The sequence below is a fragment of the Ambystoma mexicanum genome, chromosome 3q (assembly GCF_040938575.1).
Source record: "Ambystoma mexicanum isolate Mex_15411 chromosome 3q, UKY_AmexF1_1, whole genome shotgun sequence".
NCBI classification, from domain to species: domain Eukaryota; kingdom Metazoa; phylum Chordata; class Amphibia; order Caudata; family Ambystomatidae; genus Ambystoma; species Ambystoma mexicanum.
Genome location: NC_090926.1, coordinates 818556480 through 818628568, shown reverse-complemented (window position 1 = coordinate 818628568; position 72089 = coordinate 818556480).

The following is a 72089-nucleotide window of genomic DNA, read 5'->3' as shown; positions in this document are numbered from 1 at the left end:
CTGGGAAATTGTCTTCCTGACTAGTGGGATTTTTCCACTGTGGTAGACAATCTTTGGAAACTGACCAGGTTGTGCCACCCATAGGATCGCCAGCGTTTGAAATGTATGAAAAATATGGGATAGGAGCAATAATGTTTAACAACATTTGGCATAGGCAGACCAGACATGTAGAAGATTTGCAATGGCCGAAAGATGGTACTTTTGAGATGGCACGTATAGAACACCTGGAATCAGTACTGCTGTGCAAAAAAGCATGCACCGCGACGTTTGACGTCATAAGAGACTGGAGGAAGGAAGCTAATCTCCGTCGAAAAAGTAGGGAGAAACATGCACAGAGACACAAATCAAACACAGAGAAGGCGCTAGAATGAGAAGAGCTCAAAATGACTAAGGATATCAGAAGAGTGGATAGGAGTATCCAATTAAGCATACAAAAAATATATCCACAACAAGAGTTGCATGCATCAGATGAACTAATAAACAAAATTCTGAACGAACAGAGAAAAGAGCGTCCTCAAAGTAATATTGACACTATTGCATCAATACACATGGCTCCACCTCAGTTGCTACCCCGCATTCATGTTGTTCCATCTGCACCACCATCCCCCCCTGAGCATGTGATACCATTTCCCCCACCACCGACAGAACATGAATTAGCAGCTGCCGCAGGCGGCAGTTCTATGGAGGCGGAGACTGCACAAAGGGGGAGCACCAGAGTAACATGCAGTACAGTGAGCAGGGAGAGAAAGAATGGGCAGAAACGTACATTGAAGGCAATGACGAAGGTTCCACGCTAAGTGCAATGTATTACTATAAGAAGCTCGTCGAACAACAGGTACTGTTAGAATGCATGGGGGAGTATATGATAAATAGATGGAAGAAATTGAACGGTATGTAAGTGTTAGGTAAGATTTCATGATTGTATGTAATTTTCCCTCCATGTGGCAACCCCCAAACCTTTTGCTGTTGTTTTACACCCTGATCTAGACTTTGCCAGAGAAGCAAATCCTTCTGCCATACTCCTCTGGGCTTTCGCTCAATTCTTATGGGGAAACGGACATGCCCTTAAGACAGTCAGTACTGGGAGACTGCGTTTCCCTTAGTCCTTTCCTCATGTTGCAGCTTTTGTGCAACATGAAACAAGCATGCACCGTAACTTACATTAGCAGGCTCTTGGGTCTCTAGTCATTTCAAAGGCCCTAGAAACTCTCGCTGGACTTATTATGAACTGTGCAAGTGTGTCATGGATGGGACTGGTGGCAGCTATCTTTTCTCTTGTGTTTTGAACTCTTTTTTGCCATGTATCTGCGCTTACCGCGTTTGGCATGAATAGGTGGCCTGGCTCCCAAAATGGCCATGCCGTGAGGTTCTTTGTCCTGTCTGCTGACTGTCTTGCCCCTTCACCTTCCCCCAGGTCGAGCCGACCCGGGGCAGTCCTTATTTGGTCATGCACTTTCCCGCGAAACACAACGCTTTCGCGGGCTTCTGCATGTCTTGTGTGTGCCTTCAGGATGTGGGCTGGGATGTCTGGTCCCAATACACATCCTGGGTGCCAGAGAGTCTAGAGTGTCCTGGATGCCTGGGACCACCGTGGTCCATGATAGGTCCACGTATGGTGTGAGTGTTTGTGAGCAGATCTCCCATTGGGCCCTCTCCGTTTTGGCGCGAAGGGAACTTTGGATAATAGAAGGCTGAAAACACCACTACCATGTCGATCTCCTGAGTTCACACCGAACAAGGGATAAGGAGCCAAGTATCCTGCAACAAGAAGCTGAGTCGAGGAACTGCTGGTGACCCGCTGAAGGTTTGGCACCCTGAACTGCTGTCGTCCTGCGAGACCCCTATGCATCTGATCGTCCTAGAAGATCTGTGAAGGCGCTTTGACCCTTTGGAATAGTCGGATCAACTACTCCCGGCACCTTCATCAAACCCTGCAAGTAAGCCTTTTCGGAAGTGTCCCTGGGCCAACCAGTGGGCTGACCAGCTTACACAGGACACTTTGCTCTGTCACCAGCGCCGTTTCGGGGAAGCCCTCGAAACTTGGTCTACTGCTTGCTCTGCATCCACGCACCCTCACATTGAATTCGTACACTTGGCATTCCGAGATCTGAAGTGAGACAAGTGCGCCCGGACCAGAGTAAACGAGGTTCACGTGTCTGGAATAATTTGTAAGTGTCCTTGCTTTGTGTGCTCATTGAGGTCTTTCCGTCACCCTCACCCCTCTTGAGACTTAGTCTTAACCGCCGCCATCACTACCCTGATTGGTCTGGCTTGTCTAGAGGTTACCCTGTTCCAAGAAACTAGGCTGGCCTTCTGAACCTCTGCCCCTCCAGGTCCGAGTTCAGAAATCCATCTTAACAAATTGGTGTACAGCGGTGGGATACGACTGTAGGTATCCAGTATTGCGCACAAGCGAAGGCATTTCAAGTTATTCCTAACAGGACACGTAGTGAATTGTCGTAGTATAACTTTGTAAAGGCCATAGTCCTATCTAACAGTATGGAAACAAGTACCTTGTTAACTTTAAATGCTTCTAAATCCGAAACATTGAAAAAGATGTGTGCTGAAAGAGGTGTCTCCTCGCAAGGCACAAAAATGGAAATGATCCAAAGAATCATGGCGTGGCAAGAAGCTCATCTTAGCGCTATAGCTTCAGAGGACAGTGCAGAAGGAGGTGGGGCTGCTCTCACTGGTAGAACTGACAGTTCTGCCGCTACACTGGTCCACAGCGACCATGAGGACAGGGAGGATGAAATGTCCAATGTTTCCTCTGCCAGTGCTGATGGGGAGGCCATACTTGAATTCAAGAAGCAAGAGCTGCTGTTTAGGCAGAAGGAGCTTGATTTCAATATGGCCAAACTAAAAATCGAACAGGCAGACAGGGATCACCAGTTCGAACTGGCCAAGCTCAAAGTTGGCAATGGATCCAAGGGTCCTGGACATGGGTCTGGGGCCTCCTCTCATCCAAGGTTTCCAAAAGATCTGCTCAGTGTGTATGAGGAAAGAATGACATTATGGACTGGCTGAATACAATTGTGTATGCATGTGAAGTTCAACAAGTTGACAATGCTGATAAAATTGCCTGGTTACTTAGTAGACTACCCCATTCTGGCTGCAGTGCCATTATGGAAGTGTCGAAGTTGAGAGAGCAGATTTTGCAATGTTGAAGCAGACTCTCCTTTTAAGGTTTGGAAAGACTCCTGCCCAACACTTAAAAAGATTCAGAGAGTATAAGAAAAAAGAAGGTGGTACTTGGGTATCTTATGTAACTGAATCCTTAAAAAACTTTACTGGCTGGATCGAAGGTTATAAAGTTTCTACCTTTGAAGGTATGATAAGTCTTGTCACGCTGGAACATATTTTTGCATCTTCTTCCCCTGAGATGAAGCAGCATTTGGCAGATTCAAAGGAGATAGATCCTAAGAAGCTTGCCATTGTAGCAGATTTACGGGTGTCACATCGAATGTCCCATAAGGACAAGACTCATCCTGGTAAGCAGGAGGAAGGGAAAAAAGTCCAAAGATAAGGAGGGTGGGGAAACTGATAAATCTTCTTTCCAAAAGGGCCACAAAAAGAAAAATAAGGGTAAGGCACAAGAGAACTCACAGGGTAGTGGAGGACAGCCTCCAAAACAGAACTCTGGTTATAATAAGCCTCCCTATGTAAACAGACCCAATGGATCTTGTTTTGCTTATGGAGCAACTGACCATGTGAAGGGGGATCCCAGATGTAAGGTCAAAACCTTGGGGGTCCACTCTGGTAATCTGGCCTTCTCCCCCTGCGAGGAAGAAGAGATTACCGGAGCATCCTTCTCCTAAAACGACTCCTTCCCCAGTGGGATAGAAGCTGAGGTAGTTTTAGTTTCCCTGGGTTCCTGGGAGCCTAAAATCGCAGAGGCTTATGCTAGGATTCCAGATAACACCAAGCACTACTTTAAAGACAGTGTGGTGATCAATAGAGTAGATACTCCAGCTCTTAGGGATAGTGGGTGCAGTCGCACTGTAGTGGATTCTACCTTGGTAGACTCAGAGGAAGTTGCCAGCACTACTCTGATGCCGACTAAGTTGCCTGATGGCCCACCTCTCATGTTCCCAGTAATACCTGTAAATCTTACTATCAATGGTACAGCAGTCCGGATTCCAGTGAGCATTCAGAGGAGTGTCCCAGGAAAGGTCTTGTAGGGCAACAATCTCAGAGCTTTAGGGCTTGTGGGAGATACTGCTGACAGACCCTGTGGTTTACTTTAGTATTATTGTGATTCTTTGCTATGGTCGATGTTACAAAGGCCTTGTAATAAATGTGTCTATGGGCCTCATTACAACCCTGGCATTGACCCTGGTGCTATTAGCACCATGGTCCATGCCGGATTCCGCCATGGTGGATGGCGGATTTACCACCCCATTCCAAGGTTGGCAGGGCGGTAAATCCCCATTCACCATTGCCATTTTTGGCCCATAGGGTTCAATGGGAATGGGGATGGCGCTAATTACGGCACTGTAAATTACGGTGCCGTAATTAGCACCAAGGTCCCTTAGTGGGTTGGAACTTTAACGTCTGCAAAAAGCAGGCGTTAAAGTGTGAATCTGGCGTTAAGGGTTTAACGGCACCACAGCCTTTTACGGCGCCGTTAACCCCTTAACGCCATGGTTGTAATGAGACCCTATATGTTTAACATAACACCTGTCTGGAGTAATTTGTAAGTGTCCTTGCTTTGTGTGCTCATTGAAGTCTTTCTGTCACCCTCGACCCTCTTGAGACTTAGGGCCTCATTACACGGTAGGCGGTAAGGGTTTACTGGTACCGGTAAGGGCACCGGTACCGGTAAACCCTTACCGCCCTACTACGAGGTCCCTTTGCAGGACCCGACCTTAATGGCTGGTGTAGACCAGCCGTAAAAGTTGGGACCCGCAAAGGGACCTTGGTGCTAATTAGGGTACCACAATTTGCGGTACCGTAATTAGCTCCTTCCCCATTCCCATTGAGCCCCATGGGGCAAAAATGGGAATGAGGAAGGGCCATGGGGAAAGGGGGAATTACCGCCCCGCCAACCTTGGAATGGGGTGGTAATTCCCCTTTTCTCCATGGTGGCACCATGGTTTATCGCATAACTTGTAATGAGGCCCTCAGTCTTGACTGCCGCCATCGCTACCCTGATTGGGCTGGCTTGTCCAGAGGTTACCCTGTTCCAAGAAACTAGGCTGGTCTTCTGAACCTCTGCCCCTACAGGTCCGAGTTCAGAAATCCATCTTAACAGTAAGCACCGCAGAAATTGCGGGATCTAAATGCTTTCTCACGCATGAGGGAAAGTGCTGCAGAGATAAAGGAGCACGTAGACAGACTATTTGAGTTAAAAAGTGAGCTTGATGAGTTGCATGCAGAGGTGAAAAGAAGGAAACAACAGGTGGTACCATATGTCAAGCGGCGATTTTTCCCGCCGTCAAAACCAGATAATGAAGAAATGAAAATATGTACACGAGAGTCGATTAGATTGATTACGGATGCTACCATTGCTCCAATAGAGGTGCATGAAACGTTTGACAAATATATGATAGAGATGCAGAGGAGGGCATTGCAGGTGATTGTTGAGTATTTGCAAGATGAATGTTATGAAAAAAAGTATTGTTGCCCCCCTAATTAATGACAATATATAAAAGATTGTTTTTACCTGAAACTGGAAAGTGTGCCCTCTCCCTCGATTTAGCTATAGTGCTTAATAAACAAACCAATGAGGAAACGCCCACTTCGATATTGCCCATGGGAGAAGTCCCTCCCACCTTTGTGCCAAAAGTTGAGATTGACGCGGCTGGGGGGCAACCGGCAAGGGTAAAAGAAGCCCATTATACAGCACAATTCGTGCTTGTCCCTCTCACCAGACAGGAGGTGAATAATAGAAAACAAACAATCCCTGATTTGAAATTGTCTATTTTCCCAATGAGTGATATTGATCTAATATTTCCTGTAATTCTCCAAGCAGATATATGGAAACAAATTAGAAATGTAGATGATATTGATATTTTGGGTGGGGCATGGGAGCATTTGATTAAAGAAGATACAGACAGGAAAGCTGGCGAAAAGCCATCACCAGTTTTATTAGCATTACCAGCACGCATAGCACAGAAATTAAAAATACTTGTACCTGAAAGAAGAATTGTCCGGGACAAATTAACGGCATGTGTGCAAGGTAAGATGAATTAGCTACTGACTATTTTAACAGATTTGAGGAAGTATTTGCAGATTTTAGAGGTCAAGATTTGAGCACTGAACCCGGGAAGAGACTGTTGACAAATATGTGAGAGGGTTGTTACCGAAGATTCAAAATTTAATAATGACATCTGAAAGTGCATGGCAAGCAAAATCACAGAGTGAAGTATTACACATGGCACAATACTATGACAATAGAGTAAATACAGAAAAGGAGAAAGAAACTAGGGATAGGGTGAATCTAAAAACGAGAGTATTGATGCAGCAAGTAGCGAATAATAACAGGGGCCGAGGACATGCACAAACTAGAGGGAATTTTTCTAACATGCACGGAGGACCAATTGGATTGAATCAATGTGCATATTGTAGAGAAGAAGGTCATTGGTTAGCGCAGTGCCACATTTACAGAATAGAAATGGAAATGCCCCGAGAAGGCAGAATAGAGGGCACCCAGGACAAAATAGAAACTCAAGGATACCGCAGAATCAGAATCAGAATAACCAGGTGAATAACAATCAGAACCAAAATCAATATCAGCAGAGTGGTGCAGGGGAAGGAAACGTTTTTGATACCCAGTCAAATTCATACTACTCTGGTGACTTTACATCTGATGATGTATTGTTCAACTAGGACAGCCCAAGACAGGGGTTGGAACCAGTGTCGATTCCCGTAGACCAGAAAGGACCCTACGTAGAAATTAAAGTTGGGAATAGGGAACACACTTTTCTAGTGGACACAGGTGCACAGAAGTGCTCAATAGATCAGCACTTGGTTCCAGAGATACCACTGTCAGGGCAGAAGAATGTTTCAGTATGGTTCGCAGGTACACCAGTAATTAGTCCAGTGTCGCAGTCAGTACCTATAACATTAGGCCCGTTGACCGAGTCTTGCACCGTTTCTACGAACACAAAAATGTGGTGAAAATGTACTGGTTTAAATTTGTTGAAAAAATTGAGTGCGGTTAGTCATTGTTCCCCTGATGGAGTGTATTTGACAATAGCACCACAAAAAATGCCAGTGTCACAATTTTTATCCAAACCATTGCCAACTGAAATAAGTAGTGTACCAACTTGTATATGGGAAATGAATGACAATGATGTTGGTTGTTTAAAAATAGAGCCAGTGAAAATTGTTTTGAAGGAGGGAATTACATTGTCACGTATTCCACAGTAAAAAAATTCTGTGGAAGGTGAAAAAGCATTGAAATGCATTGTGTCTGGTTTGATTAAACGGAACATAATTGAAGAGATTACGGGTAGCACTTGCAATAGTCCGATTCTCCCAGTTTAGAAGAAAGGAGGTAATGAAATACCATATTGTTTCATAATTGTTTTGCGCGGATTGAATTAGGTAGTTGATCCCCAATTTCCATTGGTCCCAGATGTCACTACCATTTTAACTATGATTCCAGCATCAGCAACATACTTTAGTGTTATAGATCTAAAGAATGCATTTTTTAGCATCCCAGTACATCCAGATAGCAGATATCTATTTGCTTTTACGTTAGGAGGATGTTCTTTCACATTCACAAGAATTCCACAAGGTTACACTGAATGCCCGAGCATTTATAGCAGAACATTAAAAGAACAGCTAGACATACTAGAGTTACCAATGGGTTGTGTACTATTACAGTACATTGATGATCTATTGATTGCTGCTGACACAGAAGACATTTGTCGAGAGAGTACTGCTAAATTATCAACACATCTGGCAACACATGGACATAAAGCATAATTGAAAAATTCCAGTATTGTCGAAAGGAGGGGGCCTATTTGTGCTACCTATTTTCGAAAGAGGGAAGGAGACTGACACCAGAAAGAATAGAAAGCATCTCTGGTATGCCTATTCCAAAGACACAGAAGGAAGTCAGAGCTGATGCGCTGCCATTAGCTTTGTTGTGCATGCACACATCTGTGCAGGCAAGGACTGGGCTCTCCACTTACGAAATCGTGATGGGGAGACCCGTGAATGTTTGGAGTGCCGCACAGCCTAGACATTTGAGCGAAATTGAATACCCTTTGCTCAGCACTTATTGTAGCGTGTTAACTCAAAAACTGTGTTTGGTTCATCAGCAGGTGCAGGAGGCTCTTCCTGCCAGATACACAGACCAAGGGCATTGTCTGCAGCCAGGAGAGTGGATTCTGGTAAAGAACTGTGAAAGAAAATCCTCGCTTGCACCACGCTGGAAGGGCCCCTACCAGATCCTCCTGGCAACACAGACTGCAGTCCGAGTGGATGCTCGAAAGGCATGGATCCATGCCAAAAGAATTCCATTCTCGTTGAAAGAGCTGCCTGATCCAGTTGACAAGAAAGAAACAGCCGCTCTCGACTCAAAAGACATTATCGTCAGTTCTCTGCCACAAATACTGCCTAAGCCTGAGAAAGAGCCTGGAAAGATTGCCACAAAGGAGAAAAGGCTAAAGGTGGTCCAACCTTGCCCAGCTGAACCTGCATCATCGCGGGCTGACTTTAAACCTTCTCCATAGCTTATTGCATCACAGGCTGGCACCGAGCCTGCATCTGGAAGTGAATCTGCATTATTCATGGATCACACAGTAGCTGGAGCAATAAGGTACAACCTACGTTCTCAAAATCGAAAGTGATCTGATCTACATTTTGTCTTGTTTTGCCTCCATTCCCGACACGGATGAATTGGGAATCAGAGGCCTAGAGAAGTGGAGCATGGGAGCTGTGCCAAATCTGCATTGGTGTGAAATCTCTGGAACGCGGCTTTCCGGTGATATCTTTGAAAAAAATTGACTGGCCTATGTTGATCACCCCGTGCGAACAAGCGGGGCACATATGGTACCTACACAACCGATGCTTGCTCTAACGTTTTGGAGCACTGTGCAGAACCACAATCAAATTGCTATTTCTTTATAAAGCAGACTAGCGAAAACTGGCCTAGACGCTTTGCAGATTTATTTGGACGCTTTGCTGTTTAAACGGATGCTGCTATAAAGAAAATAGTCGTGACAAACATTTCCAAGAGAAGAATTGCAGACAATGCCTATACTTACTTCTGTCCCCTTCTGCACTAACGCTGATGATGTTAGAGATATAGAGACTATAAAGATGTCTAGAAGAATTTTCTGTAGGAAATTCTTGCTGATTATTATAACACTACTTTGCATTCTAAGTACACTAATCCCAGTATTATGGTTTCTGGAGTGCGTGCATCCATTAAGTTCTCTTTTGCCTGCTACCTATGCACCTGCCGCAGACAGTCCAGTCCATGTACTCTCTTATACTCTCCCCCCTTTAGAAGAAAGACACAGAAGAGGGTATGACAACAACACGTTGCTTTTGATAATGAATATGACTCTATCCTGAATAGAACACATTGCTGGGTCTGCTCCCATTTACCCCAGCATAGCGGGAAAGGAATGGGTTGGTATGTACAGCCATTACCCCTTAATACGGCATGTTATGCATCACTAAGTGCACTATTTTATGGGAAATGGAATAAGAGTGACACAGGTCAATTAGATGGAACATAGATGAGTTCGAAAGGGTAGTAATGGAACCTGTAGGTTGTTCCATATTTAACAGAGCAAGAGTAATAAAACCTGTGGTAAGACCAGTAGATAGACTTTATGTGCCTTATAAATCATCTGTAATCACTTTTCACATGAATCCAGTAGGGAACAAGGATGGTGTGACCCCTCCTATACTGTTAATTACAACCCACACACTGTCCCATTTTGCTTATGAAAGAAAGGTTCCTATTCAGTAGGGACATTCACTAGATGCATGAATATTGCAGTACTTGAGAACCAATATATGTAGGTGATCCTGTTTACTATATATGTGGAGAGAAAGCATATCCCTGGTTGCCTAGAAATTGGGGAGGGACCAGTTACTTAGGAATCCTTGTTCCTGGTGTATTCCTTTCCAAAACGTCGCATATATCGAAATTATCTAGATCTAGGCCCCGGCCGGATGACACAGGATTAATTGCGGAGGACATAGCAAAATCATTTATCCCGTTCTGGGGGCAAGCTATAAACGCCTGGAATGTACGAAGATTATCCAGAATATTAGAAAAAACGATAAATGGAATGACCGACATATTGTATAATATGACCTTAGAAGAAAAGGCAGTTAGATTAATGACACTTCAAAATAGAATGGTTCTTGATATAATTTTGGCTGAGCGTGGAGGTGTTTGCAAAATTGTGGGGTCAGCATGCTGTGTATTTGTAAGTGACTCCTCCCCTACGATTGTTGAGGCAATCAAGAAATTGCACATTCTGAGTTCTGAAATTCATACTCTGACAGGCAGTTGGGAGCTGAATATAAGTTCCTGGTTTTGGGAATTACTGCGCTCATGGGGATGGAAAGTAATTGCAATTCTAGTAACATTACTTGGAATTATCATGACATTTTGCTGTTGCATACACTGCCTGCCAATCGTTTGCTCCGAAATAACAAATGAATGTGTACACATGGTAACAGAAAAAAGAACTCCCAAATTGAATACGGATAAAAAAGATGAAATAGAAACATTGAAAGAGTTTGTGTCAATTAATATTGATGATGACGATTACAGTAGCATGCATAGCTCAGAACTAGATACGTGGTCAGATGATGATGCAATGTACGGATGATGCTCTTGGCTTACGGCCAAAAGGAGGGTTTGTAAGTCTAGAAACTACCCTACCAAAGAATTGAAGCATAGAAGGTATATTATGTTGGCCGAAAACCAATCACATCACAAGTCCTACATAGGCCAATAGGGAATCATCTGCATAACCAGAGGGTGTCCATTTTTTGCTGTAACATCCGCCATTTGCTTTCCCTTGCTTTCTGTTCAACGCTTTGCAAAATGTATTTTATTTCGAAAGCTCATGCACGGAGCAAGGCCACAGTTTTACATGTTGAGAGACCGGCCCAGACAGAAATGCCAAACAGTACAGAAATACATTGTTTTCCTCCCTCACAAGTCCTTGAAGGCGAGCAGAGAGGCATTTAATCAGCGGTCCAGGTGCCAGCCCAGGTGCCAGCCGGTCTCGCCGAAGCTGTAGAAACAGGCCGGTAAAGCATGAATTATACTTTCCTAGCAGCCCCCCTTCGAGGCTCTCCTCAGATCAGACTGACCCTTAGTTCACGAATAGAAATCAGTAGATAACACGCTTTGGAATGTGTCTCTCCTATGAACACGGTATCCCCGCTGAACAAGTGTCTTGTGTTCTTCATAACAAAGAACTATGTCTGCTTACTGCAAATTGCACTGTTGCTAAAACAAGTAATATAGATTGGGTAATAAGGGTGTCCCCTGCCCATGCCCGCCCGCTTCCTGCTTTTCTGCGAGCCCGACTCCCCAGCCCTGATTGGTCCAGTAAAAACAACAAATAAAAACAGCAAACACCGGCCGTAAGGAAGGCCTGCAGCAAGAATACCTGCGCCATTTTCTGTGCCCCCCTGCCCGAGGTAAGAGTCTCCTGACCCTCACCTGCCTAGTCTGCACCAAAAAAAGCCTAAATTGTTCTTAAAAGCACATGGAGCGCACTCGGCGCGTTTCCCCTGCCCATGCTCGCCCGCTTCCTGCTTTTCTGCGAGCCCGCCTCCCCTGCCCTGATTGGTCCGCCTCCAGCACATCAAGGACACTTCAGGGCAGCCCTCTGCCCGGCAGCCCCTATGGCTAAGGGCCCCAAGGCCAAGGGCGGCTCCTTCATTGGCGGCTCCAAGATGTGTGTCCGCAGGGGACGCCAAGGAAACCAGCAACTAACAAATGCCAACAAAAACTGTGAGTGTGGCATGGGTGGGGAGTAGAGCAATCACTCTACTCCAGAAAACCCCTGCCACTCTATCTTACCTCTCTATAACATAGAGTGCAATAATATTAGCATGTTACACTTAGATAGAACTGTGAATTTTAGCATGTCCACACTTAGATAGAATTGGGAATATGCGCATGTCCACACTTAGACAGAACTGTGAATATTAGCATGTCCACACTTAGATAGAATTGTAAATTTTAGCACGTCCACACTTAGATAGAATTGTGAATTTTAGCATGTCCACACTTAGACAGAACTGTCAATATTAGCATGTCCACACTTAAATAGAATTGTGAATTTTAGCATGTCCACACTTAGATGGAATTGGGAATATTGGCATGTCCACACTTGGACAGAACTGTGAATGTTGGCATGTCCACACTTAGATGGAATTGTGAATTTTGGCATGTGCACACTTGGATAGAACTGTGAATTTTGGCATGTCCACACTTAGATGTAACTGTGAATTTTAGCATGTCCACACTTGGATAGAACTGTGAATTGTAGCATGTCCACACTTAGAACTGTGAATTTTAGCATGTCCACACTTAGATAGAATTGGGAATGTTAGCACGTCCACACTTGGACAGAACTGTGAATGTTGGCATGTCCACACTTAGATAGAATTGTGAATTTTAGCATGTCCACACTTAGATGGAATTGGGAATATTAGCCTGCGTCGCATCCAGATGGAATTGTGAATATTGGCATGCCCACACTTAGATAGAATTGTAAATAAATATTAGCATGTCAACACTTAGATAGAATTGTGAACATTAGCCTGCGTCGCATCTAGATAGGATTTGACTGAAAGATAGCATGCCCGCTCCTAGATAAAACTTGAATGTTAGCATGTGCCACACTTAGAACTGTGAACACCAGCCTGCGCCGCATCTAGATAAGGCTGTGAATGTTGGCATGCCCACACCTGGATGGAGTTCTGGACATTGGCCTGTGCCGTGTCCGGATGGGATTGGGAGGGCCAGCAAGTGCCACACTTGGACAAAACTGTGAATCTTAGCATGCTAAAGGTCAAGTAACCCACTAATCAATACAACCTCAAACTCTGCATACTTATCTCACTCAAAAACTCACACAACCATCTCTTGCACCACAAACCGCACGCACTTCACACCACTGCAACAACACATAAACCGGAGCAATAGCACATGCAGACTGACTCCGATCCAATACCCGCATCAAAGCTCTGCACCCAGTGTATACTGAGTTGAAGCTGCCAACAGAACACCACTCCTCTCACTATCCTACTCCCTCTTCACCTTACTAACCCATGCAACCTTATCGTTTACAGATCCGCCTGAGCGTCTGGGGACCAATTCCATTGGTGACGGTGCGCGGTACAAATGCCTTTAACATTTAACATTTAACATAATGTGTCATATTTGTCATGATTGTCAATCACTGAACCCTAGCTCACGAAGATACATTATGGGCAGATTTGATGTGTCACAAAGAGATTGTATGATTGTCTTTTCTTATATATGGGCCTGTTGTAAAATGTTCACTCTCTTGCGTATCACGAGGTCTGGGTGACACACGCTGTGAGACGTTAGACCCAGTCGGCCGACTGAGAATATATTTGCTTTGCAATAAACCCTAGTACTTGGAAATCAAACCCTGTGTCTGTCGTATCACTAGTGTATGGTGATTGTGCCTTGTTTCCATATGCGGAGGGTCTTCAGTGCCTAGCAATACTGTATGGGCGATTACAACTGAAGGTTGCCCCAGGATGGAGAAGCGACCCTCCTTAGGAAAACAAGTTCCATAATACTGCCTATCCGAAAGCCGCATCTGACCTAGAGCCGGCCTTCAGACAGTAGTGCTTGCCGAAGGCAGAAGGAATGGCCCACATGGCCATCCTGCTGATGACCAGCCGTGGCCTTGGTTGTGATAGCGTGGGCATGCATATTTGCCAGAAGTGGCTTGTGCTGCCCTTCATAGGCCTCCTTAATGGCCGAGATCATCCGCCTTGCAATGGAGGCCTTAGAAGCCGGATATCTGAAGGTGACAAAGAGAGGCTCAGATTTGTGGAAGCTCTTGGTCCTGTCCAGGTAGAATTTTAGGGGGAAGAGGTTTCACATGAATGAAACCATAGAATATATCAATAGAATGAACTGCTCACTGTAAAGGAGCTAACTGTGGGGATAGATCAGGTCAAGGAGCATAAAAAGTTGTTCAATCAATCTTTAATAAACACATATTCAATTACCATACACATGATAAAAACAGCATAAAAACATATAATCAATGCTGAACATATCCGATTAAAGTGCATATTAGTTTAGTGTCCATCCTAAGATGTAAGAATTAGTACACTATGCATAAAGTAGTTCAAAAGTACATAGCATCAGAGGACAGCTAAAATCCCAAATTGGTGCCCAATCTATATTCAAAAAAGTTTTATTAACCAAAATTAAGGCAAACAAAGGGGAAAGGGAAAATTGGAAAAGTATACAAAAGATTTTTTAGAAAAAGGGCGAAAGAAATATAGAGGGCAACCCACCCACGCAGAACAAGAAAATCAATATTTTCTGCGGGGTGAAAGAGGTTGTCCCCTAATCAAACCAACCAATTGTTATTGAAAACAGACAAGTAGGATTGCATCAATACATACTAAAACTGAAGCAATACTTGTCTCCAATCTGACCAAATTAGTCAACAACCAGTACCTGGTACAGCTCCTAACCGTCTCATGGGCTGTACTGGTATCTAACGCAGGTAGTTTCGACGACTGAATAACAATGTCTAAGCTATCTGTCTCTCACCCTAGCAAGAGAGAGAAAGCTTGACAGTCGTCTTCCTCAGGACAGGACAGATTAGATAATTAGTTCTAAAATATAGACATGTAATATCTCCACATATAAATGTTCAAAAGGCACTTATGAACAAACAATACAAAAGCGTCTTGATATTATTCCATGTGTCCATTCTTCTTCAAATGGTTCTTCCTTAGTTCACAAGGATGATCAATGTATTCCATCTTGGTAATGTTCAAAAACTTCAAAGGGAGAAGGAACTCCTCTTGATTATATCTGAGGGTAGCAATCAAAGTAGAGAAAAATTCTCTTGATGGTGCAACCTTAGGATCTTATCGGGGTGCAAAAGATCCAAGCTGGGTGGGGAAAAATCCCATCACCTGATGATCTTGAGAGGACTGAATCCGCGTCAGCGTGTGCGTCGTGATCCTCGGCGGCCGTAGAACTGCCGCCGTTATGCAGCCAGGTTCCACAGACTGCTGCCGGGTCCGTGCGTAAAGCGACAGCCGTTGTGAAGCCAGATTCAACGAACTGCTGCCGGGTCCGTACGTGCCTCAGCGAACTCCACTAGTCAAGTCGGAAGTGCATAACGGCGGCAGTTCCGAGGAGTTCCTTCTCCCTTTAAAGTTTTTGAACATTACCAAGATGTAATACATTGATCATCCTTGTGAATTTAGGAAGAACCATTTGAATAAGAATGGACACATGGAATAATATCAAGACACTTTTGTATTGTTTGTTGGGTAAACAAAAAACAAAATGCAAAATCACAGGCTGCTTTTTAGGGGGGGCTGAGGGCCACCCTAAATTGGCAGCGCATGATGTACCGCAACGGGGGGTGACCCTCAACCCCCCCCACCCCAAATGGAGGGCCCCACCTCATGCAACCCTCCCTGGGGGCAGATAGGGGGGGCCCCACCTCATGCATCCCTCCCTGGGGTCAGATGCCCCTTCCTAGGAACAGATATCTGCCCCCAGGGAGGGTTACAAGGGGTGCCCCCTTTCTACTTCGGTTGGGGGGGGCTCCCTCCCATGGGGGGACACCCCCCCTTTCATTCAGTAAAAAAATCCATGGTGGCTAGTGGCCCCCACCCCTTCCCCCACCCCTGTTTCCCATCATTTCATTTTTTTATTTTATGTTACATTCCCTTGGGGCAGATGGTCAGCCATCTGCCCCAGGGTTCACATGCACGTGCCCCCATGCTTTGGGGTCGGGAGGGGGGAGAGGGCTGCTTACTTGAAGCAGCCCCCTTCCCCCCCCACCTCACAAAGAGATCCATGGTAGTCTAGTGGGTTGCTGGTCACGGATCGAGCGCTCTGCGCCGATCCGTGACCAGCAATGCCTCATATGTGGTGTCCTTGGAAAGGGGAGAAAGTCCCCTTTCCAGGGACACCACTTTTTGTTCAATCCCTGGTGGCCCAGTGGGCCCCAGGGCCCAAAACCCCCTCCCACCTCCCTCCTTCCCTCGATTTTTTTTTTTCCCCCACCCCTGGGGGCAGTGATCATCTGCCCCCAGGGGTCCCTGGCGCTGTGGCCCCATGCTTTGGGGCCACGGGGGAAGGGGGCCGCTTACCTAGTAAGCAGCCCCCCCTCCCCCACGCGTCACAAAAGGATCTTCGTTGATCCGTGACGTTGCTGCCCGCGGATCGAGGCGCCCTGCGCCCGATCCAGGGGCAGCAAAGCCACACAATGGGTACCGTTGGAAAGGGGAAGATCTCCCCTTTCCAACGATACCCGCCTCGATCTCCGGCTTGAAATACAGCCGGAGATCGAGGCGAAACAAGAAGGGGACTCACCTTCTCTCTCCAACGCAGCAGCCGAAAATGGCTGCTGCGTTGGAATTACTTTCAGTTTCACGCCGACGTGCGTTACGCACGTCGGCGTGAAACTGAAGGAAATCCAACCCCCGGGCAGTGAGGGGGGACCTCCCCCTCACATAGCCCGGGGGTTGGATTACAGTTTTGAGCGATCCCTGCTTTGCAGGGATCGCTCAAAACAAGGTGCCAAAAAGGACGAGCTATCTCGTCCTTGGCACTGCGTGTGCACTTCCAAGGACGAGATACCTTGTCCTTGGCACTTAAAGGGTTAACTTCGTCATTAGATCTCGACCCAAAATGTTTACTTGGGTTTGTCGTGAATATAATAGGGGTGCATTCATTTCACATTCTCCTATAGAGACTGGAAGTGCGTTTGTAAAGGGAATATGACTTGTAGCTCCTGTGAAACTATGAGTATTTATGGCATCGCCGGACAAGGAAAACTTGCCTTCACATATACACGAATGTAACGTATTGCACCCTTGTCAATGAAGAAGGAATATTCTTTATCCCCTATAATGACATCCACCCTTGGTACCTGGTGAGGGTCTGGTGTCACTGATAGGATAGAACACATTAGGGTTCCCAGTGAGCTGTCCTAGTCCATATATAATTTTGTCCCAACTTGTGCAAATGAACTTCCCCCATCACCAGTGTTACTCCTCATTCCAGGGTTCACAGTCTGTCCTGTGCTTACTGTCTGTGACAGTTGCATCGGTGACTGTTGGGACTGTCCGTGTGGAAAACTCATCCTAATTCTGAGGTGGCAAGCCTTGCTGCGCTCCTGGCGTTTGTTGTTGCACCGTGTGATTTTGTGCAACTCCCTGCTGAAAAAACACAGGTGGATTCACCATACCTGCTCCTATTCCTTAGCCGTTCTGCATCATGCCTTGATTTCTGCATGTGTGCACTAAATGCCCTGTCATCCCACACAACCAACATACTGGCGGTGGTCTGATTATTTGCCCATTTGACATATCTTGATTGCCATTTTGCATGTTTTGAAAACCTCATTAATTATTCTGGAAACCTCCCTGATTACTCTGCCATCCCCTTCCTCTAAGTCCTCTTCACCTGGGGTAAAACCCTGTATTGCCCTGATTGTTCTGCTGTGGATTATTCACCTGTTGTATGTTTGATCCGTTTGTGCTAGTTACCATTGCTCCTTGAAGAGCATATTTTGACAATTTATTCTGCACTAATTTTGCCTCCTCACCCTTTTGTGCAGCTTTGTTTTGAGATTCTTTTCTTGCAGCAGCCTGCAATAGTGTGCAATGGTCAGCTGTATTTTCGACCATGGCTTGGCCTTGATTCCTACCAATTTCTTGAGCTGTTTCTGTACCTGCTCTGGCAGCCCTTGGCATAATATATGGTAGAACACGGGTATAGATTTCCCCCAAAATTATTGAGTCTCGAGTACCCGTGGGTCTTGGAAATTCTGTATGTAAATCAACAGATCTTCTGACTCGTTCATTTTCCGAGTCATGATAGCTCCCATGTCGGAAGTATCTGGATATCGCGATCATAAGACTTTCCATACCGCGGTTCTTCAATTGTTAAACGGAGCTCCGTCATGCACGGTATTAACTGTGGTCAACCCAGGGTTACCTGCCAGTGTCCACACATCATCTGCTCTATCACCAAGTATGGCGAATAAGACACCGTTGATATCCCTGATAGCTAACGTGTTCGCTCCCATCATTTTCTCTAGCTTGTGTATCCATTTTTGGCTCCCGATGTCAACATTGGAAGCTTATTTTTTCGTTTTTTTCAGTCCATGTGTGGCCATGGAAAATACTGTGGTCTTACTCCACCTTTCTCGAGCAACGGAAATTGGGATGCATAGTCTTCTCTTTCCTCTCTCATTGTTCTTCTGTCTATTGCAGGAGTAATATTCCTGCATTGCCACCTACCAGGCAATGTCCTTAGCCAGCTCACATAGGGTGAGATACTTCTTTGTGTCGGTCTGACTGTGTGGCTGACTCTGATGCCCTTGGTGCAGACTCACTAGAATCTAGCCATCTTATCCTTTTCCCTCCTGGGAATCATTTTTCACATCTCCTCTCTTCCTCCTTTTCCTCATGTCCTTCTCTTTCGGTGTCAGACATTGTCTGCGCCCAACTTGTGCAATGTCTTGCATCATCCTTATTCCTACATATTTCCAACCTGTCTAGGGACAGTTCTCTATTTCCACTACTTCGGGACATGTCCTCAGCATCGTAAAGCTGAGTGCTCTCTAGGCGCTTGTCTTCCCCCTCCCCTTGGAGTACTTGTTCTAGCCCATTTCATCATATATTCTATCGATCGTTTCTCCGATGCTTCTGCTGTCAAAGTCATCCTCAATATTTACCCTAGACGTGCCTGGTACTGAATCGTACTCAGGAAAGAATTCTTCTATGTCCTCCCAGTCTACCACTGGATCAGGTTTTTCAACCTCTCTTTTCAGATATTCAAGATTGCATGCTCCCTGTCTTTGCTTACGTTCTACATCGTCATCGAATTCTCTGCGCTTCCTCACTTCTTCCTCTTCCTTTGCGTCTCTATGTTCATTTGCCCTTCAGATCTCCTCATCCCTTCGTCTCTTTATTCTTTTCTCTTGTATCCTTTGTTCTTCCTCTATTCTTCGCTGCTCTTGTCTGTTTTGATCATTGGCTGTTCTCTGTTCCGATCATGTTGCCTTTCTTGCTCTTCGCGATATAACTGTTCTCGTCTCTGCCTATTATTTTTCTTTATTCTTTCATCTCTCAATCCTTTTTCCTTTTCCTTCTCCTTTCTCTGTACATCGTCTAACTTCTCCTTTTGTTTTGTGTCATCAATGCCTTTGCCATCGAGTTTCAATAACATTTCCATCTTTTGCCTTCTCTCTCTGCCTCGAGAGATGTAGTTGCATGTGTCTGGTCTCTTCTCTTGTCATCGCATCTCTCCTTGTCCCTCAGGACTTTGGAGGTAATATCTCTATCTCTATCGTTATCTTGATTTTCGTCACTACTTCGCGTAGGTGACTCATATGCGGGGTTGCTATACCCCGTCGCTGCTTTAAGTTCCCTGAGCGGGTATAACCCTTCCTCCTTATCATTTTCAATTTTTGTTTCAGATGGGGCGGGTGGCACTGAGGGTGTCTCACCCCCTCTGTGCATATGTTAAGTATCCAGTCTAATGGGGGTTCCTCTTCCTTGTCTGTTTGATACATTTTCCACAACTCTAGAGTAGCTAGCCGTTTGTCTAACCTTTTGCCCCTGTATGTGGCGTGCAAGTATGTCGTCATGTGCTGCAAAACAGTTTTAGATAATGACCCACCCTGTGGCCAAGCCATAAACATTTTGTGGGCGGTTCCTTTAACCCATTCTGCATTGTACTTTTTCATCTTAGGTGCATGTTTCGGCAACTGTTTGCAGAGTTGTGCTTATGCAGTTATGTCTTCCATGATTACATATGTTCCCTTTCCCTTTATATAACACTTGTTAACGCTTTATGTTACTTAAAACAATTCCAACAATATGAGCGAGCACCAATCACTGCAAGCTCCAATCCCATTTTTTTCTCACAAGTTTTATATCTTCTATTTTATTCAATAAACATAAGCATATACTACCATATCTCAGTTATTTAATCGTGTAAATCTTATGTCAGTTCCTGTACAACACATAAGACAGACATTAACAGACTAGATGAACTCCAGCTGGCCACATATACCTCTGCCTCTAATATTTTTACGCTGACATCTAGTTTAAACCCACCCCTTTCACAAAAGCATCTTTAACCGCTGTGGTGACCTATTTGTTTCCCTTTATTTGGGACTCTGGATGCAAGTTTCTTCTAGCCGCTTATATTAAAAGTGTAGGAATTAGGCGAATCCTCTCACTTCTCGGGTGTCTTCCCCGGTATCCTCTCTCTGTCTACTTAATTATTCATAAGTCATTATTTCTTTCCCCATGTATATATATATTGTTCTCTACTTCGGACTATATTTTGTTTTCCAACCTTCATCTGTTACCTTTTGCCTTACTTGTTCTAAGGTATATGCTTTTTGCCAAAGCATTAGTCTTTTTAACTCAATGTTCGCATGTTTCCTCTCTGGATGCTCGGGATCACTGCCTTCTTCACCGCCTTCTCTGGCCGTTCTCTCACTCAGTTGACCGTAGGAGTGAGAAGGGGTTATGTGGGTAACACAGGTCCCTTCAGACCTCGTTCTGTAGATTTTATTTTTACTCTACCACTGTCTACTGGGAGCTTCACAATCTACTCAGCCGAATGGCAAAGGACTTGTTATATTTCCGAGGACCTAGAGTTACTTTATGTCGATGGTCAATGGGTGTCTTATTCTAATCGATAATCGATAACCATCCTCTATTAAGTGTGCTCCGAGACCCCCAACCGGCCCATAGAGTCGGGGTTTGCTCAGAAGCACTTTAGAACAAGATAGCAGCACCCGTACGATGGATGGGGGTGCAGATATATACTTCAACACCAATCAATAAGGACAACTCAATGGTTTGGCAAAGGGAGTCCGTTTAATGACAAGTACAAAAAACGGGGATTGTCATGAATATCAGCAGATGCGTGATCTTCTTCTCGCTTCACAACTCCAACGAACTTCATAAAAATCATAACATTTATACTGAAAACTTGTCATCATTGACGTGTAACACTCAAAAGGTGACATGCAATTCTATTGGTTAGGGCAAGGTAACTTTAATATAGGTACTATATCTGTATATGGTAATGGAGTGAGGGGATTGGGTAAACACTGTCAGGTGGGCATCTAAGCCCTTCCTTCAAAAATGGCTACTGCAGACATCACTAAAATTACAACGTCCTATTGGATGTACTAACTATAAGACTCTAAATTCTTTGGTCCATTGTGATTGGGTTGGCACCAACCCCATGCAAACATTTCTACTTTGCTTAGCAGCACGCAGAATGGTCGGCCAGGTGCGGGGTGCCCCTTACTTACCCGGCCTTCCTCCAATTATTGTTACAATCAATCATCACTTTAGTAGCCATGTGTCAATTATTTCACTGTGGTTGGCCTCAAGACTGCATCTTCTGTCTGGAAAAGTTCTGATATCTTTGCCTTGTACGGTGTGAGCTCTCACTTCTTCTTGCTCCGCTGGTCACGTGATTCAGACACCGTGAATTTGCCTCTTTTCAACATAATTTGTATATTTGATTTTCGTTTCACCCACCACCTGTCTTCGTCTTCTTATCTTAACCTTTCAGAAGAAAGATATTCTGTTCTTAGTTTCAATTAAATGTAGCTACTGTTCATCTCTTCCACTGATACGACCTTGGCTTTCCTGGCACGAGTTGCCTCTGCTGAGTTTCGTTTCAGCCGTCTATTCTCGATTTTGCTAAATATGAAGCTTTTTCTCGTGTGGCCTTTAGTAACCTGGGTTGATTCTGTTTCTTGTGCAAAGTGGAAATACACTTATTTAAAGTGCTTTGTTTATGGTAGATTATGTATAGTGGCGCTTTCCGCACTATCTTTCTACTAAGCATAGCAAGCTGCACAATTTTCTTAGCTTTCTTGTGGTTCCAAGCATATGTACAGGTGTAAACTGGTCGAATATCTGCATCTTGCTTACAGCTTAAGCTTCTTACATTTGACATCGTCCTTTCACTTTAAGTTCACGATATCCTTGTTCATGGCGTTTCGTCTCTTTGCGTCATTCTCTGGTCGTCATGTCTTCTATATGTGAGTCAGTCCAAGTTCTCGTGACGTCACCATTCATCTTCCATTAAGACTTTTTGGTTTCTTCGGGGACTGTACTTAGACGAGCTTCATTTCGTTTCATTTGTTGATAGGGTTTCCTCAATGGATACCTTAGGGTCCATGGTTTCCTTGGTACTGGTACCTCAATAGGCATCGTTCTTCTGATGGGTACTGGACAGAGCCCCACTGCGGCTCACTGCTGGTTTATTTGCTCATCATACGTCACATATTTCGGTGTGAACGTTCCTGGTACTTCAAAATGGATGGTTGCAGTGCACGGTGCATTTGGGACCTCCTCTACAAGCATATTATTACACAATGAGTGGAGAAATGCGCATTTGCACAAGAGACGCTATTAGATGAATTTCGGATGTTTCACTTTCTCCCATTGAAGTGCATGACACGTTTAGTCAGTATGCTCCGGCAATGCAAAGGAAAGTGTTACAGGTGATGGTAGAGCACCTAGAAGAAGAGTTTATGAAGAGAAAAGTTTGTTGTCCCGCAGATTTGATGGTCATTTACAAGAGAGCATTTTCACCCTAAACTGATTTAAATACTTTGTCACTCGATTTAGATTTGTTTCTTATTAAACATTCAGATTTGCCTATTTTTCAATTGCCAATGAGGGAGGTTCCTCCGACATTTGTTTTCCGAAAGTAGAAATTCCAGCTGATGACTCAGCAGGAACGCCTGCTACTACTATTGCAGCACATTATGTCTCACACTTGTTCATGTTCCATTTTCTAGACAGTAAGTGAATACCATTAGAAAAACAATTCCAGATATTACGAAGAATCCAACAGGATTTTATAAAGAAATTGAATCTGTTTTGCATTCATCAGTTTTCACACTGGGTGATAAAGATTTGCTGTTTCCCATGATCCTTCCTGCTGATTTATGAAAGCAGATTAGAACTGTAAACGATCAGGCAGGGATGGGTGATACATGGGATAACTTAGTATGAATAGATAGGGAAAGAAATTCTGGTGAGAAACTGCTACAATTGATACTGATGTTGCCAGACAGAATAGTAGCTAAATTAAAAACTTTGGTTCCTGAGAAGAGAATCATATGGGACAAGTTTACGGCTTGCATGCAATTGAAGTCACGGGCTGCAACTGAATATTTTAATAGATTTGAGCAAGTGTTTTCAGATTTTAGTGGTCAAGACTTGAGTACAGAGTCAGGGAAAAGGCTGTTTGTAGAGAAGTTTGTGCACAGATTGTTGCCTGAAATCCAATCACAGATAATGACTTCTGAAAGCACTTGGCAAGCGAAATTAAAATCTGAAGAATTACATATGGCTCAGTACTATGAAAATAGAGTTAATACAGAGACGGAGAGAGTGGAAAAGAAAAAGGAAGACTTGAAAACTAGAGTATTGTTGCAGCAGATTGTTAGAGGAGCCAGAGGTGGGACTACACAGTTTAGAGGTCAATTTACACCACAGATTAATGCACAACAGGGTCCTATACACATGAACCAATGTGCATATTGTAGACAGGAATGCCATTGGCGAGCACAATGCCCAATCTTTCAGCAGAGGTCGAATAGCACATATGGTGCCATGGGTAGACGATCCAGAGGCCGTCCGGGAATAGGGGGTCCTGGTAGAAGTCAGTTTGCACAGAATCAACAGACACCTTCACAAGACATTCAGCAACAAAGTGTTAATAGTGGGAACATTTTCGATAAATCTTCGCCTGTCCATTTTTCTAAGGAACTTGCATTTGATGATATACTGTTCCGCTAGGACAGCCCAAAGCACAGTCTGGAACCAGTACCTATTCCCGTCGATCAAAAAGGGCCCTACGTTGAAATAAAGGTGGGGAATAGGGAGCATCTATTTTTGATAGATACAGGAGCACAGAAGTATTATATTGATCATTCACAGGTTCCACATATTCCGCTGTCAGCGCAGAACATTTCTGTAGGGTTTTCTGGTACACCAGTGGTTAGTCTGGCCTCTCGGCCAGTACCGAATTCACTGGGATCATTCACTGATTCATGTCCATTTCTTTTGACGACAAATTGTGGCGAACTTTTTTTGGGATTAAATGTATTAAAATAATTGAATGCTGTCATTTACTGTTCTCCGGATGGAGTGTACTTAATGATTTCGCCTCAACAAACTTCTGTTCCACAATTTTTGTCTAGACTTTTACCGCCTGAATTGAATAGAGTTCCGACATGTCAATGGGCAGTTAATGACAATGGCGTTGGCATTTTACAAATTGAACCAGTTAAAATTGTGTGGAAACCAGGTTTTAAATTGCCCCGTATTCCTCAGTGTAAGATTTCGGTTGAAGGTGAACAGGCTTTCTAGAGTATTATTTCTGATTTTGTACACATTGGTGTGATTGAGGTAATTGCAGGGAGCATGTGCAATAGTCTGATTCTACCAGTTTATAAGAAAGCGGATAATGAGATTGCTTTTTGGTTCATTATTGATTTGAGAGCCATTAATAAGGTTATTGCTCCACAGATTCCGATTGTACCTGATGTTACTACATTATTGACCATGATTCAAGCCACAGCTACACATTTTAGTGTTGTGGATTTGAAAAAACACCTTTTTAAGTATCCCTGTACATGTTTAAAGCAGATATTTGTTCACGTTCTCCCTAGGGGGCGCTTGTTTACATTCACTCGTGTGCCACAAGGGTACACTGAAATTCCAAGCATCTATAGTAGAGCATTGGAAGAACAACTTGATAAGCTTGAGTTACCTTCTACTTGCACGCTGTTGCAGTATGTAGACGATTTGCTTCTAGCTGCAGATTCTAAAGTTGCTTGCAAGGAGGGCACTGTGTTGCTGCTTATTCATTTAGAAGAGCATGGGCATAAGGCTCCATTAAAAACATTTCAGTATTGTCAACAGGAGGTCGCCTATTTAGGCTACCTCCTGTCGAAGGAGGGAAGAAGAATGACACCTGAACGGATACAAAGCATCTCTAGCATGTCTGTCCAAAATACACAGAAAGAGGTCAGAACTTTAATAGGCATGGCTTCATACTGTAGAAAGTGGATCCCAAATGCCTCATTAATGATAACACCTATGTTAGTACTGACAAAGGAGGGCATTTCTTTTCCTTTACTGTGGAACATGGATTGACAGAATGCTTTTGATCTGCTCATGGTTGCGTAGTGTTCAGTGCTAGTTTTGGGGCACACAAAATTACGAAATGATCTTTGTGTTGTATGTGCATGAATGTGATGGATGCAATTTGGTTGTTTTAACACAGGAACATGGGGGCAAGACTAGACCATGTGGTTATTTTTCCTCCATGTTAGACCCTGTTGCATGCGCTTTGCTTAGATGTTTGAGAGCTGTAGCTGCTGCTGCTGCATCTGTAAACTAAAGTAGGGTATGGTTTTAGGTCATTCTTTAACCGTGATGGTACCCCACTCTGTAGACGTTCTATTAAACAGAACACAGACGCAACATCTCACATCAGCACGACTAACAAGGTACGAGCTGATTCTATTTGCTCCGCATATCCAAATTAAGAGATGTTCATTAAATCCAGCCAAACTAATTCCTCTTCCGCAAGAAACTGATTGTAGTGACACAATGTCACATGACTACCACAGAACAAGAAACTAAGGGCAGAATTGATCTAAGTGATACATCTCTAAAGAATCTGCAAGGGGAGCTGTTTTTTGATGGCTCCTGCTTTGAACTCCCGGATGGTACATCCACTGCTGCTTACACAATCACCCCATTAAGCACTATCGTGGAAACCAAACAAATTCTGCATAATTCTGCACAGGATGCAGAGATTATTGCGTTGATTAGAGCCTGTGTACTTTCTGACGGGCTTAGTGTGAACATATACACAGACAGCCAATATGCCTTCAGGGTAGTTCACAACTTTGGTCGACTATGGGCTGATAGAGGTTTCTTGACCTTGCATGGAACAAAGATTCAGCATTGCACTTTAATCGTTCAGTTACTTTCAGCAATTGCGCTTCCTACACAGATAGCAATAACGAAGTGTGACGCTCACCAGAAGGTGATGGATGATGTAGGAAAAGGAAATTCTTTTGCTGACAGTATAGCTAAACAGACTGACACGGATTTGTATTAAAAAATGTATGTGTTAAATCCAATGAAAGGGGTTACTGACACTTGTACGATGGATGAAGGAATTGGTTGCATAAAAGAAATTCAGGCTGACGCTGCTCCAGATGAAATTAAACAATGGGCGGAGGGTCCAGAGAGTCTAGATGATGAGGGTTGTTGGGTGGATAGTGAAAAACAAAGATGGATGTTACCCAATTCCTATGTTACTGCTATGGTGACAATGGCTCATGGTCCAACGCAAATATGTGCCAAAAGAATTTGCAAACTGTTAGATCTTGTCTGGTACAATACTAATATTCAGAAGACTGCTGATAGATTGGTCCAAAGTTGCATGATATGCTTGCAGCATAATATTGGAAAAGGAACACCGACACCAAAGGGAAGTTTTGGTCCCCCTTCCATGCCTTTTGAGGTTATACATTTTGATTTTATTGAGATGGAACTTTGTCAGAACTATAAGTATGTTTTAGTAGTCATCTGCACCTTCAGTAAATGAGTTGAAGCTTTTCCTCTAAAAGATGCCACAGCAATGCCAACGGCGAAAGCCAAGCTTAAGGAATATTTTCCTAGGTTTGGCTTGCCGAGAGTCATTTGGTCTGATAATGGTTTACATTTTATCGCTGCTGTCATCGTGCAAGTATGAGCGGGATTACAGGTCGATAAATGGTTCCATTCGGCCAAGAACGCTCAGAGCGCTGGACTTGTAGAACGCCATAACAGAATATTGAAGAATAAGATAGCAAAGGTCTGTGCGCATAGTAATTTGAAATGGCCTGACGCCTTACCAGTAGCCTTATTATCAATGCGGATGACCGCTCAATCAAACACAGGGCTCTCCCCCTATGAAATTGTCATGGGGAGCCCAGCCAATATATCGAACATACAAAAATCCAAACTGTTGAAGAATGTCTAACATTGGCTTCTTTCTGACTATTGTCACTGTTGACTATTGTGACCAGTTAACTCAAAACTTGTATTTGATTCATCAACAGGTGCGAGAAGCCCTCCCAGTAAAATACAATGGTATAGGTCATCGACACCGACCTGGCCAATGGGTCTTGCTCAAGAACTTTGAAAGAGCCCCCTGTCTCGCACCTCGCTCGAAGGGACTGCATCAAGTCCTTTTGGCTACGCAGACCGCCATACGAGTGGCAAGAAAGACGGACTAATCCACGTGATGCATGTGAAAAGGATTCCTTTTCTTCTGACCTATGACAAAGGAGAGGAGAAGGGAATTGCTGATCTTGGTGCTCACAACGAGCATGCTCTAATCGACAACTAAGGTGTCACGGTAATCCTTCCTGAGTCTGTGGGCCTGGGGAGATTGTTGCTTCTTCTTCACCATCGAGCCATCTTGCTTCTGGGTCCTCATTGTCTTCAGGAAACAACGACACTTTGTTCACGGATCATACTGTACCTGGAGTCTCAAGGTACGATCTGCGACCACAGAATCGAACTTAAAGTGCAGCATATGCTGTGCTCAGAAGAAAGCACACTTGAGCCAGTCCCTCATCATTCCTCTGCTGAATACAAATATGAGACGGGGACCTTCAATCAACATAGGCCACACGGTCAGGAGCCACCGCCAGATGAACTAAATAAGCCTAAAAGTGAGGCTTCTTAATGGACACTGAGAAACAATGCCCATTGTAAAAGCCACTCGTACTAAAAAGGATGTTGATCACTTGTTTGATGATGAATCTGCCCGTCAAGGGTTATGGTCTTCGAGAACCAAAAGGTTACTGGTTACAATAGCTGCAATTTTTATGATTACATTGACATTTGGGTTCTGGTATCTACGAAATGTGTATCTGCTTGACGTCTTGTTACCGACTGCAAGTACCTCCACTGTGTCTCCACCTTATGTGCATCTGCACACTCTTCCTCCTCGAGGCGTCCAACACAGAGGGGGTTATCATAGTAACCCATGCCATTCTCAACAAAACAAATTGCTGGGTGTGTTCACATTTGCCACAACATGGGTAAAAGGGACTGGGCTAATATATTCATCCTCTCCCTTTAACTACTGCTTGCTACACTTGGCTTAGGGCACTATTCTTTGGCCGTTGGAATGATAGTGTCACCAGGAATATTGACGAGACTAATCTTAATGAATTTGAAAAGCGAGTTTTAACACATTTAGGATGTTCTTTGTTTGCAAATAGGATCAAGCTAAATGTTGCTTCTATTAGGCCTTCTGATAGACTCTATAGACCTTTTCAATCATTGATTTCCTTCAAGGTGGCTCCCGCAGGCAATAGGGATGCCATGACTCCTTCCTATACTTTCAACCATAGTGGAAGCAGCGTTCCATTCTGCATACAATGAGAAGGTTCTCAACCAATGGGTACATTCGAGGGATGTACAAACATTGCAGTTATAACTAGTGAGGATAGACCTTTGTATGTAGGAGATCCTGTTTACTTTGTTTGCGGCAATGAGGCCTATCCATGGTTACCCAGAGATTGGGAGGGTACTTGTTATTTGGGTATATTGTTAACAGGAGTATATGTTGCCACCACCGCTGAAGTCTTTAAAAATTGTCCCAGGTGGGATTAGAATGGTGATACTCCTTCACAAGTCTTGGGTGATGTTGCAAAATCCTTCGTGTCATTCTGGGGGCAGATAATGAATTCCGAAGATATCAGAAAATTAGCAAGGGTATTGAAGAAAACCATCAATAGGACCACTGATATTTTGTATAACATGATGTTAGAACATAATACGATCAGATTAGTGGCCCTCCAAAATAGGAAGGTGTTAGACATCATTTCAGATGAGCGTGGTGGGGTATGTAGAATGGTGGGATCTGCCTGCTGTGTTTTTGTACCAGATTTCCCTCCCACCATATTTAAGGCAATTCAGAAGCTGCATACCTTAAGTACTGAAGTACATGTGTCACGACCCGTATAAAAAAAAAAACCCTGACAAGCTTTACTATCTAGTGGATTGGAAAGGATTTGGACCCCAAGATAGGTCCTGGGAACCTTGTGGGAACATTCATGCACCACGTCTGATGAAAAATTACCATCGAAACTTCCCAACTAAGCCTGGGCCAGAAACAAGGAACACCTTGAGAGGGGCCTTGGGGGGAGTGCTGTCACGAACCGTATAAAAAAAAAACCCTGGCCACCCCATGGGCCAGGAGGTACCTTGGATTGGGTCTCAAACAAACTCAGGCATCCTTTGCTGAAGCCCTCTTGGGGCCAGTCCTGGCACCGTTGGCGCCAGACTCTTCCTTCGTGAGCACTTGTGTTTTGGGACTACTTTATTTCCAGTGCCAGCCAACATGGAGGCTTATAGTGTTTTGGGTGCGGTAGCCTAGGAACTACTTTACCTGGACTACCATTCTGAAGCTATTTAAAGCACACCCAACTTGAAGGACACGCTTTGCGTTACTTTGCAAACCTGCAACGTGACGCTCATTGTGTTCAGCTGTACCTGCGGACCTCGGAAGAACAGCATCTGAACAACAAAAGGACATCGTTAATAGCAGCAGCTTACCTGTAATTCCATCGCTAGCTGCCCTCCGATCCTGCAAACAGCATCCATGGATCAGCGAACCTCCCGGACCGACGGATCTGCAAAAAAGAGAGAAACAGGACATTAGACATTTTACAATCGTGCCGGAAGCTTACCTCACGAGTCGCCCATCGACCAGCACCTAAGGAAAGAGAGAAGACATTATTTAAACCAAAGAAAGGCATACAAATTTAACAGTAATAAGACCTACCTGAAAGACTCAAAAGGACCTGCATCAGTGAAGTAACAAGATTGCACTCACCCACAAAGGACAACACGCCCCTGCCATGAAGGCAGGATGGAGAGCACGCCATAACCCATAACAAGGTGAGGAAAGGTCCGGGGAGGGGCTGCGGGCATACGGGGTGTTGGGAGGCTCTTACCCCAGTTTCCCAGTCTTGAACATTGCCCACCTGTATTCCATGCAGAACTTCTCCGCTGATCATACCTGGGAGCGGCTGAGAAGGATACCAGAGTCAACACAGCTGGGTGGCATCCCCGTGGGTACCAGGTGACCATAACAACATGTCCCAAAGCGAAACTGGAATATTAGCACATGGTTCTGGGACTTGATGTGATCTTGGGGTTTGAAAATCTTTGCAGTCTTAATGGTAATCTTTGGCATTTTTCTGTTCGGCTGTAATTGTATACAATGTCTGCCTGTCATTTGTTCTATGATAGGAGGATGTTGTGAACAAGCCATAGGTACATTAGGATTTAAGATACATATGCCAGAAAAAGCTACCAATGTCTTAGAAATGCAGGAAATTTCTATCAAGAAGTTAATGGCGATTGATATCTCTGAAACCAGTGGCTCAGGTTGCTCTGGTGATGATATATGGTCTTTGAATAGTATGAATGTTTGAGTAATGCTCTTGTTTTAGGCCAAAAGGAGGGTTTGTTAAACCATATTTCACATAATGCTGCATGATAATTAACATTGTCCTAAGCGCATTGGCATCGCACTGAAAACCGTGTCTGAATTAACCTGAGTAAAGCTGACTTCACTGCCATTTTAGAATCCTCCGCCATTTTGATTAAACTCCTGTTTTCTGTCTCATGTTAAACTGTGGTTTTGGCTCGAGCTGAGCAAAATGAACTTTGGACTATGTCAACATGTTGAGGCTGCCGAAAGCAGAATGTTTGTCCTGCACTAAGAAACCTTGGAGCTGAACTGAACTGCAATTTAGATGTTGTCTGAACCAATAAAGATTGCCCACGCTAATAGCTCAGGAAGTCTTCATTCTATTAAAGACAAGGAGGCGAGCATTATGCTATTTCTTTCTTTATTTACTGCCATGTCAGCACTTTCAAACTTTCAACTTTAAAACTGAACATTTCTGTTTTTTTTAGAAACAAAGTTTGGAAAACAAAATGCAGAAGTTTAAAGATCCTCTAGTCCATAGTCTTTTTCGATCAATCTGCATCAGGGAACTACAAGCCCCATGAGTCTTAGGTCTGAGGTAGTCCTGACCTTTCCCCTCTGCCCCTATCCGAGGGCAGCCCTCTCCATAAGAACCCCTCTGACCAGGTCCTTTCCTCTTTCTTTATGTCTGTCCACTTGAACAACTTCATTTTTGCAAACCAAACCATCCATTATCATTGAACAGAGAATTGTTCCTTGAAACTGGGAACTCTTGCGGTCCAACATGACCAGCTTGAATAGGTTTCCTTCCACTGTTGAGTAGTGTTTCATCCGGCCGTCTTTTGCTCTTCTCCTGTAAATAATGGAGAGCAAATCATGAGGGTGGGAATGAGCAAAGGAGTTACCTCATAAAAAATATAGCAATGCAGATTATAATCTTGCCATTCTGGGTGTGATATAATCCTCGCCTCCTTGTCTTTAATAGAATGAAGACTTCCTGAGCTATTAGCGTGGGCAATCTTTATTCTATGACAAGACAGGAGGCTTGCATTATGCTTGTTCAACGCTTTCTACCACCATATTCGTAATCTCAGAAACAGGCTTAAAATAGAATGTCTTAAAGGTTGATTTCGGAAGACCAATCTGCTGATTTTATAATGTCCTGAAGAGACACTCCTGTCGCAAAAGCTTTGGAAGCCATTGCTCCCCTAGCAGAGTGCGCCCCAAAAAGTGATAAATCAATTCCAGCCCATTGCATAATCTCTCTCACCCATCTAGCAATGGTCGCAGATGCTACAGCATGATAAGGCTTCCTGCGCGCTATACGCAGCTGTGACACCCCTCGCGGTCTAAGATGCGCTGTTGCTTTTTCATAATCTTTAATACACTGTGCAACGCAAAGCTTCTTATTACTTGTAAAGTATGGGTAGTCTATTACTCTCGAATCTGTCTTAGTTCTCTTGGAAATGGTGAATAATACCCCGTCTGGATAGAATATTTTCCTATCGACTTCAAGCGCTTTGACATCAGAAACTCTCTTACAGGAAGTAAGGCAGAGCAGCATAGCTAGCTTTCCTGATAGCTGAGTTCGGGATACATTTTCGTTATCTGGCCATCTGAGGAAAAGATGAAATACATCTCTCACATCCCATAACACTTTGTACTTGGGTTCCGGTGGCTTCTTAAGCTTCATCCCTCTTAGCAATCTCACGACCGCTGGGTGTTCTCCCACCGTGTTACCTTCCACCTTTTGTGACCCGCTGAGATAGCGGACCTATAGACACCCACTGTTCTGAAGGCGCCGCCTTCTTGAAATTTAAAAGCTAAGAAGTTGAGAAACTCTACTACAGGGTCTGAAACGGGATCCACACCATGGTCCGAACACCAGGTAGCCCACCCGTTCCAAGCCGCACCATAGCTCCGAAGGGTGGAAGGCACCCAGGAATCTCTGATACACTCTGCAGCGAGCTGTGAAATTCCTGGCAATTCCCATCTTTTCCTGAAACTCTGCAGGCTATGAATTGCCGGCTGCTATGAGTGGGTGAGCTTGCCCTGATGGGTCGAGTACAAGGTCCGTCAGAATGGGAACCATCCTCAGAAAATCTGTAGAAAGTTCCATCGCTACTGGAAACCAGGGCTGAGCCTTCCACAAGGGTAGGACTATTACGAGCTTGGCGTGATCCCTGCAAATCTTCGCTAGCGCTCTCAATATCATAATGAATGGCAGGAAGGCATAATGCACTGCTCCTGTCCATGATTGCAGGAAGGCGTCGGTGCCGCTGCATCCGGGTCTATCCTCCAGCTGAAGTATACTGGCATCTGAGCTTTCAGTCTGGACGCAAACAGATCTATGTGGAGGCGCCCCCAGAGATCCTGCAATTGTTGGACGACTAGGGGGTGAAGCTTCCAATCGCTGGAGTCCGCAAGATAACGTGAATTCCAGTCTCCATTCCATAGGAAGCGTAGATACTTCCGAAACGCTGCTGCTATCGGAATCGTAAGGTATGCGTCTTTGAGATCTAGGCGGGCCAGCCAATCTCCGGTACGCAACAGATCTCGAAGCAGATGAATCCCCTCCATCTTGAAATGGTTGTATACCACCCATTTGTTTAGATCTTTCAAATTTATTACGGGCCTTATTTTGTCCCCTCTGTGAACTAGGAACATGCTGCTGAGGAAACCGGGAACCTGTTGGTACTCGCGCTCTATCGCGCCTTTGCTTTCTAACTTTGTGAGCTCGCAGTGCAGGAGCGCTGCTTCCGCTTGCGTCATGTGTGTGGGGTGAGGTTCTGTTGTCTGCACGGGTGTTCCTATAAACTCTAAACGCAGCCCCACTACTGCTTGCAATACCAAAGCATCGCTTGATAAGGCTTGCCATTCGTTCAAGTAGTGGAGAGTTCTCCCTCCCACGCGCAAGCTTGCGGTACTCACCCGCTGACTGCCCCGGTTGCCAGTACGATCCTCTTCGCCCTCTTGGAAATATTGTTCTGGCAGGGAAGAAGGTATCCTGCTGTCTAGACTCCCAGTAATTCGATCGTTGACCTTGGGGTCCTCGCTGGAAGGTATAGCGACCGGACGTGCAAACCCTATGTCGCCCGGTCCCGGCAAAAACTTGCCCGGGGAAGATCTTCCTGATGGAACTCTGAGCTCTCTCTAGAGCAGTATATGTGCCCACGAATTTCTTTAGCGAACGTTTCACCGAACAACATTCCTTTGGCGCATTCACCTGCCTCGTAGCTGGCGAGATCACTCAATTTGTTATCTATCTTTAACAGGACTCCTCTTCTTCTTCCTGAAGAGATGGCACAGTTGGCCTTGCCTAGGAGGCATACCGCTCGCTGCGCCCAGTTACCTAAGATTGTTACGTCTACTGGAATACCGGTATCTTTTGATTTCTCCACCAGATCCATGATCTTGGCTAGGGGCCCTGAGATGTCTAGGAGCTTGTCTTGACACCACCTCCAGGCACGGTCTACTCCTTTCCTTATATCACGAGCTGCTTTGGTCTCAAAGGTGACCATCTTGGGGTCTAGATCTGGAGTATCTGCAAGTTTATTCAGCAGCTCTGGTCTGGGGCACTCCGACCTCATGCGTGACCTTACTTCCCTTTCTAGGGGTTTTCTAATGTGCTGGGCCATGTATTCTGCCACCATGGGTGACGGTTCCCAATCCGATGACTTGGGATGCCGAATGGCCTCTGGATCGAACATGTCTGTTGTATCGTCGATACCGTGGGGGCCTTCAACATCTTTATCGATGTAATCTTCCTCCTCACCCCCTTCATCGTCGGGCGAATAGCCCTCGTCTTCGTCCCCTAGATTGTACACCCCTGGGGCAGGGGGTCTGTCCTGACTTTCTTTTTTCTTTGCCAGGAAGGCTTCTTTAAGCCTGGCGACAGGGTCGCCTTCCAAATGGGGAACAGTGTTAACCCTTTCATCGATACCCGGGGGGGTCAAAGAGTGCTTGCTCTTCCGGGCTACTTTACACCCCTTCTTTTCAACCCCTTTCTGGGGGTGTCCTGCCGACGTTCCTTCCTCAGGGCTTCTAGCCCATCTTTTCCTGGCTGTAAGCTGTTTCTGCTGTTTAGCCATAATCATTTCTAGAGTCTCCAGCCTTTTCGTAATAGGTCGCACCCCCTGTGAGACAGCTTGAATCAAGGAATCTCCAAGTACCTTCTTAAAACTTAATGATAAGTCAGAATCTTGTTGGGAAGGGTCTTCTACCCACTCTTCTTGGCTCCATTCTGGGGAAGAGGAAGGAGTATTAGTGGGGATGCCAAATGTAGCCATGTCCTTGGTGTTGGCAGAGCCAACTATGAGGAAGTCAGCAGTTGGAAATGCTTCTGCACACTTCTTAACACGTGCTGTATATTGCTAGCAGCGTGTGTGTGAAAGCAGCTTCCCTTTTTCTTTTTTTCTTTTTTTTTTTAAATTCTGACTGGAGCTCTATCAAGCCAACTTCCTTCATTCTCTGTTCGTGCGCAATGTGCGTGGAAGCTGGATTCCCAGGGGATGCTGGGAACTGTGGAAGGTTCCCGCTCCCCTGGGTCCTAGCGGCCGCCGTGTTCGCCGGCGCCGAAATACGGAGAGAGAGAGAGCGGGGCTCGGTAGTCTAACGCGGGCTAAATATGCACGCGACTCCGGCCCCAGCTCGCTCACAACATTCTTCTTACCCGCGATGTGCGGGAAACTTGCTGCGCTCGCGCTGCCCTAATGATACGCGCCACGGTAAGAACATGCTCGCGTTCTGAGGCGACTACCAAATCATTGTAAATGCGTTTTGTTTTCCTGCGCGAGCCGTTGAAAATGAGTAATAAGCATTACTAAGTGTATTACAACAATATTCGAGCAATTCATTTTCATATACAGGTGATATAGAGTTCATCTATCTCTTCTACAGAAGAAACAATAAATCATGTCACTTATCTGTTGGCAGCAGAAAGAAAGAGGAAAGGACTTGGTCAGAGGGGTTCTTATGAAGAGGGCTGCCCTCGGATAGGGGCAGAGGGGAAAGGTCAGGACTACCTCAGACCTAAGACTCATGGGGCTTGTAGTTCCCTGATGCAGATTGATCGAATAAGACTATGGACTAGTGGATCTTTAAACTTCTGCATTTTGTTTTCCAAACTTGGTTTCTAAAAAAACAGAAATGTTCAGTTTTAAAGTTGAAAGTTTTAAAGTGCTGACATGGCAGTAAATAAAGAAAGAAATAGCATAATGCGAGCCTCCTGTCTTGTCATAGAATAGCTTCATTCTTGTTCAAACAGTGGAACTAGTTAGCCTCAACCGTGTGCTTTTGCAGAAATCCATTGTGGTTGTTCTTGAAACTAGACTTACTTTAAGCTGGAAAGCAAATGCCACCATTGTGTTTTATGTAGAGAAAAACATCTCAAGTGTTTGAAGACAACATTGCTGTATTTGTCATGTGAACTGGATATGAACCCTAGCAAATTGTTAACTTGGAGAAGGGCTGGACGATGTAACCGGGACTGTGTATAAATGATGCATGCTTTGTAATGTCCAGCACTCTCTACCCTCACGGTGTCTGCTGGTACACACTGCAAGGTGTTGGGAGCCAGATAGCTATCTGTACAGAAATAAATAATACGTGTATCTCTGAACTCGTGATTGGCGTATTTCATTTTGGTGGTACTAACCCACGATATTTCTTTGGTCTTTCATACTAACATTTGCATTCATATTCTCTCCAATACCCCATGTTGTGTACTCGTCTCTACCTACCACCCTTGGACATGGTGGCTCTCCATGCAACACTGGTGCCTCCCCAAGTTCCATCCCTATTCCTCAGTTCACTCCCTGACTTGGTTAACCCATATTCCAGTACTCGCCTCACACTCGAAGACCCCACACCCTACCAAACCGCTCTGCACCTTACCAGCCTTTTGCTGCCTCATGCTTCTGCTCATTGCCACTGGAACTCCTTACTCACCTCATGTGCTACCAGTGTACTGAGATTCAAGATTGTGCTCCCAAAGCAGCTGCTGAAGGGACACCAGAGAGGTACAGTGACATCACAGCTCCTCCCCCCAAATCCTGCACCCTGTTTCCATCTGTACCTCTAGATACCTCCATACTATAACTGTACCCTCAACTGCACCCTGCATGTTCCTCAGAAGGGGCCTTCTGCTTTTACATTTTTAAAGGGTTTCTGTTCAAAGCACTTTCCCTCAATTAAATGGATACAAATCTAATTTATAAATGTCGACACAATGTCTTTGTAGCTGAAAGATTTAAAGGTAAAAACAAGTGTGGGGAGTCCAGGGGTGAAGGGCTAAGGCGAGGGCCAGGTAAGTGTTTCATGGTATGGGAAGGCTTTGAAGACTTCACAGACAGCTATTCAAATAAAATGTTGTATTTCGAAGGGTTTCATGTTCACGATTGAGTTTATAAGTAAGCAGTCGTGCAATGGACCGCAACTTCAGCAACTCCCTGGGTGCATGTCCCATTAAAGTCTGTGTTGCATTGGACTGTCTGTAATTAATGTGTCCTGTTCGGCCGATTGGTCTGCTTTCCCTTCTTCTGCTTACCAGAGTACCCGAGAGGAAGACGAATGTTACTATAAACATCATTACTTCTTGTCTCATCCTGGTATTGATTTAAACGTGTTTCGCAGTCTTGTCCGCTTTCATCCAATAATGTTACCTGTATCTATAGGTGCATTTTATTGTTTAATCAGTTAATGGGTACAGCCTCCAATCTCACTCCTCTCTTGACAAATTACGGCTGCCAGGCACGAGCCCCATGCTGTGATTACAAAACAATTGCCTCAAACGTTCGAAATTCAGTACAACAGGCTCTACTCCGAGGAAGACAATTACAACAAACACTCATTTACAAAATATTGATTTTTTATTGCATTGAAGATGAAATAATGAACATGCGGTTTGGGTGTATGAACAGAGAGTACTTATTCTGAAATTGCTCCAGTGCTGCATCCTCGGTTCCGTAATAAGATTGATTGTTTGCAATTTTTCTCTGCCGCAGACGGGGAATGGTTGCTAGGCGAAGGGTTCTGTCTGTCGGTGAATGATAATGTAACGGAGACTGCTTTTGCTGGGAAATCGTTCCGAAGAGTCGGTGGTGTGATGGCCTGTCCTTGGTGAATGGGCAATTAAAGGAGTCAGATGCAGCATAGAAAAGAAACGCGTGAAATGTTTGCGGGATGGAAGTTCAAAGGGAACGTATACTGCCGCACCTACTGCTTGCGAGTGGCGTCATTCAAAACAGTGAAAAGAGAATACAACCTCTGCATTTGCACGTGATTAATTTGTGTGTGTGCAGCAGTTTTAGAGAGGACTTGCTGTCAGCTGCGAACCTCCTGTGACGCGCTTTTAGATACAAATACCTCCCGCCCACCTCACCCAGCAGCCCGTCAGACCCTTGGGGCTTCACAGTTCAGGCTTATCGCGCTCAATGGTCCATTTAAGAAGCTTTGTTTCGGACACAAGGTTGAAAGGGGGCATTTTATTCTGAAAGCACATACTTTTTTTTATAATGCTGTGTAGTTTGGTCACAAACGTTTAGCATATTTGATGAGAGTGGTCCGAATGTCTGGTAGTTTTTCATTTAGCAAGTGCAGTGTAAATTCTGGTTCTGATTCCGGTTTAGCTTGATGTACGTTTTGTGTTCCCAGAATTGCATAGTTCTAAAGATGAGTGGGAACGAGCTTGTGATCTGTTCCCATCTTTCATGTATGTCTTTGAAGGTTTGTTGTTGTGGGAGCATGTTTGCAAAGATTCTCCATGTTTCATCTGGAGAGGAACATTCCATAGAGACATGGAAGAGTGTTTCAATTCGTTCTTTTTGCAAAATCTGCAGTGGGACTCTTTTTTTGGAATTTGACAAGTGTGAGTAAGATATTCTCAGCACATACAGAAAACGAGTTGCCGCCCAAATCTGTCTTCTAAAATATGTTGACAAAAAAGTATTTTCAATATCAATAGTATTCATATGTCCACATTTGGTGTTTTTTTTTGGGGGGGTGTCACATTTCACTCGCATCATATACATCATGCCTTTGTTAAACAAAGCAAAAGGTGACCATTTCACATTATCTTTTGTTATGATTAAGTCTTGAACAACAGCCTACACGCCATTTTATGAAATAATTTTGTGGAATTGCATTCTGGTATTTGTAGTCTTTAAAGTGGGGTGAAAATAATGCACCATTTGTACTCTTTTTGTTTAACATAATTCTATAAGGATTCCTATAGCTGGAGTACTTTATGTGTGTACTTTTCAAGTACACTAGAGAACACCAAGATGTTGGACTTTCAACAATACTCTGTACTAGTGTACTTTTCAAGGAGGAGGGGACAGGATCAGAATGCACGTTGTTGAAATGCTTCGATGTAATGTGGTTGTTGGAATGCTTGACCTGGAAGGGGTTGGGTGGGGGGGCTATGGTGGGGGGGAGGGCTGTTGCCTACTTTGGAGCATTGTTAAGGGTCTTATCCATTGCCATTAATGTCTTGTGTCTTGGTGTGTATTGAAAAGTTAATAAAAAACAAGTTTAAAAAAAAGAAGGTACATTTGTTGTGAAGATTTACCCTGTCCAAAGGCGTGGGAAGAGAGGTTGCTGGACTGAAGATGTTATACCTGGCCCTGTGCTGATTTTCAGGGTACAAGTTGAGATTACATGTGGGTTGATAGCATATGCCCACTTTGTTCGCAGTGCAGATTCCATCCCCTTGGGTGTTTTTGAGGCCAGTAAGCAAAAAAGCTTGTTTGCTCACATTTTCACAAAACCACATGAAAGTGTCTTTAAGCACACGTCTTGTATTGGTATATTGGTTTCCATGCAATATTTCAATAAATGTTATTGGGTTCAAAGGTGTACACCTTTTATACTATGCCAGCAGTGGTCTAGGAAAATCTCCTCTTTATTTTTTTCCCTCCGGGTAGTGATGAATAATTTTATGAAAGACAATGCTTATTTCTATTTTGAATTTCTATTAGGAAAGGCCAATTGAATAAAATGTGCCAATTTAACTTTAGGATACGTTGAATCCCTGTGCATATGTTAAGGATCCCCTACAGTTTTGTCTGGCCTTGAGCCCCATTGATGACATTTGAAGACCTGCGGAATTGGTTATTCAGTACCTTCTTGGTAAATAGGCTTTGCTACGATTGCATTATCCTGCAGCAAAATCACTCTGCCTGTCTAACCCAGGCCCAATCCCTACCCTTATATCCTTGGGACGTGCTGTCACATTAGGCATGCTTGAATTACTTACTTGCTTGAAAATCACTCTGCCTGTCTAACCCAGGCCCAATCCCTACCCTTATATCCTTGGGACGTGCCGAGGTGATCTTCATTAATCTTTGTCCTGCTCTTCCTCGTCACAGTACTTTCTTTTGAGGTATCCATCTCTACAAATGATTTCGCTCACTTGGTCGGCTACTCCAAAATAAGCCTCACTCTTGGTATTGCTACAACCGTAATATTAACAGTTAAAATTCAGATACTGAACTTCAGTTTATTTGATCCCCACAGATATTAATGACCAATTTTATGACATCGTTTTCTGAAATTACAATAAAGGTGCCCCACACATTTTTTAACACCAAGGCCCCGTAAATCTTAGGGCCGGACCTGTGTGTGACCATTCAAAGGGGGTTTGGGCTAGGGGAGGATATTGTCATTCTTGGTGCAAGTAACCTACATGGCTAGACATAAGCATTTTCTGGGGCACTTCCCACACTTTTTATTTTTAACAAAAGAGATCCTGCGCCTCACTGTTTCTCCCCACTCGTGAACAGCGATGGGGTCATCAGTGGCCCCGTCAGCCGCTAATCTGTTTGTCGAATACTTTGAAAAAAATGTCATCTATGACCTCTCCAATCCATTTTTTTCCCACCTCCAGATTTGGCGCAGGTTCATAGATGACATTTTACTAATCTGGGATGGGAGTGCTTCAGAATTTGAAGCCTTCCTACACTGGCTCAATCAACAAAATACATTTCTAAAATGTAGAGCTACAAGCAGTGCCAATGAGATCAACTTTCTAGATCTAACTATTTGGGCCAACACCGCCGATAACACCTTAAAGGTAAAGCCATACCATAAAGCAACAGACCGTAACTCTTTGCTCCAGTTTGACAGCTGTCATCCAAGACACACAAGAGAAAATCTCCCTGTAGGACAATTCTTTATATTAAAGCGCAATAGCTCCGATACTAGGACGTTCGAAAACGAAGCAGCAGTTCTGGGCACCAAATTAACAGCAAGAGGTTACCCCCAAAAAAATTGTAAAAACAGCTTGGAAACGGGCTAAGAATAACAACAGAGAAGCCCTCTTACAATACAGGACAAAAGAGAAAACTGAAGATCAAATAGTTTTCGTTAGTACTTTTAACCCACTTTCCAACAAGGTGAATGCCATTATTAAGCGTAATTGGCACGTATTAAGCGGAGGCGAATGCCCCCTTCAACGCCCACTATGTGCGTTCAAAAGAGGTCCAAATGTCAAAGACCTAGTCACCAAGAATGACATCTCTGCCAAACAACCTCAAAAAACGCTCACCGAATCTTGGGGTATGACCAAACCTACAGGGCATACTCCTTGCGGTACATGCAGCTGCTGTGCAAGCACCCAACGGTCCAAAGAGGTGGATTTAGGTCTCAAGAGACCTTGGTTACAACGCCAATTCACAAATTGTAACTCTAAAATGGTGATTTATGTCATTTGGTGTCCGTGTCGCAAAATCTATATTGGAATGACCGAAAGAAAAGTAAAACAGAGGATCACAGAACATAAAAGCTGCATACGCAACCATAATGTTGCAGCCCCAATGGTAGGCCATTTCTTGGCGATGGATCATACACCTAAGTCCCTTATGTGGAGTGTACTTTTACAGCTGAATTCTACAGAACCAACATCAGTAAATAAGAAAAAACGTTTAAACCTAGAACAGAGACTAATTTATCTTTGCAATTCAGTAGACATTGGTCTAAATGAATTCATTGACTGGAAGTCTTTGTAAAAAAGATTTACAGGTTCTTAACAATTTTGGAAAAATCAGCCAATACATGGATGCAAAGCAAAGAACATTTTTTTGTAAATAATTTTTTTAAAAGGCTTTTTTAAAAAAGTTTTTTTTGCATTTCAACCCTGTACCCACTCCTGAATATACCATCCAATTTCAGGAGTAATTAGACACTAAGAAGCAATCTGGTGCTAATATATGGAATTTGTAGGCTTATATTTAAAAACGAGCATCTAGCAGATTTGCCAGAGGAAAAATAACAAAGGTGCTTAATATTATATTAAATTTCCAGCACAAAGTGCATACTTCGTATATTGACCGTACCATTTCTGGCTTCCAGTTGTGACATACACAAGGTCTATCCCTGAATTCGCTACTTTGGCCATATAGTTAGTAGCAGTTCTATAGTTCTCCTATGGAGACCGTGTAAGCACAAAACGTGCACTAGCTTACACGTACTAGTGTTTATGCCTTCAGCTCGTCACATGAACGCCATTTTCCACTTCCGGGAGAGAGAAGTTTAACTTCGCGAGACTGCAGAGTGTTTAGTCGATTAGATCCGCTGGCGAAGACGGAGTAATCACACATGCCAGGAACCAGCTTTATAAATACACTAGCTGAAAGGTAAGCAACCGTTTGTCATCTTTGTCTGTAGGAATCCAGCTGTAGCAGATTTTGAAATAAATCTTAACAAGTTTAAGTTAGAAATAGAGTTCATTTTGCACAATTTATTTTTTTCCAACAGCTTTAATAAATAAAAGCTAGCTACTTAAACCTACATTGCAGAGTCGAACCAGAAGTTGCCACCCCATGTGATATGACCATAGAGACTCACAGGAAGACTCACACAAGACGGGTTTCCTCCTAAACGTCCATCCAGGTATGCATTCGGCCTACTAGCCCAATCAGCAATTAATGGCTTACACCTAGTGCAATGCAATCGAAAAGACAGCTGGGTCCATTAACAAAACAGGAATCAGTTCTTGATACTAGCAAAGTAAATAAGTCATTATATATATTGGCTTGTGGGATCCTCACTAACCAATTGGTTTGCCCAAGCACGTTAGTTTCTTTTCGAATTTCTAGGACCAACAGTTCTAGTTTAACCCTTCCACTTTAAGTGGCTATCTTTCAGACTGGGTCTTGCCACAACCATCTGTATGAAAACAAAAAACTCCTTTTAAAAACTAAAGAGTATCTTTCAGCCCCTCAGGTGACATATTTTCAGGTTGCAAAAAAGAATAAAAAGAAAAAAGGAATAATAGACAAAGCCATTTGGTGTACTCCGGCAAACCTATAAAGAACTGTGGTTCCGGTTTTTTTACCACCTGTACTTTGTTCTATAGCGTAAGACCGTCTCGTCCAGATTCAATACTGACCTGTTGCTATTCTCTCTTTTCTTCCCTTTTAGGGATTCAGCGCCCTACTAAAAAGCAGCGCTCCTCATACCTTCCACTATCGTAAAAGTTTGTAGTGAGGTAAGCCTCCCTGAGTTAATTATAAACTAAGGTCGAGTAGCTAGCTCTACTGGGTATAGAGCTTAACACAACCGACATTTAAAGGTGTGTTTTTTTTCTTTTCTCTCCCTCCCTCCCCCCTTTTGTTTCCCCAAGGTTATAGTCATTTATAACAAAAAGGAAACCCTTAAGGGTTGCAACTTCTGGTTTAACCAAGTTTCTTCATAAGAAATCGACATTTTACAAATGTGTTTAATGTGATACTGTTCGCCTTTTGGAAGCAATACCCCTGAGGAATTTCCCTGTACAAGAGACACAGATTTAGGGAAAGAAACATGTCAGGACAATAACGTGTGACCGAGACACGCTTACAACAAAGCAGTGATAGCTTGTACTCATTAAAAAAATGTACTGAGTAATCCTAATTTGCATAAGGATCAATTACTAGGCAGCTAATTGGTACATGTATAGAGCTTTACTAGTAACAACGATTGCTTTTTTCAGAACTGATTTGTAGATTTCTTAATGTGCTTTTATGTAAATGTATTTTATTGTCTATTTGTGTATGTACTGATGAATTTTGGTGGTGATAAGATTTAGGTGATGGTTGATTTTGCCGTATCCGGTGTATGGTCCAGAACTGTGTTTTGGTTGGAACTGTGAAGTTGCACACCCTCGAGGGGCCACTGTGAGCATTTACCTCACGAGTGGGGAGAAACAGTGAGGCGCAGGATCTCTTTTGTTAAAAATAAAATTCTAGTGCGCGTAGGGCATGGTCCCAGCCTCAACCCAAAAAAACCCTAGTCCTCTTCCAGTGGTTAGGCACTTCCCACACTTACCAGTATAACTCATACTACAAATTTCCCTGGCAGCACATAGAAAATTAAAGTAGGATTTAATTGAGGGAGAGGTAGTAAATTCAAATCATATTTAATTGTCGATGAGGTGTAAAACTCAACTAGGATAGGCCCTCTTTTGTTACCGTTTTAGCAAAAAGAAATCCCAGTGAACCATTGTACTACATGACATACAAGCAAGTGACATTTCTTCTCAGTTGCCAAGGAGCTAGGAAAAATTCCAAGACTTGTTTGGAGCAGGCATGAGAGTACATTCAGAGGCTGTAGTGGGTTTGTAAATTTGTGAAGGACAAGAGAAAAAATGAGATGCCAAGATTTGTGAAGACAAGACACAATAGTAATTGTGAATTGTTTGGAGGTTGGAAGGAGGGCACTTCAGAGGCACTCTTGCCACTGTAACATCTCGCTGGGCTAAAACCAAACCATTAACACCATCGTACACCCCCGAACTAGCGTCTAACAAATGCTCAGTCATAGTCCCTAGAGAAACAGTGGCACAAAAACCATAACTCGGGAGACCTCACCAACCTCAAATATCTCTGTGCTAACCGTAGGACTCTGATTACTGTGGTCAAAGCTGCTTACTACTCCAAAAGCATTGTGGCAGCTTCTAATAGGAGGAATGCCCTCTTTGAAGTAATAAAGCATTGTATCAAACCCTCACCCGACCCTGAGGTACCAGCAAAATGGGACAGAATCAACAAATTGGTTTATTGAAAAAATAAACAAAATCCAAGAGACCATCAAATCAACCTCTAACTGCATTTTCCCATTCTCCCGAATCTCCAAAAAAATTATTTATTTATTTTGCAATTTATATAGCGCATCCAACCCAGAGGCATCTATGCGCTGTTCTTGCCTCCCTCAAACCCACTTCTTACACCGACAATATCATTGCAGCCTCCATCATTAAATAATTGACAGGCCCGGTGCTTAATGCGCTCCTCAGCATAATCAATGCCTCTTTCTAAGAAGGATCTATCCCGGACACCCTCAAGGCTGGTCTCATACGACCTCTTTTGAAAAAAACAACCTTAGAGCCAGACAACCTGGCAAGCTACAGGCCTATTACGAAACTCCCTTTTATTGACAAAATCAGCAACATCATTTTGGGGCCACCAGAGGTCACTGCCACAACCCTTGTGGTCTCCTTTTCTACCCCTGCAGTCTCACATGCTACCCCTGTATTAAAAAAAAGAAAAAAGAAAAAAAATGTTCTCGAATGCAAGCTCCTGTGCAGAAGAATTGTGAAGAATTGTGTGTGTGTGTTTGAATGATCTGGGTGGGTCGATGCCTTTGTGGAGAATACAGTGAGAGTGGATGTAAGAGAAGTTGTATGAGTGAGTGACTGGTGAGTGAATGAGTAGGAATGGGATAGTGTGTGTTTGAATATTCTGGTGGAAACACGGTTATTAGACGTGTCTGAAGGTCATGTGCCATCACTTTCTGTGATGTCTCTTGGGGGCAAGGTCAAATGACATCACTTCCTATGATGTCATCCGAGGTCAAAGGTCATCGATGTCACTTCCGTTACCCATGGCATTTTGGTGAAATTACATCCCTGGACAAAATCTGTGAAAAAGTAGTTGCTGCACAAATACTCGCCACAATTGAACAACTCCACTTCCTAAACGACTATCAGTTAGAGTTTCACCCCAAGTGTATCACAGATGCTCTTCAAATCATGGATAAGGGCAACTCCTGCCTCCTCTACCTCCTTGTGGACAGGATGGGATTATCTGGCACTATCCTGAATTGGTTTATCTCCTTCCTCTCAGGCAAACACCAGGCTGTCCAGGTGCAGTCATTATATTCTAAAAAACTCCAGGTCTCCTGTGGATTCCCCCAAGGTGCCATCCTCTCACCAATCCTTTGTAACCTTTACATGGAGCCTGTGGGCACTCTCCTCAAGGCATTGCGCTACACGTGAGAAAGATGTATCTTTAGTTATTCAAAATAATGGTGAGCCTGCACAGGTGAATACCTGAAATGATATCTCTTGAGCGCCAGCTAAAATGGACAGCTGGGCTGTGATCTCGCCTCATGATTGTATTCACAGTGCACAGGAGAGTGTAGCAAACTTGCAGAATGACTTGGAATTTGATAATTCTGAAAATCTGACTGTGCATAGTACTCTCCTTAGCTTGAGATCTGGGAGCAGGGGACGGGTGCTCCAAATCTCTGAACCCCCCTAGTCGACAGTCAAAGAAATCTAAACACATACAATCGATAAAAACCAGGAAGAACTCCAGCTCAAGAATATTCTTACATACCCTGAGATCCTAACTTTCTGCCTGTCAAGATTGTGTGAAGGAGATAGATCTGACAAAATATCCCCCCAAACAGCTTCTGAAGAAAGCTAAACATAAACAGAGTAAGGGGAACGTGCTTAGCATGGCTGATGTTGATAACAGATTGGATCTGGAGCATATTTGCACAAAACAGTTGCATGTGAGCTACTGGATTAATTTATCAATATCTCTGAATATGCAGAGGATGAAGGGGACCCGGATCTTGCTGAGGCACAGTTGTTGGAGGATAAGGATGCTTCGTTATTATTGGTTGAGGGTCTGGAGTGGGCGGCTATGTTGGCCAAACCTTTAGTGATCCACAAAGCTGCAATGCTTTTGAATTTGACTGCTCTGATGGGTAATCTCAAGGTTGACACTAAGAAAGGGAATTGTGCGTCTCATATGAAGGCAACCTATGAATATCGGCCACTGAGACAGGATGGAGGATGGTGCTTATGTTATTTTATGTCTGGAATTAGCACTAGATTAGAAAAAAAAAATCTGAACTGTACTAATGTTACATCTTTTTTAAGGTATCCCCCCTTTAATGAACATCTATTCCAGCAATATTATGTTAGTGGAGTTTCCTGATGACCATAAATATCTACATATACAGTCTAAATATGTAGCTGACCTGCTTCTCTCAGAGGCAGAGGCCCTTCAGATGATGGGCTATGATATATATAAGTGGGTTATCCACTGTAACGATTAAAGGCTGTGTTAATATGTCTAGTGATAAAGGGGATGAAACAGGTTAATCTCGGTTGAAGCAAACAAGAACCATTTTCAAGGAAGGCTTCACTGACACAAATTGCAGAGAGGTAAATGTTTGGGATCGGCTGCCGGGTGGCTTAGCCATAGATTGTACCAAAGGGGGAGTTTGTCATCAGGCATAGGATTGGAAGATTTGCCTGGCATCATGGAATACAAGGGGGGTACATTAGTGAGAAAAACCGTCATAAACCAGGAAACAATGTACATGTTTATGTTTCTTTGTTTATCTGTAATGCGCGCCAGACCCAGGGGTATCAGGGCCCAGGCGATACAACAAGACTTTCAGCTTAGGTTACACAGTGGCATATAGAAATACAGGTCAGGATATACAAATGCATGATATACAAGAAAATACAATACTAAGAAAAACACTATACAGTGGGAACATAATTTAAGAAAGCAATCTGGGATCTATTTACTTTGCAGGTGTAACTGGAGACAGACACATTACTGGTCATTATCTTTAAACCAGTTGATATGATTCTGTTGAAGTTGTGGGATGTTTTTACCCATGCATCCAAGCCCTACCATAAAACTTTGCAGTACTGGCATGGAAAACATCATGATGGCCAGAACTCCCCAGAGAGTGCACAGGGAAAACATGAAGAATAGGCTGCCACCCATTTTTGCCTATGTTGTGAGCACAGGAGGGCACTGCCTAAAACCACCATTGGGCTACACACACAGCCTGAAACCATTGGGAATGGCAATGCTGATTGCCAAAAAGCAACTCAGAACTGTGGGGAATTCATTTTCTTAATCCCAAAAATGGTTGCGGTACCGGTACTCACCACTATCAGAAAGCCGGCGTTTTAAAACCAGCAGACTTTTGTGTAAAACTGAACAAATGAAACAAAACCAGGCCAAGGAAAGACTTGCTAAGAGGTGGATACAATGTAAAACTATATTCTGAAATGACTTGAAGGAAGTCATTATTTAATGTATATGTAAAAATTGTAAGTTTGATTTAAACTGGGAACAAAAAGTGACATTTAGCTGAAACCTGGCTTAATGAAACTGGATTCTGCCTGACAACTACCCCCGACAGGAGTTGAAACCTGCTCAGACACTCTTCCCAGGCCTAGCTGCATCCTGCTGCCCCTTGCCAAAAGGAGTAGACACCTCTCTGATTGAATTAAGGGAGGGGACCTGGGGACTGCAGAAAGTTGAACAAAGGCCTGTCCTGGACTCAGGCAAATGTTATATTGGTTGGGGCCGTAAAGTGGCTTCCTCTTAGGGGAAACTGGGAGGGGCAGTGCCTCTGCAAGCCAGCTGAGCTTGGGGGAAGAGGATAAACCAGTTATTCCACCATGTGATGTGGGAAGCCACACCCCTTTTTGACCAGGGCATACTTTTAAAAAGATGGATAATTCATAGTACGGACCTGTCAAAATGATATAAATAATATAATTATTCTTGTGATTTTTCTGTCCACATTTTAAGAGGTGTTAGGACCCTGTGGTATGTTCCTGGGGATAGTAGCGGAAAAAAAGGTTGTTACTCCAAATGTATGCATGTTAAAAATCTGACACTTTATCATCTGTAACCCATATCCCTGGTGCACATTTGTGTAAAATCTGGAAAGGTTTAGAGGTCGTTATCTGGATGAAAAGGGGAGAATTATGTCATCAGTGGACACAACATCGTACAAAGACAGGGATCGGATGGTTTGGTGCTACAGAAAATATGTTAACTGGACCTATAATATTAGAAAAATGGTACATAGATAAATATGTATTTGGGTCAGAAATAGATTTGTGTGCAAATTGACCAGGGGAGGATCCTCTGACCCATAAACAGACCTCATCATGATGACAATCCATTTCCTTCCCCCAATCATGGGAGAGGGGAGAATTGGACCAATGACAAGTAGAGAGGGGCAGGCTTAGCTAGGCCCAGGCACACACCCATTTTCAAAACACATAAAAAGAGACTGCTGGGACAGGTAGAGACATTCAATTCCATTTGCTGCGGAGCATGCTGACCGACAACTTCACATCCAGAGATCCAGACTTCAAATCCATCAATCTCCAGAACCTGTAGCAGAAATTAACTCCAGAATTTGTAGCAGAGAGGCCTGAATCCACCAGCTGAATCCTCTTCAGCAGGCCTCAAAACCAACCAAACTATTCAACAGCCGGGCTAGCTGTTTGAATTTTTGCCAAGAATTTTTGCAAGAACTTGTAGCAGTATCCAGAAAGCAGTGCTGTATCCGGAACCCGAGAGAACCACAAACCAGACCCTTGTGAGCAGATACGGTGCTTGACAGACCCAGAGAGCAGAGCTGACCCAGATAGCCGGGACTTCAGAACCACCCGCCGGAAGTCCCGTCCAACCTGACCAGACCGTGACGAGGCCTATTTCAAATTGACATTGTGAGTACCTAGCAGAACTGTGCAGAACCAATCTCTTAGTTAAAATAATCTAATCCAAACTATTTTAACCTGAGTAGAACAGCCTCCTAGAAATCGTGTCATCTGTCATTTTTAAAGCTGCACAACTGTCACCTGTCAATTCTGCAGCTGCAAGCTGTCACCTGTCATTTTGAGTTTACTTTAAATCCGAAAATCTACCTTTATTAAATTGTCCGTATGTCTGGAGCCGTTTGGGATAGGAACGAAATTCTAGGCTTTCCAACAAACCTAGAACCGACTTCCTACTCCTTGTACTTCTTCCGCAATCACGATTTACGCACTCGCGAAATTTACCGCGATTTGCGATTTTGGCTCAATTTCTCCACTTGTCAAAATAGCAGCTCCATTCTTTCTTTGTTAAAATCCGTTTGCAACTTGGTAATAACTCATAGAGCATTGCTAAAGTGAGCCTGAACTAATACCAACACGCATCTCCCACTCACCCTGAATCTCTAGAGGGAATTAAAATCAGTTGGCACATTTTCCCATCCATTGCCATCACATTTAAAAAGCATTTTGGGCCTGTGTTTCAAACTCCTACCTGTTTCCTCTAAGCTTGCTGGGGGGGAACTGAATTTCGTATTGTATTTGATTGCATTCCTGAGAACTGTGTGCTCCTCTTTCCATCTCCTTCCATTTCTTACATTGCATAGGGGAGGGGGGTGAATTGCCAGAGAAAAAGTGATTATCTTATCTTTTGCTAAAATCATATCAAGTATTTCTGTACTGCATTTTATTCCTCATTGCATTTCCTTGAAACCATAAAGCATTTTCAGCTACCTCATCCTCTATACTACTCCTAAGTAATCAAGTGTACCACTGTAACATTACCCATTGTGGATCCACATCATATGTCTCAGTGTAGTACCAGATATTAATATATAATAAAAGTGTGATAGATATATATTGTTGAATTGTCCAAATAAACCTTTTAATTTGCAAAACAAACCTACTTCTTGGCTCAGTGGGGTCCGGGGGATTCTAAGAGGGGGGTGTTATACAAGGGTTGTCATCCAGAGTACTGAACTGGACATAAAAATACATCAATAAGGGTTTTCCTCAGCATCCCAGACTAGGCATTGACTTGGCTGTAGTGTTCATTGAATATCGCTTACAAAGTTCACGTAAGTTTGGTCAACTCTCAAGGATGGAGGTAGGGAGTTCCAGAGCTGTGCTGCTTTAACTGGTAAGCTGCTTTTCCCAACTTTAGAAAGTTTAAATCTTGGCACAGTTAGACAATTAGTATTAGCTGTTCCAGTAGGCCTGCTAGACCATTTTCTGTTGAATCTCTCAGTGAGGTAGCAGGGCGCAGCATTGTTCAGGCATTTGTATGTAAGTGAGGCAGTTTTCAGATGGATTTTGTCACTGGTAGATAGCCAGTTATTCTGTCTCCTTATCTCTGATATGTGATCTTTCCTTGCTATGCCAAAGGCAGCTCTAAGGGCATTGTTCTGGAGTATCTGTATTCTGCTGACGATGTACTTATTGGCACCAATGTAAAGGGAATTACAGTAGTGCAATTTAGACAAGATTAGAGCTCTGGCCAGGATGATACGGCTAATCTTGGATAAGAATGGTTTACAAGCTCTAATTAATTTGCATGTATATGCAGTGGCAGAGGCCATAGAGTTTACTTGTTTTGTAAAAGTGAGGATGCACTCAAGGTAAAAGCATAAGGTTTTTACCTCTTTGGCAACTTTAATAGAGTTACTGTCGATGTTAAAAGAGATGTATTCAGTGCCAAGTTTTTTGAGGTTGGATGTGGTACCAACCATCATCCCATAACTCAAGTATGGCTTATATTTAAAGAGGTATCTACCACCAGAAATGCAGCCCCTTTTTTTTTGGCTGTGCAGGATTTTCTTTTAATTTTTTTTATTATAGTGTTTTGGTTAACCTGTAACTATAAAACATGTAGTTAGGAATCAATCCAAAATATAAAACCATCATACATCAAATGGAAATATTAAAAGGAAACATACATAATCAAAGAAATTAAAAGAAAATCCTGCACAGCCAAAATAAAAAGGGGCTGCATTTCTGGTGGTAGATACCTCTTTAAATATAACCATACTTAAGTTATTGTATGAGTGAGGCACGGGACCCACGTATGGGCATACCCGTCCCACTCGGGGGGACAAAGAAAAACAAAGAGGCGATGGCTGGAAGGTTTAGAATGAATCTTAACCACTGGCATTGCTCTGGGCACCCTCCAGACCATGGTTCTTTGCCTACCAAGCCATTACAGAAGGGGAAAGAACATATGCAAATCAGGCTTGGTCCCACCCCAAAAGGGGCAGTCCAGCTCGAACTGCTAGGTCACATTCCTTCTGCACGAGACCACAAGCAACCCGAAACATGTTTCGGCCTTGTTGGGCCTCATCAGTGAGGAGTAGCCTGGGTCTCTAGGTCCAGCAGGCTCGGGACCCACGTCTGGGCATACCCGTCCCACTCGGGGTGACAAAGCAAAAACAAAGAGGTGATGGCTGGAAGGTTTAGAATGAATCGTAACAACTGGCATTGCTCTGGGCACCCTCCAGACCATCGTTCTTTGCCTGCCAAGCCATTACAGAAGGGGAAAGAACATATGCAAATCAGGCTTGGTCCCACCCCAAAAGGGGCAGTCCAGCCCGAACTGCTAGGTCAAATCCCTTCTTCACGAGACCACAAGCATCCCCAAACATGTTTCGGCCTTGTTGGGCCTCATCAGTGAGGAGTAGCTTGGGTCTTTAGGTCCAGCAGGCACGGGACCCACGTCTGGGCATACCCGTCCCACTTGGGGTGACACAGCAAAAACAAAGAGGTGATGGCTGGAAGGTTTAGAATGAATCCTAACCACTGGCATTGCTCTGGGCACCCTCCAGACCATCGTTCTTTGCCTGCCAAGCCATTACAGAAGGGGAAAGAACATATGCAAATCAGGCTTGGTCCCACCCCAAAAGGGGCAGTCCAGCCCAAACTGCTAGGTCACATCCCTTCTGCACGAGACCACAAGGATCCCCAAACATGTTTCGGCCTTGTTGGGCCTCATCAGTGAGGAGTAGCTTGGGTCTCTAGGCCCAGCAGGCACGGGACCCACGTCTGGGCATACCCGTCTCACTCGGGGTGACAAAGCAAAAACAAAGAGGTGATGGCTGGAAGGTTTAGAATGAATCTTAACCACTGGCATTGCTCTGGGCTCCCTCCAGAACATCGTTCTTTGCCTGCCAAGCCATTACAGAAGGGGAAAGAACATATGCAAATCAGGCTTGGTCCCACCCCAAAAGGGGCAGTCCAGCCTGAACTGCTAGGTCACATCCCTTCTGCACGAGACCACAAGCATCCCCAAACATGTTGCAGCCTTGTTGGGCCTCATAAGTGAGGAGTAGCTTGGGTCTCTAGGTCCAGCAGGCACGGGACCCACGTCTGGGCATACCCGTCCCACTCGGGGTGACAAAGAGGTGATGGCTGGAAGGTTTAGAATGAATCTTAACCACTGGCATTGCTCTGGGCACCCTCCAGACCATCGTTCTTTGCCTGCCAAGCCATTACAGAAGGGGAAAGAACATATGCAAATCAGGCTTGGTCCCACCCCAAAAGGGGCAGTCCAGCCCGAACTGCTAGGTCACATCCTATCTGCACGAGACCACAGAGAAATGCCAGTGGTACAGATTCATTCAAAACCTTCCACCCATCACTTTTGTGGTCACAGTTTGTCTCACTATGTGAGAGAGGGTATGCCCAGACGTGGGTCCCTTACTCGCTGCACCATAGGAAACCAAGCTGGACCTCACTGAGGAGGCCCAACAAGGCCGAAACATGTCTGGGGTTGCTTGTGATTCCGTGCAGAGGGGACCTGGCCTAGCAGTTCGAGCTGGGCTGCTACCATTGGTGGCAGTACCAGACTGATTTGCATATGGCTGGACCCCTTTTGCAATGGCGCAGACGGGCTAAAAAACAGTGCTGTGGAAGGTTGCCCAGAGCAATGCAAGTGGTACAGAGTCATTCAAAACCTTCCACCCATCACTTTTGTGGTCACAGTTTGTCTCACTATGTGAGAGAGGGTATGCCCAGACGTGGGTCCCTTGCTCGCTGCGCCATAGGAAACCAAGCTGCACCTCACTGAGGAGGCCCAACAAGGCCCAAACATGTCTGGGGTTGCTTGTGTTTCCGTGCAGAGGGGACCTGGCCTCGCAGTTCGGGCTGGGCTGCTACCATTGGTGGCAGTACCAGACTGATTTGCATATGGCTGGACCCCTTTTGCAATGGCACAGACGGGCTAAAAAATGGTGGTGTGGAAGTTTGCCGAGAGCGATGCCAGTGGTACAGATTCATTCAAAACCTTCCACACATCACTTTTGTGGTCACAGTTTGTCTCACTATGTGAGAGAGGGTATGCCAGACGTGGGTCCCTTGCTCGCTGCACCATAGGAAACCAAGCTGCACCTCACTGAGGAGGCCCAACAAGGCCGAAATATGTCTGGGTTTGCTTGTGTTTCCGTGCAGACGGGACCTGGCCTAGCAGTTTGGGCTGGGCTGCTACCATTGGTGGCAGTACCAGACTGATTTGCATGTGGCTGGACCCCTTTTGCAATGGCGCAGATGGGCTAAAAAACGGTGGTGTGGAAGGTTGCCCAGAGCAATGCCAGTGGTACAGATTCATTCAAAACCTTCCACCCATCACTTTTGTGGTCACAGTTTGTCTCACTATGTGAGAGAGGGTATGCCCAGACGTGGGTCCCTTGCTAGCTGCGCCATAGGAAAACTAGCTGCACCTCACTGAGGAGGCCCAACAAGGCTGAAATATGTCTGGGGTTGCTTGTGTTTCCATGCAGGGGGGACCTGGCCTAGCAGTTCGGGCTGGGCTGCTACCATTGGTGGCAGTACCAGACTGATTTGCATATGGCTGGACCCCTTTTGCAATGGCGCAGACGGGCTAAAAAACGGTGATGTGGAAGGTTGCCCAGAGCAATGCCAGTGGTACAGATTCATTCAAAACCTTCCACCCATTACTTTTGTGGTCATACTTGTCAGGTGTACATGTCATATATATACATCCATCCCCATCCAGGTCTACCCACACTTCCCTGTACATTGCAGTTCATGTGGCTCCTTGATTGTTGTGTGATATAAAATATCCACTCTATCCCCCTGTTGGCGATAGACAGCTGACATGCGGTATTGTGGTGTGTTTTGTTCCTCAGTCTGCATTTGTGCATCTATCATGGTTGCCACCGTTGCATGTTTGCCCATTGTTAACATCATCATTGTTGAACTAGGCATTGATTTTGCACAACATCGGGTTCCTAATTGACACACACAGAAAAATTGTAAAATAAAAACGACGACTGGAACAAAAATCTTCATCATGATGCTGAACCAGGATGGTATCCAATTGAACATTTTAGCGAACCAGTTGCTCGGCTCTACTCCTCCTTCCTTCTGCATTCCCTCCCCCAGGCTGTGTACTGCCGAGATGACGTGGGAGAGAGTTCCATTGTCCGCATCTTCAGAAGGTACGAATGTTCAGCATGCGCTCCTGATTTTTTGGCAAACACTGGTGTCCATTGCTGTGAGAAGGTCCAGGACGTACCGGTTCTGCATCGTCATTAGGCACAAGGCGCGAAGTTCCACCTTGATCACATTGAACCCTTCTTCAGGTCATCGACCAGTTGGATCAGCTCCCAGCGCACAGTATCCATTTGGCGTTCGTTCGTGCCTGAAGTCCTGGCGTTAGGAGGGAGGCGAAGAATGTCTCTGCTGAATTGAATAATTTATATTTTGCCAGAATATCGACGAGAAGGTTGGATGACTCGCTGGAGATATAGTTTGACCTCTTTTTGCGGGACACTCTGTCTTGTAGCTCATTTTCAGACGAAATGTCGTATGTGGAAGGCCCTGTGGTTACTGGTGGGAGTGCTGCCGATGTGTCAGCCGGATATGTTGCTGCTGATTTGTCAGCCGAGTGCCCTGCTGCTGATATGCCAGCCGAGTGCCCTACTGCCGATATGCCAGCCGATCCTCTCCGTCCTTGGATATGGCTTTCTGGGATTACCATTAGCACTGAGTGCAGGGTGGCCAGGCTGCATGTGCCCTTCCATGATGCTGGTAAATGCAGGTAAGCTTGTTTGCCGCACACCCAATAAACGTCCATGAGCACTGCTGTACCCTTTTTCATATCTTGGATGATGATTGTTTTGTTGCATTGTTTGTTGGACCCCATCTGCACCTTCCCTTTGCGGTGAAAACAAAGTTTGTGCTGTATTTCTTTCTGCGTTTTGATAGGTTTCTCGAGAGCAGTGACCCACGTAAGTTTTACAATGTGCTGGGACCAGACGGGAGTACACGTGTCATTGACCCATTGAAAGTTTTCTTCAGTTATTCCTCGTAGTGCCTCAGCTTTGCACGTGATTGTCTCATCATGCCATTTATTCTCTGTAAACCTTGTCCCTTTGATGACAAAAAATGGTTCTTTGACGCAAATCACTCCTTGCGGTTTACTCGTGCAGGTTTTCTCATTCTGCAGCATTTCTATTGTAACTGTGTGTGACTGGAAGGTGCTCCGAGTTATACACAATATAAGATGAATTAAACATTGGGATTCCGACAAGGGCACTTCCTGAGGTACAAGTATTTTAGGTGTGCCTGATGTGTGCGGTATGAGAGAGCAAACATAGCAGCTCTTGTTTGTGGCTTGGTTTGCTGTTGCACTCATGTCTGAGTACCATTTGTTAGATTGGTCTGGGTGGCGGGGTCTTCAATTTCATCTAATCCCAGGCCATGGTATACGTCATATCTTTTTCCTCCCACCCCCCCCTTTTACTTCTCCTCCTCCCCCTTCCCTATTATTTATCATTTTCACCCTTCTATACTTTATGGGGAAGACAACTGCCCATGTTGTGTCATTGGGTTCACTAGCAGTTTGCCAGGTCGGTAGTTCTGGAGTTTCTTGTGTAATAGTAGTAGCAAGATTAAAGTCCATTCTAGTGTCTTGTGAGGTACGTTCTGTGGTCATTTGCACATCAGTATTTATGGGGTCTGGCTCACCCTTCCAGAAGTAATCCCCATCATACTGATTGGTCTCATTGTCTTTACTTGGTTTAATAGCAGCAAGTGAGAAACGTGATTTTGAAGGGATTGTGTCCTCCGACGTATTCCTTATCTTAGATATCTCTTTCCTGCTTTGCTGGCCTCAGAAATTTTTTCTCTAGAGGGCGCTGCGTGTCGACGTCTGCCGAGTCGATGTCCCTCGACAGCCGCCGTATCGACGTCAACGTCATCCTGCCTATAAAGGCTGCGCGTAGCGTCCGCTGCTCAGTTCCGTTTTTCCGCGCTTACTCAGTGCCTCGGAATATCGTTGCCCAGTTTCGTAGAGAATTAATCCAATTTCCTCGAGATATTCGATCCATACTCAATGGCTTCCTCGTCGGAACCGACGACCCCTCGGTCTGGCTTTAAAAAATGCCGAGACTGTGGAAAAAAGATGTCGCTGACTGACCCTCACAGAGTTTGTCTGTGGTGTTTGGGAGCTGAACACCATTGTTCAGAGTGCGAGGACTGTATGTCCATGACAGCTAAGGCCCTGAAGGAGAGTAGGGGGAAGCTGGAAAAAGGTAAGACTTCTAAAGCTTCTTCTTCCTCGACGAAGTCGAGACATTCGTCTCCTCATCACCATTCGCGCTCCAGGTCTCGAAGCGGGTCCCATCACTCCTCGAGATCGAAGCACTCGAAGAGGAGACGTCGAAGATCCCCTTCTTCGTCCTCCTCTTCCTCTGTTTCACCTAAGAGAATCCCTTGCCCCACGAAACATAGTTCCCGGGCTGAATGGGAGGAATTCCGAAAAAATATGATGAGCGTCTTCGAGAAAGCGGCCTCGACCCCCTCGAAGACTGCCGAGAGCGATGCTCTGGTCGAAAGACCCGAAGGTCCAAAACGCTGCGAGTCGCAGTACCCGGCGAAGGAAGCTTCTTGAGCGCGTCACGAACCCTCGAGTAAAGCTAAGACCTTGAATCCTTCTTCGAAGGTTCCGTCGACGCTGTTGACGAAGGTTCCGTCGACGCCGAGGTCGGTGTCTTCGACGCCGTTGTCGAAGGGACCTTCGACAAACGGGTCTGTCGACTCGACGCCATCCTCAACACCGGCGTCGACGCCAAGGAAAGTCACGGTTGCGGCGCACCCAGTGGCTATTCCCAGGTCTTCGATGATGATGTCGTCGAGATTGTCGACATCCTCAAGCAGAATTCCAATTCTATCGAGGACCTCGAGGCCTCCGCCTTTGTTTTCGACGCCACGTTCGAAGCCTTCGACGTCAGCGTCGACGAGATCGACGTTTTCGAGGCCGATTACAACAAGTTTGGCACCCTCTGCCTTGGAGATGGGTTTCACACCCTTTGTGAGTTCAGAACAATTGAGAACAATGTCCTCAATTATGGAAGAGGGAGAACTATCTGACCAAGAAGAGACATTTGAGTTGCAGGGATCTGCAACCCCAGTTCAAGAGGAGTTATCCTCAGAGGAACGCAGATTAAAGGAACTACATGATTCCTTACATGAGGCAAGTGGTTTAGACACTTCCCCTGAGGTGGAGTTCGCTAGGCCAGACCCGGGGGAGCATGCTGAAACCCCTTATAGAGCCTTAATGGCCAGGATCACAGAATTTATGGGGTGGTCAACACCTTCACAGGCTTTCCAACAGGATGACCTCACGGATATTCTTGATAAAGGTCCACAGGAGGATCCTGTAGTACCTTTTCATAAAGCTCTTCAAAGGAAAATCATGACGAACTGGGAAACCCCAGATGTCGTCCCGGCAGTAAATAAAAAACTGTCTACTAAATACAGGGTATCTTCTGCAGACCCGGAGTTTTTGTCCAAACACCCATCCCCAGAAAGTCTGGTGGTACAGGCAGCATCTTCTACTGACATCAAGACTGCTTACCCTACCGTCCCACAGGACAGGGACGATAAAAAATATGATGCTATGGCTAAGTAAGTCTTTTCGGCATGTAGCATGGCGTTAAAATCTATTAATGCTACTTGCACCCTTGCTAGATTTAGCCATACACTTTGGGAGTGTGCTTCAACAGCGGCTGACTGCATCCCGGAGGGAGAAGAAAGGGAGGCGTTCCTAAATATCATACAGGACGGTAAAGACGCTATGTGTGAATCCCTCCAGACGGGCATTGATTCGGCTGACAGTATCAGCAGAGCAATGGCGGCAAGTACAACAACCAGGAGATTTGCTTGGTTGAGAAAGTCTGGTTTTGCCCCAGATGTGCAAGCCAGGCTCTTGAACATGCCATTTGATGGCTCTTCTTTGTTTGGGAAAAAGGCGGATGACAGTTTAGAAAAACTGCAAACATCAAAGGCAGCAGCAAAATCCCTAGGCGCTGCAATCCGTCAGACACCTTTTCGTCCCACAGGAACCTCTGCGAGAGGCAGGTCCTTTCGCTTCTACTCCGCATTCGGAAGAGGTAAAGGACGACTGGCTCAAAGGGGACAAAGAAGAACTACCCGAGGTGGACGGGGTAGATATTCAAAAGCCGCAGCAACAGCAGGTGCCTCTTTACCATCGGCATCTGCATCAGCCGCCCCAAAACCACTCTGAGGACTTCCCTCACAAGACACCTGTAGGAGGCAGGTTAACTCAACATCTGGCGGAATGGCAGGCTATCACGTCAGATGCTTGGGCATTGGAGACAGTTGCACAAGGTTACTGCCTGTCTCTCCTACGCATACCTCAGAGTCATCCACCGGGGATCAGCTCTCAAAAAGCTCCAGATCTGCTCCTCTTGCAGGAAATTTTAGATCTGCTAGAGAAAGGTGCCATAGAACCGGTACCTGTAGCGGAGAGGAACAGGGGCTGGTACTCCCCTTACTTTCTCATTCCAAAGAAAGACGGAGGACTGAGACCCATCTTGGATTTGCGAGAATTGAACAAATTCCTCAGGAAAGACAAATTCAAGATGGTAACTCTTTCTCAGATCCTTCAGGCCCTTCAGTTCCAGGACTGGTTGGTATCTCTGGACATTCAGGACGCTTATTTCCATGTGCCAATCCATCTCAAACACAGGAAATACCTGAGGTTCGCAATTGGCAACTCTCATTATCAATTTCGAGTGCTGCCATTTGGGCTGACCTCCGCCCCGAGGGTCTTCACCAAGTTAATGTCGGTAGTGGCTGCAGGTCTAAGGAGGGAAGGGATTCACGTCTACCCCTACCTGGACGATTGGCTGATCAGAGCTGTATCTTGGAACAAGCTCAGATCCAGCTAGATCATGTTTGCCACTCCCTTCACAGACTGGGCTTCTCCCTCAATTTAAAGAAGTCACAAATGATACCATCGCAGAGACTCCAGTTCATCGGAGCGATCCTAGACACTTCCCTGGGAAAAACCTTGCCACCAGAGGTGAGGGCTCAAGATATTCTACAGATGGTTACCAATTTTCAAAATGCCCAACGTCTCCCAGCCTTCGACTTTTTGAGGTTGCTAGGTCTCATGGCATCCTGCATTTTCCTAGTGCCAGAGGCTCGCCTGAGAATGAGATCTCTCCAGTGGGCACTGAGGACTCAGTGGTCACAATTCTCAGGAAGAATGACAGATCTTCTCCAGGTTCCCGACAGGGTGGCTCGAGATCTTCAGTGGTGGGCCTGTCAGGAGAACATTCTGAAAGGAGAGCAGTTTTGGCAACCCTGGCCGGAGATAACAGTAGTCACGGATGCCTCACTCACGGGGTGGGGAGCCCACGCCAATGACTTGACCATCAGTGGTCGTTGGTCTCCATCGGAGTCCAGACTACATATCAACCTGTTAGAGCTGAGGGCCATCAGACTTGCGCTGAAGGCTTTTCTGCCATCTGTACAAGGAAAGAATGGTGCCCGGACCTTCTAGACTTGTCCATCTGCCCTCCAATTCGACTTCCACTCAGAGAGAATCTGCTCTCACAGAAAGGAGGTCAGGTTCTCCATCCAGACATCAAAACCCTCAACCTTCACGCTTGGCTTCTGAAAGGCTGAGGTACAAGGATTGGGACCTCCCTGATGATGTTATGGAGGTGTTGCTTTCGGCAAGAAGGCCAGCAACAAAATCTTTATACCGCTGCCGTTCGAACAGATTTTGCAGCTGGTGTAGAGAAAAGAATATCGATCCCTTTTCATGTGGTACACCAATGGTTTAGTCCTTCCTACTTTATTTAGCGAATTCAGGCCTTCAAGTTGGCACCATCAAGGGCTATCTCGCAGCGCTATCCATCTTTAAGCACACTGCGGAAGAACCATCCTATTTCAAGTTACCCTTGGTAATACAGTTTCTAAAGGGGTTAACTAACGTTTATCCCCCAAGACCATTCCAGGTTCCCCTATGGGATTTAAACTTAGTCCTAACTTTCCTGATGGGCAAACCCTATCGAACCACTCCGCTCTTGTTCGTTAAGATTTCTTACCCTTAAGACTGTTTTATTAATAGCACTTACATCTGCTAGAAGGGTGAGCGAGTTACAAGCTCTTTCTTGTAAACCCCCTCATACAATCTTTTTTTTTTTTTAAATGTGTTTATTTATAGCAAGGCAGTATAGGTTACAAACAGTATCGGGTGGCAGTATAACATTGCAAAGAAAAGATTCTGGCTTTGTGTCCCTTTCCCCCATCATTCCGGTTTTCCCGGGCCAGAGATTCAGTCTATCACCCCCGCCTGGTGTGTACTCTCCAGGTCCCCCAGGGCCCAACGGGCGTTGATTGGCTTGAACGTCATTGCAGGAAATCGCTGATCATAGTCCAGCACTGGAGCCCATACATTCTGGAAGCGGTGCAGAGTCCCCGCTCTCGCAGCGGTGACCTTTTCCGCTATTAAAATGTCCCACAATTTTCCCCACCAGTGGGCCAGGCAAGGGCCGTCTTGCGACTTCCAGAAACGGGCCAGAACTGTCTTGCCCGCCAAGAGGCATTGTGTGAGGAGCTTAGCCCTGTTGCCGGAGCGGGGGTAGATTCCGGGGACCGGGATCCCCAGTAGGACTGTCTCAGGGTCCAGTGGGAGGGCGGAGCCGGTGACTTGCTCGATGACTGAGAGACACCTGGTCCAGAATTGCTGGATCTTGGGGCATGTCCACCACATGTGGAAGTAAGAGCCTGGTTGACTGCAGCCTCTCCAGCAGGCAGGGTCCATTTGCGGATTCATGTGGTGGAGTCTGAGAGGGGGGTAATACCAGCGCAAGGTAAGTTTATATGCACATTCTTTGTTGGTGACGCAGGTGGAGGAGGAGTGGGTGCGGGACCATATGTCTACCCAGGTTTGGTCATCGAACGGATGGCCTAGGTCCGCCTCCCACTGAGCCATAGATCGAGTTTTTGCCGCCAGAAAGTCCCCCGAGAAGCATCTATATATGGCTGAAGTTCTTCCTCTAGCCGGCAGATCCGCGAGGGTTAGCTCCAGTGGAGTCGGGGGGCGGGTTGCCGCCTGGAGGGTCTGGGGGTGTGAACACCAGTGGCGGAGCTGGCAGTATGTGAACCTGTCCCTCTCTTGAAGCCGAAAAGTTTCCTTGCACTGTTCGAAGGTCCGGGGTCCGCCTTCGGAGTACATCTGCCCCAGGGTTTCAAGGCCCCCGTCTATCCAATTCTGGAAGTTGCGGGGGAGAGATCCCGGGGAGAAGTCGGGATTGTGAAAGATCGGTGAGAGGGGGCCTCGGCCCCTCGGGATTCCCTTCTGCTTTAGAGCCCAATCCCAGGAGCTTAGGGTCTGCTTTGTTGTCAGTAGGATGTCCTTCCAGCGCGCCCTGAGAGGGGGTTGGATGTGAGGGAGGAACCGGAGGGGGAGCGGGAGCTGGGCTTGCTCCAGTTCCACCCATCTGGGGCGGGCTGTGCTCGACTGCCAGGCGTGTAGGTGTGACAGTTGCGCCGCTGCCCTATAGGCCTGCAGGTCCGGGACCCCCAGGCCTCCCAGCCTGGCGTTACCAATCAGGGTCTTGTGGGGGATCCTGGCCTTTTTGCCTTTCCATATGAATTTCGATATCTTCCTCTGTAGGTCGTGAAGGATCCGGGTCGGGAAGGGCACCGATAGGGATGAGCAGGCATAGAGAAACCTAGGGAGCAAGTTCATTTTGACAGCTGTGATCCGGCCCATTAGTGAGATCTCCTGCGTGGTCCAACGCTTCAGGTCTCCCTCCAGCTCCTTGATCAGTTTGGGAAAGTTCGCTTGATAGGTCTCCTTTGGGTTTGCTGGGATGAAAACTCCTAGATAGGGGATCGAGTGGTCCCGCCATTCAATCGGGCACAGACCCGTTAACGCCTCCTTTTCCTCTGGGCGGAGGCCGATTCCTAGGGCCACTGATTTGGCGAAGTTGACAGTAAAGCCGGTGACCTCCCCCAATTCCTTTATTTCGGCCAGGGCGTGTTTCGCTGAGGTACTGGCTTCCGTGAGTGTCAATAGTACATCGTCCGCGTAAAGAGCGATTTTGTGGTGGGACGGGCCCACCTGAAGTCCCTTAATGGATTCATTCCGCCTGATCTTCTGGGCGAAGGGCTCCATTGTGAGGGCGAAGAGCAGGGGTGACAGCGGGCAGCCCTGCCTTGTCCCACAAGACAGAGGTATCGGGGCTGAGTGGGCGCCATTGATCCTGAGGATAGTTTTAGGCTGCTTGTAGTTCGCCAGGATCATGGCTCGGGCTGTGGGGCCGAACCCAAATGCTTCCAGGGTGCATTCCAAGTAGGACCAATCGACTCTGTCAAAAGCTTTGGTTGCGTCCAGGGCCATTAAGGCAAGGCCCTGGGAGTCGCGGTGGGCGATGTTCACTAGGTTCAGGGTCCGCCGAATGTTGTCCCCTGCTGCTCGGTGAAGGATGAAGCCTGTTTGGTCAGGGTGGATTATTTCCGGGAGGATAAGTGCCAGGCGGTTAGCCAAAATCTTCGAGTACAAGTTGGCGTCGATGTTCAATAAGGCGATGGGTCTGTATGACGCCGGATCTCTCGGGTCTTTCCCCGGCTTAGGAAGGAGGACCGTCACCGACTCTTGCATTGTGGGGGTTACAGATCCCGAGGCCTGGAAGGAGTTGAAAAGGGCCACCATGTGGGGGATAAGCTGGAGCTTAAATATCTTATAGAACCTCTGGGAGAATCCGTCTGGGCCCGGGGCCCGCGATTTGAGGGCCTTGATGGCTCCGTCAACTTCTTCATCTGTTATTGGGGCTTCCAACTGCTCTCGTGTGGAGTCCGGGAGACGCGTTAGGGCTGCGTTCCGCAGGTATGCCTCCTGCTTCGACCGATCTCGGGGGGGTGCTGTCATGACCTGGGTTAAGTGGTCCGAGGCTAGTTGTAGTTTCGTCTGTTCGGAGTGATGTATCACCCCCTGTGGGTCCCGGAGCCCTATGATCGTGTTGGTCCGTCTTGTTTTAGCCAGCTTGGCCACCAGCAATTTGTTGGCCTTGTTACTTTTAGCATAGTAGAATTGTTTGGTCTTCGCCAAAAGTTGCGCAGTGTGTTCTGCATAGTGGGCCTCCAGTTTCTTCCTGGCCGAGCGAAGCGCTCTCTGTATCTTAGGAGACCAGCCCCTCTTTTTCTGGGCTTCCTCAGCTGCTCGCAAGTCCTCTTCCAGGGATAGCCGGACTTGTTTCCGGTTTCGATGGTAAGCTACGCCTTGAGCTATCAAGGATCCCCTAACTACAGCCTTCATTGTATCCCAGTTATTGGCTAGGGAGGTGTCTGCGGCTGGGTTCTCCTCAAAGAAGTTCTTGATGGTGGTGGTTATATTGTCTCTGATTGACATATCATTGAGGATTGGGTCATAGAGCGCCCATCTGCGTGCCGCCTTGGCGTGGGTGTTCTGAATGCTTAGTTCCATTATTATCGGAGCATGGTCCGACAAAATTCGCTGGCCTATCGACACCTCATTAGCGAGGGCGAGAGTTTGGGGAGAAGATAGAAGGAGGTCGATTCTGGAATAAGTTCTGTGAACGCCCGAGAAGAAAGAGTAGTCTTTCTCGGTGGGGTGAAGCACCCGCCATGTGTCCACCACCTCCAGGGTTCTGAAGAGCCGCAGCAGACTGAGGGCCTGACCGAACTCGCCAAGGGCAGGGGGGTTGGATTTGTCCTTAGTGGGGTCTGGAACCCCATTGAAGTCCCCTCCGATTATTGTCTGACCTTCCGCAAAACTTAAGAGGGAGGAGCCCAGGGAATCATAGAAAGTTGCCTGTCCCGAGTTGGGTGCATATGCCGATACCAAGGTATAGAGGTCCCCCAGCAGGAGGCACTTGATGGCCACGAAGCGGCCCTCCGGGCACATCATGGAGTCCAAAATCTGGGGGCGCAGGTCCTTCCGAAACAAAATTGCTGTGCCCCCCCTTTTGGAGTTCCCTGAGGCGAAGAACTGGCGTGGATACATGCTAGAACGGAGCCGGCCAAAGTCTGCCGGGAGGAGATGAGTCTCTTGAAGGAACACCACACCGGCCTCCTCATCTTGTAGCTTCTGGAGAATCGATTTGCGCTTGGGGGGAGAGTTGAGTCCGTTAACATTCCAGGAAAGGCATCTCAGCGTCTGGTGTTCCGGGATCGGGGAGCTAGAGATCCCTTGCTTGGGGTATGGAGGGGGGACTCCAGGTTGTCCATTAGCTGCCATCGTGAAGAGGGTGTAGAAGTGGTCTGTACCGCACTTGCAATTTTAACAGGGGCCCCCAACGGGAGGCCAACTTTTTAACTAGAGGGGTGGGAAACATTGTGGGTGTAACCCCACCCCAGGCCAACAGGGCCAATTGTGACTGGCAAAGTAACATTTGCATCCAAGGACTCTAAAATGAAACGGACCTTGGAGGGGGGCATAGGCCGTGAAGGAAGCCCGCCGCGCCGGGCGAACGTAGGACTGTGTTGGGCCGGAGTTACTGTTTCTGAATTTAGCTAAAAGAGCGTTGGGCGTCCGGGACGCCGGAGGAGCGGAGGACATCTATGGCCGCTCGGGTTATCTTCTCCTGTTTCGGGAGGCCCTGGACCATGGAGGACGCCCGGGTTGGGGAGGGAGGGCCGACGTAGGGCTCCCCGAGGCTTCCAAGTCTGGGGCGATAGTTCCCTCCGGGGCGGAGGATGTCTGCATGATTTTAGCGGCATCATCCAAATGGGATATTCTCCGGAGGGAGCCATTATAAGAAAATTGCAGCGCTGTGGGGAAGAGCCATCTGTATTTGACTTTCCGCTCTTGGAGGAAGAGGGTTAAAGGTCGGAGAGCCCTTCTCTTCTGAAGGGTTGAGAGGGAGAGATCCTGATAAATTTGAAGAGGGTGACCTTGAAAGGAGAGATCATCTCCGGACCGACTGATAGCAGAGATAGCTTCTTTTGTGGAGAAATAGTGAACTCTTGTTATGACATCCGGGGGCTGGTCGGTATCTACTCCCCGACGCGGACGCAGTCTGTGAGTCCGATCCAGCAGCAGTTGGGATTTATCTAGATGTGGGAGGAGGATTTGGAAGAGGTCTCCTATGTAGCCTGCAAGATTTTGGTCGGGGACTGAGGACGGAACTCCCCGGATTCGGAGGTTATTCCGACGAGCTCTGTTTTCCAGGTCCTCTTGTTTGTATTCGAGGATCTCGCACCTGTCTTGGAGGGCTCTCACTGTTTGCTGAATATCTCCCATGGCAGCTGTTTGGTCTTGGGAGCGGTCCTCGATCTCACTCAGTCTTTGCTCCACCTCGGTCACCCTGTGGTCCGTTTGTTCCAATTTGGAGGTGAGTTCCGACATGCAGGACCGAAACTCGGCTTTAATGTCTGCCATAAACGCCAGTAGATCACCTCTGGTAGCTGGGGTGTCACCCCCTTCCTGGGAGATCATTGGGGTGGGAGTAACTGAGTCCGGTTTTTTTCCCCTGTCAGGAGCGGTGAGCATGGTAGCAATGTCCACGTTTTTAATAGCTTTCGACTGTCTCGACATGTTGGCGAATCGTGGGTGGGGAGATGGATTGGAAGGCCCCCCCTGTGGATGAGCGTCAAGGCTTCTGACTGAGGAAAGGGAATGCTGATTCCAAGCTAGGCCGGTGCACAGTGGCTTCAGATAAAGAGGTGAGCTCTCCAAATCTTGGTGGTAGGCAAATGTGTGGGGCGTAAGTCCCAGTGGGCAGGTGGACTGATGTGCGCCCACTTAAGGACTAGACCAGAGAGAGCAGAGCGGGTGATGCAATGGGCCGGGGCGCCCCAGGAGACACGCCGTCGGGTCGCTTCTGAGGCCAAAGGGGGGCCAGGGGTAGCCCGGGATGGAAATGCGGGCAGCGCTGATCAGGCTCTTCTCCGAGCTCGTAGCTGTGGGTCACTCACCGTGGCCCGGCCTGGACCGCTCCTCCTCCCTGGACCCAGGCTTGGATTCCCTGGTGGGGATGGTAGCGGGAGGGGACCTCCAGGTCTCGGGCCTGAGCGGCGGCCCCAGATGATGATATGGGCCGGGGCGCCCCAGGAGTGCGGCGTATGGTGTCCGGAGCTCCGAGTCCTGGGCAGCGAGGGGCGGAGGCAGGGGCCCGCCGGAGGGCAAAGGAGGGGGGGGTAGTGATGGCGTGGCCCCCACCCCAGGCGCCACGGCAGGTCCGGAGGGCCCCTCCCGTGTGGCCCGGGTCCTCACCCCCAGCAGCCCCTACCTGATGGGCGCCGTCCGCGCCTTCCCTCGTCAGGCGGTCGCGTGCAGGTCCAGATCGGCAGTGCGGGAAGCGGGGGCCACCGAAGGAGAAGTCCGGGGGTCTGGTGTCGCTCCGCCCGGGCGCTCAAAGAGCTGAGCCGCGTCTGGATGCGGCCTCAGGAAGCACTCCCCGCCCTCCCGGGCCGAGAGACGAGCACGGCCGCCATCTTGGGAAGTCGTCGCTAAGGAAGGCCCTGGGGGCCGGAGCGGATATCTTCGTCCCCGTCGGGCGTCACGGGCCCAGCTTCAGCCTGCATGGGCCCCAGGTCCTCCGACGTCCTTGGGATCAGCTGGGCTCCAGTACCGAGGTGTGAAGCCGCATTAGGGGCCCAGAAGCGGCGGGCTTCGCACGGCGGGCCTCAGGGGAGCAGCCACATCGCTGGCGCTCCAAGCCACGCCCCCCCCCCTCATACAATCTTTCACAAAGACAAAGTTGTTCTGCAAGTGAAGCCTAATTTCCTCCCAAAGGTGGTTTCTGAATTTCATATCACTCAGAAGATTACCCTTCCATCTTTCTATCCTCCTCCTCATCCGGGGAAAGAGGAAGAGAGGTTACACAGGCTGGACCCAAGAAGGGCTTTAAGTTTTTACATTAGTAGACTGGCTAGGATAAGACAAGCAGACCAGCTGTTTGTAGGCTACGCAGGTCACAAGCTGGGGTTACCGATAACTAAGCAGACCATTTCCAGATGGATCATTTTAGCCATTTTGGAGTGTTATAAACTGGCAGGAAAAGAGCCCCCTCAAAATCTTAGGGCTCATTCGACCAGAGGTATTGGAGCTTCATCGGCCCTCAAAAGAGGAGTGCCGTTTAGAGACATATGTGCGGGTGCCACATGGTCGTCCGTCCATACCTTTACACGGTTTTACAACTTGGATTACTCCTCCAGTCAAGAGACTAGGTTTGGAAGGGCAGTATTGCACTCTATTCATCAATAAGAGGAAGCATGAAGTCAGTACTCCCACCTCCAATAACAGAATACTGCTATGGGAGCCTATCTAAGATAAGGAATACGTCGGAGGACACAATCCCTTCGAAGAACAAGTTACTTCTTACCTTGTAACGTTCTTTCGATGGGATGTTCCTCCGACGTATTCCTTATTGACCCTCCCATCCATCCCTGCAGTACTACTTCCCTTGTTGTTGCAGCTTACGCTCCTTCAGGGTGATTAGTCTAGTCCAGAAAGAATTATTGTGGGCTACAAAACGGAACTGAGCAACGGACGCTGCGCACGGCCTTTATAGGCAGGATGACGTCGACGTTGATACGGCGGCTGTCGAGGGACATCGACTCGGCGGACGACGACGCGCAGCGCCCTCTAGAGAAAAAATATCCGAGGCCAGCAAAGCTGGAAAGAGATATCTAAGATAAGGAATACGTTGGAGGCACATCCCATCGAAAGAACGTTACAAGGTAAGAAGTAACTTGTTCTTTTGTGTAAATTCGTAAGATTGCTATTCAGAGTGATTGTCTCCACATAGTTTTAACTCCAGCCCAAATGAGCATGGAGCCCTCTGGTATCAGGTTTACACCCCCCACCCCCTTTCATATCCTTAATTATTAAAGCTACAACCCAGTACCAGGTTGCAAAAAATAACATCACAGAAAACAATATTTCCGCATATTTAAGGCCACACTCTAAATTATACTCCTTTCTGCCATTTTTCCACCTGGAGGGACGATATAAAATTTTCAAGTGACATGCATACATGTAATTATTACTCACATTTATTTCTTTATCATTGTTATTACAATCATTTTTCCCCTTCGTTCCTATATAATTTATTTTACTTTTAATATTCATACTTGTATTCTATACAGCTTTTGTCTTTTAAATTGTCTCAGCATAGACTCAATTTCTCTTCACAGAAAATGTAAATAATTATTACCACTTTTTCGTGCATAATGTCAGTTATGAAAATGTGACAGACAGAGAGAGAAAGCGAGAGGCAGGAAGAGAACTAGAGAGGCAGTTAACAGAAGATAGTGAGAAAGAAAAAAGAAAGAAAGAAAGAAAGAAAGAAAGAAAGAAAGAAAGAAAGAAGGAAAGAAAGAAAGAAAGAAAGAAAGAAAGAAAGAAAGAAAGAAAGAAAGAAAGAGAGGGAGAGCGAGTTAGAGAGAGAGAGAGAGAGAAATCTATCAATTTCTGTTCTTTTGTTATTTCACACCTGTGTTTGATCCACTTGCAACTTTGTTGCTGGATTTTTGCTCACTATGAGGGATTGCACTATCACGTGCTCTTCTCACATGTGCCAGATGCACCCAATATTTCAATCCCTTTACCTTAACAGCTGTGGGTGTGCAATAGATGACCTCATAAGGTCCATGAAACCTTGGTATGTGCTTGGCTCTTTACCACTTCTACCACTGGTGGTTCTGCTAGTGCTTCTATCAGTTTGTTAAGTAGGGCTGCATGTTGTACTGGTGAACCATCTGCCCTCCGAAAACCTCTTAGTCGCCATTGTTACAACCCTGAATGCACTGTTGTGGTGGCATATGCTGAGTCAGAGTACATTGTTACCGCACATCCTTTCGCTGTGTGCAGCGCTTCAATTAGCACTGTTAATTCTGCTGCTTGAGCCGAATAATGAGAGGGGAGGCGTTTCTGCACAATAATCTCATACCCTTCCTCTTCCATTCTTACAACAGCCACCCCTACATGCTTTTCTCCTGTGTCGCTGTCTATTGATGCTGACCCATGCACGAGTATATTTTCCCCTCCTGTAATGCATTTTCACTTGCTTTGGGAATATCATCTTCCTCTGCCTCATATGTTGCACAATCATGTGCCTGTATGTCCTCAACTGTACATGATTCAGTAATGAACATAGCTGGGTTTACTGTCTTGCATCTTACCACATGAACGTTTGAGCTGGATATTATAAATTCATAGGCTGTTGTCCTCCGTGTAATTAATGTAGATTTGGAACATTCTAAGATTGCGAACAGTGAGTGTTCTGCGTATGTCACTGAGCATCCCATCATGATGGTGGCACTTTTTTTCTATTGTGAAGGCCGCTGCAGCGAGAGCTTTTTCGCATGCGAAGTGGCCCTGCATCACTGAATCTAATGTACCACTATAGTAGGCCAATGGCTTGTGGCCTAATGATGTTTTCTGGGTAAATACTGCAGTCGTTAAAATGCCTTTGCAGTGGGAAAACAGGTAAAACTCCCGATCATAGTCGGGGTTCGCTAGAACTGGTACGTGTGCAATAAGGTCATTTAATTTGAAATATTGTGTCATCATCTCGTCGGTCCATTTTAGCGGGACATTATTCTTTTGTGCTTCCTTCAGGGCCTGTAACAGTGGGCGCGTATATGCTGCATAATCAAGTATCCAGGCACGGCAGTAATTGCACATGCCAAGACATTTCTGCATGTCTTTCGCTGTCTTTGGTATTGTCAAGTGGCGTATTGCTGCTGCTCTATCTGGTAGAATTCTCTTGCCATCTTTTGAAATCAACTGTCCTAAATAGAGCACTTCTGCTAGGCAATATTTCAGCTTGGCCTTGTCCACCTTATGTCCTTTTGTAGCTAGTAAATTTAGTAATGTGATCGAATCAGTCCTGCACTGTTCTTCACTTTTACTGCAGACAAGTAGATCGTCCACGTACTGTATTCTCGTGCTCTCTACATCAATGTTGCCAAGATCTTCGTTCAAGATTCTATTGAAAATGCTTGGGCTTTCACAATATCCCTGTGGCAATCTACAATGTTCATATCTGTTCCCCCCTAGTGTGAACGCTCTGAGGTACTGACAGCTTGGGTTAAGTGGTATCGAGAAAAATATTTTTTAAATCCACTACTGTGAAGCAGATGGCATCTTTGGCTATGCTACACAAAATTGATGCAGGCTTAGGTACTAATGGAAACTCTTTCTGTATGATGTCATTAAGTGGGCATAGGTCTTGGATCATCCTCCAAGCTGCGCCCCTTGCTTTCTTGATCAGAAAAATTGCTGTGTTGCATGGTGAAGTGGATGGCACTATTATCCCTTGTTGTAGTAATGCATTTATTGTTTCTTGTATCCCTTCCTCTGCCTCCCTTGATAGTAGGTATTGTTTTACTCTAGGTGGTATTGCACCTGGCTTCAGTTTTATTTTGATGGGCGGTACTTCTTGTAAGAGCCCTACGTCATGGGGGCCAGTGGTCCAGATTTCTGGCAGGACCTTTTCCATGTCTTCTTCAAATATGGTGGGTGGGACATTTACACTGGCTATGAGGGGGTTATGTATTTCCCTCTGTTGGATGATCATGATGTCACATGGCACACTTATCTCCATTATTATTTCCCCATCACTCTCATTGTCAGTGAACAATTCCTCATCAGTTAAATCGTGCAACATTATATTTGGGTCTATGCATAATACTGTTCTCCATTCGCATCCATGAGTGTCCAGTTCTATTACCGCAATACGTTTACTTTAAACCTGTATCTCTTCTAGGTCTATGGACAGAATGGTACCTGGTACAACATCTGTGTTCATAACTCGGCGGATGACAAAATCTGAGGGCACCTTCCATTTCTTTCTTCTTATCTCTGGTACCACTCTGGTGAGTACCCTGATCCCATATATGAACATATGCATGTCTATGGGCACCCCTCTTACTGCAATTCTGTTGGTCCTGGTGCTAATCATCAGCATTGCCCGTACTGGGCACACTCCTGGGGTGGAACACACTATCCTTCGCTCGGTAAATGAAATGGTCATGTTCAATTTGCTCAGGAGCTCTCTTCCCAACAAGTTTATTGGCAAGTCTTTGTGATATAGTAGAGGTGCTCGCATCGTTTTTCCTCCCATCGTTATGTCAAGATCTTTTGTGTAAGGAACTTTCAAAATAGCACCAGAGAACCCCTGCGTTTTCAAATTTTTTCCCGAAAGTGGGAACCGCCCTTCCATGAGACAC